The following is a 72,089-nucleotide window of genomic DNA, read 5'->3' on the forward strand; positions in this document are numbered from 1 at the left end:
CATAACATTACTGCATCCAGGCTGAAAGACTTTTGTATCTTCCTATAAATCTGGGAAAAGTGTTTTTTTATTTAAGATGTCGTGTTTCTTCTTCTTGGAGAAATTGTATCAAAGACAGTGAGCATGAATGAATGATATGTTGTTTAATTTCATTAGAGAAAAAAATGTTTTCTCTGGACTGACCTACATATCACTCAACTTAAAGACTGCAACTGTCTTTTGACCGGTAGTGCATTTTAAAATATTATACATAGACTTTGCAAAACAACGATTCATGTCTGTTTCGCAGACATCGACACCGTCTGTGGTTTGTGTGGTTCCTGGCAAGTCTTCACACAACTTAGCGTCTCCAATTGTCGCTGCCCTTATTTGCACTCGCCGAGTAATGATGATGGCGAGCATGTCAGAGGATGTCCTCATGTGGCTTCTTTCACTGCTGCCTGTTTGAGCTTATTAGTCAGTGCCCGTCTGTACAGTCATTGATGCCAGTCCCCAGGACAGATGGTGGCAAGACAGGGTGAGTGAGAAAACCTGTGACGAGCACGCAGTCACACACTCAAATATACAAACTTGTTTCACTGTGCCTGTGGTAGACACACAGACATATTTAATTTCCTAGCCCTCATTCTAACCCTAAAGAATTGGTGCCACCTGTCAGGACCACTATTTTTGTTCCCTGTGGGTTGGTGTGTAGGGTGTACTTTGTTTGGTTTCTTGTGTGCACATGTTTAAAAGAATACAAAAGGTTAATATGTGGTTTGTGTGCTGACCAAAAACTAAATCCCTCGGAGGAGAATCAAAGCACTGCTGTCCTCATAAGGTCATTGTGCACTCAACAGTGTTTAATAGGATGTGTTTTCTGCCCTGAGTTGTCTCTGCGGGACACTGCTAAAGCAGTGGGACAAACATCAACTGGCAGCATTTGTGATGCTGGACAGGAAGGTGAAGCAGAACATTAAAGGCTGAGATCTTCCGGCGAGCAGAGTAGGTTAACGAACTGAAAGACAACAAAACTACGACGTAAAGCGTGATTAGCATGGATAGTTGTTTTTGAAGGAGTGGTTTGAAGATCATGGTGATGTCTAGATAAGCAGAGTGAATGATTCTTTTCTCACATTGTGCTTAATTTGACAAATCGAACACCAACAAACTGGATACTTTGTAGAATGGCCCTCAGAGTATATATCTCCGCAAAGGCCCAACTAACCTACACATGATTATCTAATTTTAATGGGAGGAATATTTAAAAAAAAAAAAGGTGTTCTGTCAAAACACTTTTTTTCCTCATAATGAAAGAAAGTGGAAAAAAAGTATTTCAGGATCTGCCCCTTAATTAAAAAAATTATTTAATTGGTTCCTCCCCAGTTCAGGCCCTGATTCCTCAACCAAAATTTGTAAAGGCCTTCCACACACAAGAGGATTTTCCACTCTTAACTGATTTTCAAAAACGTGAGAGACCACAGACATAATGACAATATTAACCCGGTCTTAAATAATATAATTGTCAGAACACACACATGATTTGGCCTGAACACAAGACCACACACTTTGTGGAAACAATTTCTCAGTGACCATCCCAGAGACTTGGGATCTCCCTAAAACTCTTGCGCGATTTAACGTGACTTCAGACAAACATGGAGGAGGACCGACGTTGTCTGTTAAAATAGAAGAAAAAAAACTATAGGCGGAATCTGCGTATATATTTTGCTGCTGGGGCTGAGTTGGAAATGTCTTGTTGTTTTTAGTCACAGTTGTCTTAGTACTACAGTTTGTTGGTGATGCTTCCTGGTCAGTTCACTCTCTTTGCCAATTGCAGGTTTCTAACGCAGCCAATCATCGCAACTATGCAATAAGTTTGAAATTCCCAAGTTGAGATCAGGGAGGCTCCCACTCAATCATTGGCAATAAGATTATTTTCTAAACCCCTCACACTTAATCGCCTCCAAATGGCTTCCAGTCGGGGAACGCCCCTGCAATTGTCAGAAGGGGCAAATCGGGTCAAAAAACAGCCCCACTGATCCTGATTACAAATTAACAAACAAAAAAAAAAAGACATGGGTTAGCAAGTGCTGAAAAGCTTTGCAACACTCATCTCTGTCAATTCTATACCTTCAAGAACTGTTATAGACTAATATATACATATATATTTTCCATAATATTATCCTATATTATTATTGCTTAGCTCAGCAATCCCCCGATTTGACTTGTTTTGTGATAGTCAAACACTTCAATATCTATAACCTAAACTCAGGAAATCCAACTTGTAAAGACATTTATATTTTAGTTTATCTTACTGGTGATTGCGCAGCTAATTTAACGATTTGAGATGCTATGGTAGCTGGTGAGCTGTATAGATGAGCTAGGTTGTTTCAAGGATAAAAACACAGTCCAGTGTGGTAACACATATACTCTATCTTCATCTTTCAAGGAAACTTTCTAATTATTTCCATAAATCAATTCTTTTTTCCCCTGACTTGTCTTCCGTAGAATTTGAGTAATGTTAATCAGATTTTCTACAGTACATGAAAAAAAGCAGTAATTCCACATAAGTGATGACTTAAGTTGATGTTCATGAGAGTCTCAGCTCTAGGCATATTATTTCCAATGTAAGATGATGGATGTTTTTTTTATTATGTGCTATAATTGCAATAAACTTTTGGGGGCTTTTATTAAAGAGAACGTCATTATGAAAAATATGCCCCCCAATTTCTATTAACGTTTGGGGCCACATCTGACCACTGCTGAAATCTTAATAAATTTGTCATTGTGTAACTATGTGACTTCTCTGGATGTCCTCAGTGACATATCTGAGATGGACTCGGTTCTCTACTTCAGTCAGAGGAATGAACACATGACTGAAGGAGATGTTATTTTCCGTGTGCCTTAATTATGTTATTAGTTTAAAATTGTCGGCTTATTCTCAGTTTGTGATTTGTGTGATCTGTGTCTCGCTTGTAGTGGAATCATAAGCAAGCTTGAGGTAATTTGAAGAAATAAGATATGTAGGTGTGTGTGTCCTCAGTTAAATTTCAGAACATCAAAATATGAAAGGCAACATGGGAAGATTTACTGTGACTTGTTAATATATTTAACCTGAAAGTAGAGAGGGAAGCTGTTTCCTTCAGAGTTACTTCAGAACATTTAAAATTTCTTTTAAAGGACTATATATATATATATATATATATATATATATATATATATATATAAAAAGCCAGGACTTACAAGGACTTTAACATTACCAACAGTTATTGCACTTTATTTCATTTACCGTCATCTCCGGCTCCGAGTGATTTCTTTCATTTTCTTCTCCATCTCCCTCCCCATTCGTTTCGTTTTCCTTATTTCCCCCTCTCTCTCACCAATCTGCAACTACACACCTCCTCCCTCCCCATAACTCTCCTCTTCATTATTGCCTTGGCTTTGTAAGACCCCCTGGTGAATCCTGGCATCACACTATACTCCCATTTCAAAGGAATGAAAATGCAGCACTGGTCTGTGCCATCAGTTTGCTCTGTTCCCCCTTTCATCTGCCTGGACATATTAAGACAAGAAATGCGAAGCTCTGCAGCAGCTCCCACATGAATCAGTCCAAGCCCCCCAGTGGGAACGTGTGCTGGTCATTTCAGGTCCCGATTCAGACGAGGGAGGGAAGGAGAGAGAGAGATTAAGTTAGAACGAGTATGATTGACAGAGAAACAACTTAAAAAGAAACTGAAGGAGAGATAGACCATGTGGCACGTTTTTCTGAGGACACTGCACTTGTTACTTTGGTGTCCTTGTTTTCTAAGGACACTGTTTTATAATCAGGTGTCTGTGATCCACTGACCACCCAACTGAAGGAGGGACATCCGAGCACAAGATAAGGCTACAGTGACAGAGAGCGGCAATAAAGACGCATTGTCTGCTGAATATTAAAGTTAATACGGAACGACAATCATAATGCCTGCCTGGATTATGTTCATTCAAAATGTTTTCCCATAAACAAAGTGCTACATTTGCAATTCCCTCCACAACTATTGGAACAGCAAGGTCAATTTTGGGGTTTACGATCCAATGGGATCCCACGATGGGATATATATATTAGTATAGATAGATACATGTTAAGCAACGTTTTGTTTGAATCCACTCATTTTTCAAGTAATCAGAGATGTTAGTGTCTAACAGGTTCTTTTGTTGCCTTTAAGAGCGCTTGTTAAACATTAAATAGTTCTGAATGTTTATTCTTGGTTTTAGTCTTTGGTTACATCGTGAGGACTGTATTTGTCATTAAAAGGGATAATCCAACATGAAGAGCAGAGAGCTTTGTATGGGAGGAAAGCAATTCAGAAGCTGAGATAGAGGAAAAATTTATCAGAGCCAATATTGAACACAGTCAAAGCAACACGTGGTAATACCCTGAAAAGGGAAACGAGGCTACAACAAGGGACAACAGCAGTTGATGACAGACACATTGTAAGGCCTGGGAAGAGAAAGCCAAAAAACAACAGCCAGTGTCATCCCCACCTTCCTCCACCGGGAAGGTATCACAACCCACCTCTCAAAAAAAAGAAATTTAGAATTTTTAACGTATAAAGTTACAGTCTAGAGATGAGCCTAATGCATTGTCTGGATGAGACCAAGATAAACTTAGAACTCAAACAAAACATAGAAAGGCAAAGTGTGGAGGAAAAAAAAAAAAAAAAAGAAAGAAAAGGAGAAAACCCTCAAGCCCCAATTCAACAAGTTAATCAGTTAAGCTTGAATAGATCTCTTCATCCAAAATGAATGAGACCAGAGTGGGATTCATCCAAAATTAAAACAGATAAAATAAAATATCAAAACAGAACACGGTGGTTTAAGAGACTGGGCTCGAGGAGAACATACTTAGTTTTTATAGTTCTCTACCAATAAGGCAAAGGGCAAGGTGTTTTGGAGAAGGGTTTTGGAGCTGTAAAACTAAGGTTAAGAGGAGCCAAGTCTAGCTGAGGTTTTTAAAGTAGAGATAACTGGGGAAGAAAACAAGCAAGGAGTCTACAAAAAGATGCTTGTATGGGCAGGAGGGAAGGATGCCAATGGTGCTCACAACACCCACAGAAAATTAGCAAGGGGCTCTTAAGAAGAGAGTATCACTTGACAAAGTTATGTAAGTAGGGCTGTGGATAGTATTGAATTATTGTACAAATGAAGAAGTATTAAAGCACATTAAGGATTGAGACTTCATGATGGATTATGATGAAAGATCAGGAGTAAAGGTGAAGTTGTTAACTCTATATGCTATGAACCAAAGTACAAGCCACTCCAACCTTACACAAAGGAAAAGTACATTTTTTCTATAATAACAGCTTTAAAATTTTAAATGTATGTCTATTTCTCTCTCCACTTTAGAAGATGATTTAAATTTAAATACTTTTCTAACCTAAAGAAAACAGGCAGTTTACAAATTACCTGTGAAGCATTTGCTGATTTGTCATCCAAATATTTAGATCAATAAAATTTGTCAGAACCTTCCCAATTAATGATAAAATTATTTAGTGGAGCATTGTCAGTCTCTCTCCATTTAGGGTTAAGGCTTTATTAAGTTTAGACATCTAAAAACAACTTAATTCAATTTCATTTAAGTGAAAGACGACCACGTGGTTTAAACTGTGACTGCTGGGAGTAGTCTGGTATTATAACAGTGGAAACAGAGGGCATCAAAGTCAGACGCTTGAGATTTTGCAGCACAGTAACACAACACTACTTGATCTTATGAGAGAAGACATTATGTACACACATAGGTCATAATTAAAAAGGGGATTCCTATGGGGTTATACAGCTGAAGTACTGATCTCTGGTCAGCATTGTCTTCATATTTTCAGCCAAACTATCATGTATACGAATGTTGTCATGTTACACCTATGACGTAATTTGGAGCCAGGGTCCTGGCAGTAGCAATCGGAGGTGCTCTGCTGTACCAAGGTCCTGCAGATACACCCACTCTACCAACTCTTCATTCTATATTTATATCATTAAATTACTAATTAAACCAAATGTACGGGAAAGATTAACAAAATCTAATTAACGTGTCTTGACTGTTTACTTTTGGCCCATGTCCCATCCACTGACGTGGAGGAGGCAGGGTTTATGACCTGTACTGCAGCCAATCACTAGGGGACAATCAAGACGTTTTGGGTTGACTGTTGGGAAGCTGTCATGTCGTCCATCTTTATGTACACTCTATGGCTTGGACTGTAAATGGTAAAGATACACCCACTCTTTTTTCTACATAAGCCAACTGACAGGCTGGACGGTTCACTGACTCAGCGAACAACAGTGCTTTAGGAGCACAAAGTATGTAGCATCTCTCTGACAAGACTTCCCTTTACAGTATGTCTTACAAAAGAGAGAGAAAACAAACTTCTCTAAACATGAGTTTCAGTCTGGCAGAAGACGTTGTCGATGTCCTCTGCCTCCTACACAGTCTACACTGAAACTTTTTGTTCAAACTATCACATCCTGACAGTCTGGTTGCATAAGGAGTCAACACGAGTCTACTTTCAATTTGTGATTCCATAGTTAATGTGTTTGTGGGGGAGGTGAGAGGTTTTTTTAAGGAGTAAACACCTACCTACGTACCAGCCAATGTGTTAGAGTTGTCTGGGAGAAAAAGAAAAAAAAGAGAGCGCCATAAGGAAACATGCAAACTAAGAAGTTTGAACTGCAGATGATTGAACAACTGAGGATAAGTAAATTCACAGTAAATGGACGATCAAACAGGTTTTTACAGAACTCATTGAGGCAATTAAGTCTAAAGCAGCAACCCAACTATTATCAATCCATAAAGTAAAAAACGGTTTTTTGATTTTTTTTTTACATTTTCACAGATTTCCCAAGTAATAATTTATATATATATATATATATATATATATATATATATATATATATATACATATATTTATTTAGAGGACTGATATCTTTAAACGAATAAGTAATATGGTGCAGCTGTATTGCATTTAAGGAGACTGTTTGGCCTTGGCTGGCTGTCACAGCTAAACATGGCAATAATTTGAATGTACTTACAGGTCTATTGTGTCAGAAAGTTGTTAGGTCAGTGGTGGGAAGAGTATTACGTTTCTTTGTGTGTGATTATACATTTCTTACTCATGCATATTGTAAATTTCCACAGTGTGCGTCAGTGCACTGATTATGCATCACATTTCAACATCTGAGAAAAAAAAAAAAAACATTGTATCCTCTGTTTTGCCCCAAGCACATTGACAATGTATTGTATATTTCAGAAGAAACATAAAAACCAAAACAGATTTTATACTAAGTCAGGTTTTCAAAAGACAAGGCAAACCAAAGAGTAAGCCACATATGGTCTTGCCACAAACTAACCCTGACAAGGTAAATTAAATGACAGATGAGAAGAGGAAAGGAAAATAAAAATAAAAACCACAGTTACACCTGGTCTTAAAGTGCCATTTGTTGCCAAATTCAAAGTGTGATCCGAGTTTTATCAGGCCTGCCAGACCTCCAGAGGTAGTCTGGCTCTTACTGACTAGATCTCACCCCGAGTCTGCCAGGTGTAATTTAATGCAATCCATTCAATGTGTTTCTCAGATTTGTAACAAAACAAGTAGATAGGTCTTACAGTAACTCATTTTTTTAATCACCTCAGACTGCAAGGATCTACAGCTATGATAACTGCTGTGGCACCAAATTATTTGTCATCACTTCTGTATTCTCCTGCAAGAGTCAACTTCCTTCCCTATCATGGAAAGCAAATACATGCAAATAGAAGCTATACAATAACATGTCCGAACACCTCCTGGGTTGCAGAGGTCGCCAGAGAACCAGTTTGATTGTGGCAGTGTCGAGTCGCTCTTCAGTGGATTCACAACCAAATGTCAGTTGGCTCATTACGGCTCCAATATTTAGCAAATTCTGAGGTTGCAGTCCATGTAATTCAGAAACACAACATTCTTAACAAGTTCAGATGCATAAGAAATTATGCATTTATGCCATCTACTTGTCAGTATTGTTATCTAGGATGATTTCACGCATGTCTATTTGTTGGTGTATTTGCAGGATTAGGCAAAAACTGAAAAACAAATCTTTATCAAACTTCCTTGAGGGATGAGGCCTGGATCTGTGAAGAAGCCATTACATTTTGGTTTGGATGCAAATCAAGGGATTTTTTTTTTGCCTTTTGCATAGTGTCCACAAACAAATGGAGGACAAACAACAGAAAAGCACTTCAACATAATATTTCACTCACAGTATATTCCACCGTTTACAGTGTTTGCCTTATTGTGATTCAACAGTCTGCAACAGTCAGATAACATCACGTACTGTGAAGTCCTGATGAGTGTTTGATGTTGTACTTAACAAAATTGGTCGTCTCCATGGAATTCTTGTCACAACTGTGTGTTCTTCTGATTATTTAAACTCTTTACATCTTTACTATTGGCTGACATGGCACTAAAGACAGTATGAGCTATACTGTATGTAGCAGGATACGCATGTGTATCCAAACAGCAAACACTAAATGTCAATTCATGGTTTCCATGATGTAATGACATTTTAATCAGCTACAATTTAGTTTATTATATTGTCACCCCAGCTGTACCCCTAATGCTGTCATTAAAGAATATGTTGGGGGGTATAAATGTACCCAGAGCCATAATCTCAGGGTTACTATCCATCTTGAGCTAATTACATGTGGTCACGTGAGCCGGCTAATTGCATATAGTAACGTTACACTTCTGGTGCCTATGGCCTTTTGCACTGGAGGGTGTTGAACAGATTATTTTGACTTTTCTGGAGGCTTATAAAGCTGCAGACAAAATTACTTTTGGGGATCACTGGTATCATCAGCATCCTGGTTTTGCACTTCGTTCTGGAGCATTGTGAAGAAGGCTGTGGCCATGCAAAAACAAGTCACTGGGATTTAACGCTATGACGCAATGCAGTATTTTTGGTTTTCCTGCTGCTTCTGTTGCACCGGTTGCCACGGAAATAAAGCCCCCTTTTTACATCCATGTCATCGATGCACTTTCATTAGGAGTGAGATGACCGGATAACTTGCGACTGCCTACTGTTTATACAACATGGGTGTGCGTCAGTGTTTGTGTGTGTATGCATCTGCATACATGTGTGTCTCTTGATTAGCCTTGTCCCTGTGCATCTCTGTCTGCAGCCTGGTCTCTCTCCTTCCTCTGTTGCGAATTATAAATGACATTTCTCTCACATATTTAGACCTGATACGAGTCCAAGTTGACTCAGTCGCATCTCAGATCTTACTTGTTGACATGCTGTGAGCAGGTGGGAGGCAACGGAGCAAAGCAAGCTAATGCTGACCAGAAAGATACAGGGGGAGAGAAGGAGACGGAGAGAGAGGGAGGCTACGCAGCAGCAGGACTCAGCTGTGTATTTGCCATTTCATCCACCCAAAGTTCAGCCGAGGACAGACTCGTACACTCGCTGCCTTGAGATTAGCCACAGTTTTTTAGGAGGCAGCAGACAGGAGAGGAGGGTGAATTTCAACTGCACAAAATGTCTCCCATTTTCAATATGAAATGAAATTTGTTTGATTAAAAAAAAACAGCTGTAGCACTTTTCAACAATTCTTTCCTGTAATTTAGTTAACGCTCACAATTAATAGGTAAGCACCACAAGGGAGACATTTAGAGCTCTCCAAGGATCACATATAGATCCATACACATCAGCGCAGAAGAAAGGGCTACAGAGGAGTATACGTTCATCGGAGACAGAGACGCTTCTCCGTGGTAATTCTGTTGACACGTAAATGGCTAAAAGGCTATAGGACTGGGGGAAGGAGGGCCTGGACATAATGAGAAGCATGTAAGGGAGCATAATGAGAAGCAGAATGTATGTGGAGGGTATCTACGTGCTCTGCATGTGTGAGGCCCGGCATATTTGTTAAGTTGCTTATGTTAGACCCCGCTCTCCTCCCGATGATTGTGTTTGCACATATTTTGCTCGTCAGATGTGGCTCGTCCTCCCAAATGTTGAAATTTAATACAAATAGATGGAAACGTTTTTCTTCTTTGTTCCAGCCAATGTCCTCTGTCATGTCCTTTACATTTACTGCGAGCTGTTCCCTGAGGTTTCCATAAAATATGCAGTGAGGCCCTCTTTCTATAGCCTACAGTATGGACCCCTCCAAGAGTCCCTGAGGGGCTGTGTGTGTGTGTGTGTGTGTGTGTGTGTGTGCTTTCGTTTGCCAAAAAAGAACTTTTGAATGTCAGCCCAGCAGAGCCTGAGTGAATGAAGGTCCACGGTTGATTTCCACATTAGCCTTTCGCCCAAAAAAATGTTCAGGTTTTCATTTGTGAGGTGAGTTTAGAAAACGACAACAGTGTCGAATGCTCGTTGCTGCAAAATCACTTGTGTGAATGTGTTTTTATGGCTATCCAGAAGGAGTTAGAAGCTGTCAAATGAGAGGAAGAACAAACAAAGAACGATGCTAATCAATTTGCAACAGCCGGTGTGAGCCAAGAATACACTGACCTACTTGATAAAAAAAATTTACAGAGACATTAACCATTTGTTACTAAAAAAGCTGAATGGACATCTTTCTTTCAGATTCAGAGTTCACTCGTGTGACATAGGTCTCTTTCATCTGGCTTTGTGAAGCACTTACAGTAAAATTCACATACAAGGCGAACTCATGACTAATCGTTTTAACTGTCTAGAGGAAATTGTCTGGATTTGCAAGAAGACGAGGTTTTTTTTTTTTTGAAAATGGGCATGCTTTTGTGATTTGCTATTGCATCAGCCATGTCTCAGCTTACAGAGTAGAAGAAGTGATGCATTTCCAGTAGAGGCTTGGGACCAGTCAAGATTCTTTTACTGGAAGAATCAAAGAATGGTTGACAACACAATGACTCACAAAAGTTCAGCTGAAGTAACACTGGGTCTGGTATAATGCAACGTCTGTTTCACAGCCAAGTCTCCTCTGAAGAGGTATGTTACAGCTCAGTCTAACCTTTTTACTTCCTTTGCTTTGGGCTTTTTCAATTAACATTAATCTTTCTTAATTTTCATGGTGTGCGACTATCTGACAACTGATTCAGCTCTTACCATTCAAAGCTTTTAAAAATATAACCTTATTGAAATAAAATATGAAAGCACTTTTATTTTCTTGCCAAAATGAATATTGGCTACATATTAAACATTAAATTGAGATTTCTTTTCAGAAAAGCAATTAGTTATGCCACTGAAAACGGACGTCTGTTCATGTAACATGCTCGTCAGTCATTCGCTTTTTGGGTGCAGGATTAACACTGACAAAAAAGGAGCGGAATTGTGGTATTTTTCTATTCCAGTGATGGTTTTTTAATCTCTATCAACCACATATTTCTTTTTCTCCACTTATATGCAGGAGGACAAGCAGAAAACATCAAGAATGCACCTCTGTCAGTAACAATCTATTTGATTTTAAGTCTCTGCCTACTTGTTAATGTCCATAGGCTCATGGGTAAAGTCAGAGTTGAGATTGAATAATCTGCAGAGATTCACCAAATAAAAAAAAATTGGCTCCCAGTACGTTTTAGGAATGAGTGCAAAATCTTATTGATCACATTTACTACTGTAGCCTAGCTCCTGGGTATATTTATGACCGTTTAGTCCCATATGAGTTGTGGAATGACTTGCCCGAGGAGACAAGGTTAGAGATCTTTATTAAGCTTGAGCTCTGGAATTTACTTTACTTATTCTTTATGGTCCCATTAATCTTTAGTGAGGTTACATTTCTATTCCGAGCCACTAACAGATGAATAATACCAGTGTGTGAGTAAATTAATGCATTGAGTATGTGGTGGTTTAAGATTCCCTATCAGTCCATTTGTATATATGGACTGAATTAAATAGTCATTTGTCTGTCCAGGATGCATACATTTTTCTCCCCCAAAATAGTTTAATTTAGTTACTTACCCAAAATTCTTAAATTAACATTTACTCTTTGTCCCCATTTGAAAAGTCATATGCAAATATTTTTTAATATTTTAAGACACAAGATCACCTTTACACTGAAAAGTCCACTCTCAGTCTTTGTGCACTGCAGGATTCAAGTTTAAGTAGTTGTGATTTCATTTCACAAAATCATGCTTACACGTACAAGTCTTTACTGAGCTCCAGATCATTTTTGAGACAAGCCAAAGAAGGGAAAAGAAAATCCAAACAGATCCCAAACAAAAAGCTGTCCAGCACCTGCAGAGGCACCGGCTTCACTCGGTTTCAGTCAAAACTGAATGACGTGAGAACAGTTTGTGGAATGACATCATGCAATTGGAGTAGACTGTTTAGACAAGACAATGAGGCAACCACACAGCGAATGATGAGCACAAATTATTTTACTCTTGTTTAATGTGTTTCCTCTGTAGTGAGAATTTCAATGATTGATTACTGGCAATAAATGTTGACCTGAAAAAATTAATCAAAATCAATATCTCAAAACCACAATTATAATGTCTGGCTCATCGTCTCCAATTAATCCCAACCAAGCCCCAGCAGCACATATGGCATCAGGGTGTGATTTAGTGACTGGTAGCTCAACTACCAAGTTAGGGAGCTGAGAGGTGAAAAATCTACCGTAAATGCTCCGTACCATGTGCTCACTGGGGCCTGGGTTCAAAGGGCTTACAGCTTAATGTAATTCTCTAGCACAACAGGATCTGTATTAGTCCCAAAGAGGTCAGTGGGGTTAAGAGCCGCTAAGTAGTAGTGTTTAAATCCCTCCTAAGCTCAGTTATGACAATGCAAGGCCCCCAACACCCCTCTGGACTCATTTCACCTCAGGGTGTGATTTGATGAAGGGGAGGTTTTAAAGCAAACGTACACAATGGAATCACACATTTCCTTTAATAGTTCCTGTAGCCATTACAAGACATAGTACACACATCTGCCATTGAGTGTGGTGGTTTTGGTATTAGTGCTGTGGTCGACAATATTTGGGAATATTTCAGATTCAACCCAAATGCCAAACTTGGAACATAATAATATTACTGAGCCAATCTGTAGGTTTTTTGTGATAAAGGTGGCAGCATTCAGAGGTAACACTTCTAATCTGCAAAGGAACCTTGAAGTGCACCGCAAGAATAAAGGAGCCTGCAGCAAAATCAAACGTGACAGATAAAAGTGAGTGCTCTACAGATATTGACCAGACACCTCTTTTCTTCTTTTCTTGTAAAATTTCCAGTGTAATTGGTAACCGCTGTTGTCATAACCTGATGGGAAACCACACCATGTCATCCTGAGTGTTTTGGTTTTGGCTTTGTCGTGCAGCCAAGCTTGTTTATAGGAGCTTGGATCCAAGGGTTATCTGGATTTAAGGTGCCTGACACACTGTCAGTTCGTAAGTTTACTACAAGCCATACAGGATCTAATAAACTTGTGAAGACATTAAATTCGATGTCCGTTCACTGATGAATTGTAGGAAAAGACAATACGCAAGAAGAAAACATCATCAGCAGATGTCATCGATTTTGCGCAGCTGCAGTGGTAAACAATGAAGCTAATCAAGAATGGAATCTTGCATTAATGGTAGAAGGAGCTAGACCTGGCCGTGGCTAAGCAAACAAGGCGTCCTTCATTCAGTGCATCTTTTCATACTAAATTCCAATTGGTTGGTTAGTGGCCTACACATTTTTAACACCGTCAGAATTTCTATTCAGGCTAACTTGACAATGGCTTCTTCAAACCTCTCACAGAGAGTAACGTAGAGCTACCATTTTGAAGCCATGACCAAAGATATTGCCACATTTCATGTTGGTTTTCTTTGTCTGGGACAACAAAAAATGGTGATGTGTACAAACCAAGTAATGGGGCTTAAAAACTATAACTACGTCTATTTTTCTATCTAGAATCTAACTGTCTGTCATCAATAGCTGTTTTAGTGGAGAGCTTGTCATCTCAGTTTGACTGCAGCCAAGTTATGGCAAATACCCAAACAGATAGCCATTTAAGATTTCAGCAAACACACAACTCATTTCATTCTCACAATAGGTGACATTCAGGTACACTAGAACATAGACATTAGTTAGCTTATGTTTTTATGAACAGCAATTTGTTATTCAGAATTAGAACGGGGTGCCACATTTCACACCGGATGTTTGTTGTAATTGTGGGCAGATTCACTAGAGATGCAAATCTCATCAGACTTTTGGCATCAGCCACATGGGCATGATCACTGAGGTAGTGAGGATAGTGATCTGGTCACGGATCTGTGCCCTCAGGTCCGAGGACAAGGTGTCACAGTGCATTAGTAGAATCACTTGGGGACGTGACATAGTGCCCTGTTAATACAGTCACGACTGTGGGAGATGAGTCAGTAGTAAAGCTCTGCAAATACATAATATAATACATTTAATCAATAGATTCATATTCATACCAGCAGGGATTATTCTATGACACACAATGTGTTGTGCACATTTTTAGAAAGCTAGCAGCAGTCTAACAAATGCCAGCCACTGTCTTGTTTGGTCCAACAATCTGGTCCAGACTGAAATATTTTTATTATTAGATGGATAGCTGTGAAATTTGGTGCAGACATATTAAATCTCTAAGGAATCAAGCCCTCAAGATTTATCCAGCAACACCAACTGGTCAAAAATGTTAGTTAAGCAACAAAAGGGTTCAGGAAACTTCTAAAATTAAATATCAAATTCCAGTACCCTGAACTTTAGGCTAGTATAGTATATTAACTTGAATGAGTGAGACAACCGCACTTTAAAGTACTCACTGCTAAGGTTAAATGAGTACAACTTGAAAGACATGAAAGCTGGAGTCCGACATGCTCTTAAAAGTAAGTAGTAACTATTTCATTTAAGTATGTAGGGATGGCAAACTGTCTCACTGTGTATATTTGGCTGTCTGGTGTTTTATGATAGACCAACTCCAGAATGTTTAGTCAATATTTTTAGTTATACATGGACTGACATGAAGTTGTTTTGATGAACATAGTCGGCTGTATTTTATCTTAAAGGTTAATTAAATATTTGATAACATATCACAATAATTGTTCAGTCCGAAAAACTTTTCAGAATATGGGTCTGAATTGTATCCTCTATGATGGTGATTGTTTATCCAGTGCAGATTTACCTTGGATGAACCAAAGCCTATTTGGCTGCGGGTAGATGTGAGCGAGAGAGAGAAAGAGAGAGAGAGAGATCTGAGCAGGCTGAGCAGCAAGAGGTTGATTTATAATTAGAGTGAATGTCTGTTCAATACCCCTGCTGTTCTGGTGATGGCTCCATTGCATAGAGAGGCAGCTTCGCTGCTGTGCACTTAATTTGAATTCTGAAGCACCACACATCTTCCAGCATTTACAGATAGTTTTGCATGTCTGGGATGAACACTTTTTAAATGATTTTTGACTGATCCAGTCAAAAACTAAATCCATACAGTTTTAGTCATTATACAGTGAACTGTGCGCTGTGGTCATCTGTGTGGTGGACTTGTGATTATGGTCAGACATGCGCTGCTGTAGAGAAATGTAAGACAGGTCACGCCTGTTTAGAATGATGATCTCATCTTAATATTTTTTATTATGCCTTTATGATCTACAGAAGACATTTTCACTATAGAGCTACAAAAATAAGGTGACATGACACTTGATCATCTCTGGGTGGAAAATTACATTATTACATGTCATTTAACGGATGCTTTTATCCAAAGCGACTTACATTGTGCATTCAACATCTATGAGGGGCCAGTTTAGGGATTCAGTATGTTGCCCAAGGACACTTCGGCATGCAGATGGGGAAGACTGTGGATCAAAGCGGCCAACCTTCTGGATGGAGGACGACCGCTCTATCCCCTTAGCCACAGCTGCCTACATATCTGAGTTAATAACCCTGTGCCACCAGAAACATACTAATGTTACCAAAGACAACGAAGACTGTGTGCAATTGAGTTTCATACCAAGACTATTATTATGACCTTTTTGTAACTCTTGACCTATTAAAAAAGAAGTTCTGGATAGCAACAGGATATATTTCAGAATAACAGAGGCAGAGATTTCGATGTATGCTGACATTTAAACTGATTGCTGAGAAGATGAGAATAAAAAGTTAATTTAGAGTTTTCAAATGACCTGCACATCTTACATTTTGGCATACAGTGGCAGGGAGCTAGAGGACACAAGCGGAGACAGATATAACAGATATTATGTGTAATAATAAAAAAAATAATATTATTGCATCCTCTAAATACAACAAGAAAACACAAATAAAACCAAACTGAATTGAGATAAACATATTCTTACATTGAAAGCAAAATTGCTTATTCTGTAAAACAAAAGTTTTTATACTGCCGCAAATCAGCACAAATAAATGCATTTTGTCCATGAAAGGCCGATAATTATTTTCAAACCAATAAATCAGTCGGGTTCTACTAGATTCAACCTTGACGGAACTGTTCCACATAAAATTCGTATAATATTTAAATCTGGATGAAAGTAGCGTACTGACCAACCTGTACTGTGTGTGTATATATATATATATATATATACACACACACACACACACACACAAACAATACAACTAAACAAACTCCTACACCAGATCAGACAGTTAAGATCTTATGCTTGATGCTTTTTACAACTATATTCAACTTGCACATTTATAAGTAAGGTTTCAATAAGTGCACCAGATGATGGTGTGAACATTAAACATCCTCATCTGTGAGTGTGCGAGTACTTGATTAAAGCATCGTGTTCAACAGCTGTCCAAGAACGTGCTGGATTTTTTATAGGGATATTACTGCCATTCGTTCTCATTACTCTGACATCAATATACGAAACAGCAATAACTACATGCTGTAGAGCGAAGTCATGAATTCTCCCAGTACCACCCATGATGTTTGTTTGTCTATTACCTGCAGTCATACATAAGTACTCATAATAGCTATCTGCATGTTCCTGTTTGCGTTGGAACACACTGGAGATAGACTGTGCATTCTCTGTTATAATGGACATGAGAGTTTATTGCCAAAGTGGCAGCAATTACAGCAAAGAATGTGTGTATGCATGTTAACTTTTGAATTCTAATAAAACATTTAATAACTACACACAGCACTAAAGATGGTTGGTGAAGGAGGATATATCCGTCCTTCTCATCATTAGCTGCCTCAAATCTGACTCAAATCTCCAGGATATTTGGCTCATAAAGGAAAGTGGTACTCGATTACACCTAATAAAAAGGCACAAATTGCAACATTCTCATATTCCAGGAGAAAGGGAAACTTTCACACCCAGCATGTCAAACCATGTAGGAAGTGCATGTGTATGATTCTATCAACATGGTTCTAATTGAAGAGTCAGTAAGAACATCATGCCTTGTCATTAACATGAAAAGTAAAGCTTATGCAATGAAGCTTCCATATTCAAACAATATTCATAGATCAGTGTGCATTAACATTACACACCTTCAGATGTGTCACATAGATGTCTTGTGAAATGTACAGGCCTCTGTGTGATTACGCATTTAAACATTGTTGATCGGTGGGTGTCAGTAACTTTCTCTCCTTTAAGCTTCTGTTTCATTGCGTGCTGGAAATTGATGGAGGAGATGTGTGAAATATTTGATGGGCCGAGTAACAGAACATGTGCAGGTACTCATTTAAACCATATATGAACCATATGGAGGGATCAGCAGGAGATATGGAGGCTATAAAAGAGGAAACATCAGGAGGAAAAAAAAGCGGCTTGCATGGGGCAGGTTAGCATACCAGACAATCATTAGACAGCATGTTGGACATTTTATCAATCACTGCTACTTTCAGCTGCAGCGACTGCTAACAAATAGGTTTCTAATCTCACCAGTATCAATTCAACTATTGAGCTTTTGTGGTACAGTTGATCAAATACATGCAGAAACCTTCATCGGCATCATAAGGGATTAAACACTGTGGACATGGCTGAATTGAATGTGGTCTGCAAACAATTTGCAACAAGCTCCTTATCTTTTCTGCCTTTTCCAGTTATATTTTAATGATTCAAATAATTGAACTGACAAAAATATCTCAAGTTATATAAAGTGCCATTTTCTATTAGTTCTCCTGGCGGTGCCTCAATCACATCAATCAATCGCCTGAATGGTTGTTAGGGGCTCTCAACAAGAAGCAGTCTATGCAATGCATACAAAATATTGAAGGGATAGAAAAGCTGCCATTAAATTATCTTATTTACACATATAAAGAGTATTAATTTAAATGATGTTGCTTACTGTGATCAAGATGTAGGTGTGTCGTCAGTAAGAGCAATTTAAACTCTGAAGTAAAAGTTCCATTTGCTTTCATAATAAAAAGGAATGTGTGCATATGATGACACATATGTTAAAGTCCACCATCACAGCACCCCACACTTACTCTAATGATTCATCTGCATGGTTACACACAGTATCTAGTATGTTAAAGCAGAAACATAATTCGAAATAACCTAAAAAAATCACAAATACATTTCCTTTTTTAGTTTACTCTTTCAGGTTGTAAATCAAGAATAATTTAAGCAAAGTGTTAAAGACTACAGAAGGTGCAAAGAGGTTTGGCTTCCATTAAGGCAGGGATTTACTGACCATTATAAATCTGAGGCACAGTAACAACACATTTCTGCATGGAACCTAAGCTGAATGAACAGGGGGAAAAACTACATCAAGAGTTTTCTACCACTCTGGAGAGAGGACAACATATTTGCCCCAAGAACAACTGGAAGACGATATTATTATAGTTATTATAGACAGAGAGTTCCATTCTAATTACAGCATTTCTGTTGTTATGGGTTGTTTGAAGCAATCCCCTCATCAGTGAGCATGTTTGTTTTGCTTTTCAGTGTACTGTATCAAGCCTGTATTGTGCGTATATACATTTCATATTGATAATGGTCCAAGGTGAGGTGAAAATGCATATTTTCACAAAACATAATTATTGTTAGACCAAAAGACAAACAACTGTATAAGCACAGAGCTTAAGTTGAATTCAATTTTAGATCCTGGGTGAATTATGGATGAACTCATCATTTTGTTTTCCACTGCAACAGCGAACACTTTTGAATTCACTTTGATTGACACCACTGACCTGCTTTTTGCCCCAATAACAGTGGACGAGACTCATGGGTGTTGTATTTTGAGCAGTACGCCCTGACATGATGATGAACAGAACATAACAAAATGGTTCCCAACTTGAAAACTGGTGGTCACCAGGCAAACAGAACACACTGTTTACAACCCTAACACAAATGACAACAGATTACACATTGTCCTCATTACTACCAGCTAAAGCACAGTAGCTTAACATTACTGTCAGTTTAGTAAGTAAGCAAGTGGTTAACAGAATAAAGGGCATATAAGGCTGAGGGGGGAAATGAGGCCAGTGTATTTTACAATTGCCAAAAAAATCTACATGACCACAAATTACAATGTGTTAACTTGTCATCCAATGAAGAATTACTTTTAAAGGACTCTGCCTTTCCTAGAAAAGTCAGTGAACATGTTACAGCTCGTGAACTCAAAGCTTCCAAAATTCCAAGGATGTGAAGAGTACAAGAGGGCAGAGTTTAGTTCCTTTTCCCTAATTCCAGCAGCGTCAAGATGGATCCATAAAGAAAACACTGACGTAGGTTCAGTCCAGACCTAATTTGGGAAGCAGCTGAGTGCAAGAACTGAAATGACTGATTCCAGCATCTAATCGAAAACTCTCAAAATTAAAAGGTCCATTCTATAAGTCTCACTAATAAGATGTACAGCAAACTGTAGATGCTGAGGTCTCCTCCTGACATTGGGTGAGCCATCTAGCCTGAACTTGATTTGCTTGATTACTCTTGACTGCTCTGTCTCATGTGCTCGGAGTTGCCCTCCATAATGCCTCAAGCTGCCACCCACACTATTTTTGTTGAGTTTTCGTGGTGTGTGTGTTAAAACAAAATTACACTCAAGATTCTTGTAAACACAATACGAAGACTTTTACAAATATGCTTCTTATTTGTTCCGCCTCGAATTGAAAGCTGGATTGCCTGGTTTCTGCTACAGCACATGAACCCATGAAGCAGAATGTAAAACAAGTGTTCATTGAGGATTTGGTTTTGCTAAGTCTTTTATATTTTTATATTTTGGAGGGGTCGTCACAGAGTTGATTTAATGAGTTAATGAAGGTTCTGTAAACTGAACAAACCCAGTTCATAAAACTTCCTTGAACACAAAATTAAAAAAGTTCAGCAGCTTGATCAGACAAAACATTTTAGGAAGAACCCTATACATTATACATTCATTTTCAGATACAAATCATTCATTTTCTCAGATTTATAGTGAAAGCATGTTGAAAAATAATTAGGATTTTAATGAGAATAGGCTGACTATAAAATAACCATGATCAATTGGCATCACCATTACATTTTCATTGTGAAGAGAAGATCAAATCAAAATACCAAAAACGAACCAACTGTGGTTTGAGAGACTGGGAATAAAGATGAACTTAAACGACTAAATATTGAAATGAATGAGCCATTTCACATTAAACAGGAATTTGTCTTTCGGACACTAAAACATATTCAAAGATTGTCTGCAGACTTGACATGTCTGAAGATTGTTGATGCAAATAAGATATGCATTTAAAGAGATTTAAGGATCTTTTGGTGTAAGACATGTCCTAACATCATAGTCGCATTGTACGCTGAGAGAGCGCAGAGAAAACAGAAAATTAGATTTTTATAACGTCATCCAAAACCAACAAATCAATCCTCAAGCTGCATTCAGAGAATCACGAACAAACAGGATAGCATCAGCCTAGTAACAGCACGTTAGTCAGAATTAATCATGACGTGTTCGAAGACATTTGGGCCCCGATGTCTTTCACAACATGATGCTGAAAAATGACAAAACAATCCATTTCTAGAGCTCAACACACTGAAAATTCAGAAAAACAACTTCATCAATTTGACGACACGTGCTGAAAAAAGTCACAATAGCAGAGGAAATGTTTCAAGGGGACCCAAAAAAGTGATGAACCTGGCTGTAGTTCAATGCTCTGTGAAGTTCCAACAACACTGACGAGTAGCAGACTTTAATAACTTCACAGAGCATTGAACTACAGCCAGGTTCATCACTTTTTTGGGTCCCCTTGAAACATTTCCAGCATCGTTTTCGCAATCTGCATGCGCTGTGCCTTTTTGTAGCACACGTGTTGTCAAATTGAGGAAAAATGTTTTCTGAGTCTGCACGTGTTTTTTCTATTTGCATGCGTTGAGCTCTCTGTGCCACCTTAGAGGAGACACATGAGTCCAGCACGACAGGAAGAACATGTTGGAATATTACCCTCTCTCCTGGAGCAAACAGGAAATCAACAGGAACACAGCAACGTGCCCAAGCCAAGAACATTTCAGGCCACTCGAGTCAAAACACTGAAGCGTCAAGATAAACATGATGTCAACAACCCAACTGGAGAATAATCTCAGCCGCAACAGGAAAGCTGTCAACATGTAAAGCAAACACACAAACCAGCAGCTTAATGTGCGTGTCTGGGACATTATGAGCAGAAACATGAACTCACAGCATGTGAGCAGTGGTGGCTAACACTTAGCTTGTTAGCAGCAGTAGCACCAGGTCGGCGGGGGAGCGTGGGGAGTGTTTCCGGGGTCTCACGCTGTCCACAGCCGGTCAGGCTGGAAGTGGTGGTGGGTGGAGAGCTGACGTGAGGAGCCACCGCCGAACACATCCACAGCAAAACCACGCGATGGACGATTTACCCACAAATCCACCCTGGAGCCACGTGGTTCCGCAGGTGAGCTTGACGAGCGAGTGCGGTGGTAACCTAGCAACGCCAAAGAGCGAGCGGCGGTTTGAATTACCCGCCATTTTGGATCTGCACTCAGGTGTCAGTTTATTAGGAACAGCGGACACGTTTTAACCACAGACTGTATATAAACACGACCTCCATGTGCACATGCTGTCCTGGTGGGTTCCAGAGAGGTGGTCAGTCCGGAGGCTGTAGTCTGTGGTGGCTTCACACATTCAGAGGATTTCTGACTAAAGCCTCATAAATATATACTGTTGTTAAACTGGTGTTGTATATATATTATTGTTATTATTATTATGTATTATATTATATTGTATATATACTGTACTATTATTATATACTGTTTAGTAACAATAACATTACCATCATATCATCAGTACAATTACCATCATCTCACCACTGCACCTTATCTACCTATTTATCGTATGTGTTTTTAAGTGCCCTTGTCCTATTCCGTGTGTTTATTTTTTTCTACCTACAGTTTCTTATTCTATTCTATTTTTATTGTATCCAAATACCGAACTGCTATGATGACCTAATTTCCCTTTGGGGATGAATGAAGTAATCTATCTAAATAATGTTAATAATTGAACATTTTATCCAAAGCCCAACCACTATGTACTTTCGGGGAGCCAATGCCAATTTGACTTGAGTCATTCTATTTTATGACACTTTATGTGTCTACACCACTTGATCAGAAGGAACTGCTGTACTTTTTATTCTTTCAGATAACTTAAGTTACTATTCACACCAATGATACAAAGTATAACCTCCAGAATACTCCTACTGATACTTGATATGTAACTACAGTGGAAGAAAACAGGGGTATGGACAACAAGGGAAACAACTGGGCATTTTAAAGGAAATGATTTATTTTACACAGTGTTACTGACTTCACTGATCGCCAGGGGCAAAGAGAAGCCGCAGCAGGAAAAAAGTCAATATCAGCTTCACCTTTAACAGCGATAAAATTAAAGTAATGTACACATTTAGCTATCAGTGATTATAATCCAGTTCAGAATACATTATTCTAAATGGTGCCATTCTGCACCATGACTATATTAAGTCACTTAGTGTTTCTTCTCTGTAGAATATAAATGTCCGTCTCTGTTCAAAGATGGTCTCTGGCGTTGTCCTTGAACTTTCTCTGGCACTGTCCACTTGTTTCTTGTCATTTTATCGACTCACCTTTCCTTTTAGTTATTGTATCTGATTTCAGGTAACTCCAAGTTTTTTGAACACTTGAGGAATCTTGTTTTCTTCAGACACATTTACCAGTGTCCATTCTGCCTCAGCATGAGTTGAAACAGGAAGCTGATCATTTCTTGAAATATTTCACCCTTCACGTGTCAAATAAAATCCTCCGTGTGTAGATAATTTAACAGATTGTGTGTTGTTTTGTGCCAAACACGAATACTCCTCTCCAGTGTGATGAAGGGATCAAGTGACTCGTTTTGAAAGTTGCATGACCAGAGGACATAAGCTGACTTTTCGTTGCCGTGCGGCTTAGTCAGTACAGATGCTTCTGAAATTAACTGAGTTAAAACTAGACATTTGTGGTAAATATTTGAGATTTTTCTATTTAATTGCCTCATTGTTGGCAAGTCAAAGCTGCTTACCAAAAAGCCCTCTTTTATCCACTCTTAAGCCTGCTTCTCTGGCTGCATTATTGTTCATCTATAGTGGATTTCCGGTGGCTGTGCAACGTTTTTCCTTTGGTTTATTCTCCTCTTTTGATGAGAGGATAATATCATGTCAACCGTAAGTGTTGGCCAGTTGTGTAACTGACATTTCTGAAAGTACGGTGGATCTAATCTCGTGTGTGTGTTTCCATTTTTTACACAATATCCCCTGCTGTGCATCGTAAGTGAAAGACTAGAGCCAAAGATATTGCCTGAAAATCAAGTAAGGTGTGTGTGAGTAAATCTCACCAGAAAGAAGTGAAGAAGAACTTTAAAATAAAATGCACATGAACACGAAAGTTATTTACTTTGCACTAAAATGGTTCATAACCAAGAGGAGATGTTTTATTAGAAAACAGCTGGGTAATAAAAACATCTGAGGGAGCCAGAATACCCACAAGGCAAACAAAGATTGAAATCAACCACAAACTAAATGCAACAAAACCACATCAACGTGCAGGAAAACAAAAACCCACCTGTGTTCATCAGTTGTTTTCAAACGTTTCATATCTGATTGAAGATAATGAGATGAGGCACATCACTTGAAAATGAGGAATGAGCTTCCTCTCCATTCCCAGAAAGTGAGAGAGAGAGATGCAGGGCCCAGAAACAGCTGATTAGATTACCCTGCTGGGGCTGTGGTGAGGCTTTACTCTGCGGCTGCCACCCAGCCTCTCACCTCAGCTGCCCTCTTCCCTCAGCTCTCATCCTCCCTCCGGCCCAGGGTTGTGCTGCAGTCGCCGCAGTGTAACACCCCCCCCTGTAGGATCAGGGCAGGATTTCAGAAGCCTCAGCCCGGCTGCCTTCACTGGATTAGTTGTTTGAAAAGTCACCGGGAGAGAAAGAAGTCTTCAGTGGTTTCTGCCGTGGGTCGGCGAATGATGAGAGCGATGGTGTATGTTCTCTACCCCTAACATTCGAATAGGAAAGAGTTTTTTCACAATCTTAATTTTTTATTTTCACCTCCGCCAAGGAGGTTATGTTTTCACCCCTGTCCATTTTTTTGTTGGTTTATTTGTCTATTTGTTTGAAGGAGGATTGTATAAAAACTGCTCGATGGATTAACATGAAACTTGGTGAAAAGATGTGGTATGCGTCAGGGAAGAACCCATGCAATTTTGGTGCAGATCCAAGATCAGTTTTTTATTGCTTTTTGTAACACTGTGAGATAGAGTGTTTTAATTCTTGAAATCAGGCTTATTTAGGGATTTAGGGACAGATATCAAATTTGGTGCAGTTTGATTGGAGTTAAAGTCTGTTGGGCCTTGGTGGAGATATACACTACTGATTGCCAAGTTTCACATCAGGTACAAGCAAATCGGTGTCAGTTATTGACCCATTACTGTCCCATTTGAGAGTTAATCTAATTGTACTTTGCACCTCAGAGGAAGGATTCCAAAACTCTGCCTGACAATTGCTGTCAGGAAAAGAAATTTGACAAGACTGAATGACAGGGGATGTGTGTGTGTGTGTGTGCTCGCTCGTCTGATCAGGTTGAAATTACTTTAGAATTAAGTCACGATCTCAAAAATTCTTCCAGACAGACATGTGGTCTAATCAAATATGTCAGAACACAGCCCAGATAAGTCAGTGGAATCCAGAGATGGTTACTTGCTACTAAACTTTACAGAGGTTTGAAGGTAATCAGAAGGCCGGTGTGATGCCAGTGTGTGAATGATTGAGATGAATGTGGTAGTTCTGTGTGGATATTTGTATTGTTAGGTGAATGTATGCTGTATTGTAAAGCACTGTTAAGACCAGAGAAGTACTTTATAAATGTTCTGTTTACCATTTACCATGTGGCCTGAGGTAAAAAATCATTGCCACAACTCCTCATTCCCGCTTTCTTTCCTTTAAATTTAAATTTATATTATTTTCAATCCCTTTTCTCTGAACATCAGTTATCGATATTTAGATTAAGGCTTTGGGACTGGTCTGCAGGACAGAAATCAACATTTGCAGGTGCTGATTATGAAAAGAGTCATTAGCTGCAAATCTAAACATTAAAGTAAACCTCACAGTAAATCCAACAGTAAATGAAACTGAATTAAAGTTATACTGTACCTCCACATATAGATGCTCCTCCAGGCTGAGTGTCTATGGTGCAGTGCTGAGATGTATAACTATAGAGAGATAGATAGATAGAGAGAGCACAGACATATTGATTGATAGATAGACCACATAATAGATGTAAAGCTGGAGACTGGTTGTTGTATCCCTCTCTCTCTCGTGAACCACTAATTCAAATCTTTTTACTCTTTGTTGGGAAGGTAGGACATTTTTGCAGCAGACACAATCTTTAACCTCCTCCAGGAAAGATCGCTCTCCAGATACTAGGCCGGGGACATAACATTTTGTCTGTGAGTCGGCCCTGGCTGATACCGGCAGCCTGCGATGCTCCAGATGGTGACAGCCTTCCCCTCCAGTAGTCTGCCGGTCTTGGCTCTCAGCCACCTGTGAGTCAGGTAGGGCAGGTGAGGACAGCTTGGCAACTACACACTGCGGCACGCAAGCCCAGATGATGCTGTGCGATTTGAGCGAGCGGGCTGATCTCTGACCTGGATCCGAAAGAATTAATGTCGGTATGGTCAGTTTGTGTAACGTTGAATCTAGTGTAGATGTTAGGTTATATACCAGCGTCTTTATTTGTGTCCCTCCATGATACTGTGTGTGTCCTCCCAGCCTATCAATAAGTACAAATTTACTACACCTTCTCCTACTTTAAATCACTCTACTTTACAGCACGGTTTAGGTGTCATAAAAGTGGCGTCTTCCGTTTTTGCCTGTTTTAGTGCTCTGAAATTATAGACCTCTCCTCGCTGGGAAAGTGAACACCTGGGCCTGAACACTCATGCTGGCAGATCTCCAAGAACATCAACAGCTCCACCAGTCACATCCTGATGAGCGAACATCGTTGCATCATGGTTCACTCCGGCTCACGGGTATTTAGCATAAAGCGAGAAAGGCAGAAATGGCTTCGATAATCTTTCAATATTACGGAGGTCACGGCACATTACAGCATTCTACTCAGAGCAGATTGACAGCTGCTCTTCTGATTCTGACGTGATTCCTAACAACAGTCATTGTCACACTAGCTTTTATTTCATTTCATGGTATTATGTTGGCGTTCATACATTTTATATGCATCTAACAGCACTTTAAATCCCTACATTAAGGCTCTCGACTTGTGTGTCATCTGGTTATAATCTTTTTGCATTAGTCTTGCGTGATGGTTTTAACATACACACTGTTCTTGCTGTATAAACACACATATCGCATGTGGACTAAGTTTTTTTGTTAGACTTTTTCCAATTGCATAATAATCTGGATTTGTTGAACTTTTTTTTTTTTTGTTGCTTATTTCGGTTCTCTTTTGCAACCTGAATGGGACTTAAAGATATAACGTTAATAAATTCTTAATTAAAATGTCTAAAAACAACGAGAGCTATTTTGTATATTTTGTCGACTTGTGAATTCACATTATCCACAATGTTTCCAACAATGTTCAAATCCGTTTATTTAAGGAAAGGGGATGTTTCGTCAGTTTCGTCAGAATTACTTCACATCTGCTGGCCTGTGAGCCTGTTAGCCTTTAGCCTGTGAGCCTGTGAGCCTGTTAGCCTTTAGCCTGTTAGCCAGTAGTCATTATTGATCAAGATTATTGTCATTATTGTTACAGTTTTTTCTGTGAAACGTGAAAAAAACTTGAATACATGAGCTCATGCATGAACATTCGTGCCAGGTAGCTTTTCATCAACAATGGTGGTGAAGACAACAACTCCCATGATCCCACGCTGCTTCACGACATCAATTAGGTAAAGCGTTGTATTAACCACCGATGATTTCGCAGGTGAGGTGATGTTGAGGTGATGTTGAGTATTCAGAAAAACTCGTTGGACTAGTGTCAAGTCTTCGCATACCTCCACAGTCTTGTCCTCTTTCTACCTTACTAACGTTTTTTTTTTTGATGGATTAAAAGTGAGTTTACTACACTGGGACTTCAAGCCAACTGTGAATTCCACGCTTGATTTCCGTCAGCAGTGTCAGCTCAGGACAGAGCAACAGATTCCGCTGAAATCTCCAAACAACAAAAGTCTGGTTTCGCTGAAATCTTTCCCCCTTCCAAAAACAAACAACACTTGTTTACAGCGGTCCTTTGTGACTCAAGGCTTCGCCTTCACCTTGTGTAACATCGAGATTAAATACTCTCTGTGCACCGGGAGATAAGCTACTACAGCCAACTGTTGCAAGGAGTATCAGGCCAACCACATCGAAACAAAAGCACTCATCACAGAAACAGGAAGTAATCCATAGCACGTGTTTTTTTTAGGTTGACCCTTTTTTCCTGCTTATTTGTAAAGAATTAAATTCTTCGTCCCTGCCCACGAAGGAGCTTTGCACTCTCGTGTCACTTTCTCAGATGTAATCTGAGATAAGAATAAAGTCACAATTAATTAAACGAGCCTCCATTATATTCTTAAATACAACAGAGTTCTCTCCCTATGTCTAAAAGTGTTCAGAGGAAGCAGCAGTTTACTGTCAGTGGTGAATAAGAATTTTAACAACAGATTTTAGTACAAGAATACTTGAATTCAGTGTCGGCTCATCTTGTTTAGTATTGACTGACTGACTGTTGGTCAATATCTTGATAAACTGATTGTTTATAAAATTGGAAAGAATTACTTCAGTCTTCAATTTTTCAATCCAAATATGTTCAGTCTCAGGTTTGATTGTTATTATTATCATTGTCAGTGCATCAGTATGTGTTTATTAATCCCAACAAATCCTATTAAATCTTAAAATTATAAAATCATCTAAAGGTAAAAAAAAGATTTCCAATTTAGGTCATAATATTATAAGAATGAAGTCTTACATTTACAAAAATAAGATCATAATATTACACGTACTCTGTTCTGCTGAACGTCACAAATACAAGAGGGATCATCTAGTCAACGACTCATGGTTCATGTTACAGAAGTGTGTATTAGGTTATGGAATGTTTGGCAAACTTATTTTTTCCGTTTCCTAGATAATAATAATGTTTATAGTTTTGTATTTTCTAGTTGTTCTTGGAAATACAAACATGGCAATATGATTTCCCTCAACAGCAATATAACTGAAGCTGCAGGATATAGTGATAAAATGCTTATGTGTGGTGTGAGCTCAGTGAGGAGGTCTAACACCAAATTGATCGACCTCAGATATATCGAGTGTCATTCTCTTTTCAAAAACCATAACCTAATAAAAAACATCTTTCAAAACAGAATAATCACAACATTGTGACATTTTTAGTGATTATTGACATTGACTGATATAATCTTTATATTTTTTATTCATATATTTTATTGTATTTATTATATACTTTATAACCATATCGCCTGCCCTAGTTTCTGGCAGGAAATCAATGGTCATTGGCAAACACTGACGACAAACATCTGCACTGATCCAGAGAAGAATTCCACACACTGTTGAAATCATTTCACTGTAGCTTCACCTCACAGATGAAACATCAGTTAGCTGCTGGGAAACCTGTGGAATGATCATTTCCTCTAGATCTGCATTAACAGTTAAAGTTACAGACGTTTTTTTTCTGTTTGTTCTAACACATGACTGTTGGTAAATGTCCACTCACAACTATCTGGCCCCCCCTTGTGTTGAAAACAGTGCACTACCAAAGCTGCTCACCACTGAATCAAAACCAAATGAGTTTGTCACAGAACTCTGAGTTCCCCCTCGTGTTTCATTAAAACTGGCTTTACTTCACTAAACCAAACTTAGCTTAATGTTTATGAATAATATTTGATAACCAGTCATTGAATACATTGGTTGTTACGTTTAGATTTCTTAGTTAAAAATTGTACATAATATTTCTGTTTCTATGGAATTTATTTTTGGATTGTGTTTTGACTCTTATTTTATTCTTGACTACATTTCCTCTTACATTGCTGCTGATCCTCAATCAAAGTTCTCCTCTGAATAAAGCGTATCTTATTTAGCCACCAAGTAATTCACATACAGAGAATGAACAGTAAACTTAGTTTAAAGACTGTAAGACCTCAACAGGGGCGTTAGGGTTAGACAAAGCAGATTTTATGATGAGAATAATGTGGCTTGGTATCATGTTTGGTGTAAGTGAGGTTCAGTTTGGATTGATGTTCGGCCCCAGAGTGCCCTTTTGCCCGAGGCTCCCAAAGTCCCTTTAAACAGTCCCTCCTCCCCACTCGTTAATAAACTCATCATACTCTAAGAACAAACCTCCTAATCCACGTGTTTGGTGTTGGTGAACTTCCTGGTGCACAAGTGAGTTCTACAGCAAATACTGACATACAGTCCATGTAGCCATGACTGGATGCATTGTGTGCCAGGTCCCCTGAGGTCACGCACAGAAGATCATTAGGTAACTGTAGGAGCAGTAATAAAGCCTGGAGTTATGGTAAGGATGCAACAATCTTCTTTTTGTTATCTATAAAGAGAACATAGCTTCCAGGAGCTGAAACATGAGTTGGCACCACCAGCATCTTTGGCCTTGTTCATTTATTGTCTGTGCCCTTTCAGTTAATTAAAGCCAAAATGGATGCATGGTTGAAAATATATATTCAAATAGTCTCTTTATTCGTTCTACATAGTTGTACACCACTAAAGACAGTGATAGGAGCACACAACGGGCTTGAACATTTGTCAGTTACTTTGAGGATGGAGGAAACTTTGCAGATTTTTATTTTTAAGAAAAATAAGAACATTTTCTAAACTGTGTCACAGCCGAAACAGGAGAAATCAGACGGTATGTGCCAGATTTACTTCTTTAACTTGCTATTGATGTTTTTATTCTGTACAGAGGGACAATTTGTACAAAATTAATCTAGATATATATATTTATATATAACACTACATGAAACAAGGTAAATCATATATACAATATTAAATGAATCATATAGTACAGGTCACATACAAAAGGACACTTTAAGTTATCATGTTTTGGAAATAATGTGTTAAAATTAAAAGATCTGCAAAGATCCTGCAGAGTGACAACAAGCCACCAAATCATCTTGAAATCATCTCGTTATTTGTGGACGACTTGTCATTTTTTAAAATAAACCTCTAACATCTTAAACTCATAAAATCCATAAAACATCTTCTCCCAGCAAGCAGGACTGTTTCATAAACGCAATGACAGAAATCCGTTTGGTGAATGGCATTCCTCCAGGGTAAAAGGTACATGTTTAACATGGTAGTTTTAATTTACATATTTTTGCATTCAAGCAAATACAGTATTAATACAGTTAACAAGCCAAGTCACAATGTCAGTTTTATTTTCAGCATCTATCTGGCATTTTTGTGGCCATTATTTGATACCAGTCTGTTTCAGCGTCAGGCATTCTGAATGGCCAGAGGAAGGAAAACCAAAAAAGAAAGTCCAATACCTGACATCCACGCTACTAACCTCCAGAGACAAGACAAAGAAATACACCACGTCAAATATGAAGAAATCTAGCAGACCTCCTCAGTTTAAACAATGGTACTGACTGGAAGATACTTTCCAACTTTTAAACAACCTCCTCACTGAGAAATGTCCAAAAACACGTAGCCCACAAACCAGGCAACTGAATTTATGAATGGTAGCAACACAAACATGCCACACCTTTAAATCAAAGTCTTTTATATTTGTTGCTGTCATCAAGTAATTTCTCTGATCATCTGACGTCAGTTTGTTCATAGCTACTATCCGCTCATATGTTTGTTAATAAATTAATTTATTTTTAATCAATAATGAGGATTTTAAAAATCTTTATAGCATACAACACTAATACACCTTCTTGCTCTTTAAAAGCAGACAATGAGCAGAAGTTCTAACTCAGTAACGGCTGCTTAAAACCATCAGTGAGTGAAAAAACACATAACGGTGTGTGACAGTACAGATCTGTGCCCCCTCCCACCCAACAACAAGATTATCTGATTATAACTCCTTTACACAAATAATCATCTCTATTCATTTTACAGGATAAATATAGTTTTACTAAACCCAACACTTGAACACAGCCATGCCCTCAGTCTTTCTGCTCATGTGCATGTTTTATAAAACCCAGAATATTGTTTCTGCAACTTAGGGAGCAAATGCAGCTTTTCATTCAGGCTTACCCTCATCTGCTCAACTCAAACACAGCGAGTACCATTGTTTGAACCGTCTCGGCATCACTATGATCTGGTTTTCAAACATCGCCAGTGAACGTAAGGAAGCAAGCATATAAAAAGAGCGGCGTATGGCACAAAACAATAAAGTGGAAAAGTGTCAGATGTCCACAGGACAACTTCCCCATTTCCCCGCCATCTTTCCTGGACGTTGCAAGGCTAAGGACAGGCCTCAGTTTGGTCTTAAATGTGCTAAACTTAAAAAAAAAAAAAAAAAACTTTTAAACACCAGTGACCAGAAACAAAGGCAGGTGTCCCAGATAAAAACATGAAACAAAGCCAACAAAAAACACGACAGTCTTGGCACTGATAAGATGTCCATCAGATCGAGCAAAAAAAATAACAGAAAACGTACAACAGATGGCAGGAAAGTCTTGTCTTTCATTTGACCAACAGGTTCTGTTTTTGTTCCCTTAGACAGAAAAGAAAACCAATCAGAGACCAAGAGACGATCCTTAGACTGAGTCAGTCACTTATTATGTAACCACGTCTCATCCTCAGTGAACACGTTTGCAAAAAGGAATGAAGGAACCAGGTGAGAGGAACCGAAAGGGAAAACAAAAGTAGAACACAACGATTGTGGCGAGGGCTTAAAGACAAACAAACAAACACACACCCACTCTTCTTCCTAAACGGAAAAAAAAAACCTGAGAAAGCAGAAATCTGAAGGAGGTGAATATACAGCTTCTGCACTGGGGCAGCAGGGAATGAAGGAGAACTAAGGATTCTGGGTAAACAGATGGTGGGCACAGGGATGAGAGCCCAGCGCAGGTCGTAAGTGTTGTTCTGGCGAACGGGCCGAGTGGATGTCCATGGCTGTCGAGGGAAGAAGGGGCAGTTGAACCAAGAGCCGGCAGGTGGCGGGACCTAGAGCCCATCGTGGGTGGTCAACATGTCTTCAGCTCTGCGGTGGGACTCCAAGGCTTTTGTGGTGTAAAGATCCTGAGGCAACTCAGATTTACGTCGCACCATGGGTCGCTCTTTCCGCTGGTCATGCTGCAACTGTGAGAGAAGGAAGACGAGAGAAGGACGTTTAATTTATTTATTTATGTCCCATATTTGTAGTAAAACAGCTGGAGCACAAGTTAGTTACATACAACAAAATGTGATAAACAGAGAAACTGACTCAAGAGTCAGTAAAGCAAATGATAACATTAAAACAACAGAAATCAGACCTGTGCTACACGTATGGAGCCTCAATGTGTTCAATATTAAATAAATGAGACATTATGAGATAAACAATCTAATAAAAGACTGTGTGTGACACATATGAACTATGCAACGTTAATAATCCGGGAAATTATTGAAACTCAAGTAATTATCTAAATAATCTTAAATTAATTAAAAAACGTTGATAACTGAGATGACATCAACTTAAAGAAATCTATGAAAGATGCTCTGACAACAGCATCTGAAATGACTGATACTGCCGACAATGCCAGATCAAGCAAATCCATTTGCCGATCCTTTACCATGTCTAAAATAAATTGTTTCACTCGTTTAAAGGTTTTCACAGAAACTACGTCTTCTTCACCAGTCCAAACGAGCAGTTGTGCCGTACTGATTTTTTAGAGCAGTGCAGGAGAAGTAATTTCAACCAGAGTTTGCTAAAATGTCAGAAATTTCACGCTGGACAGTTCAACGTGTTCGACGGCTTCATGTGACGTATACAAGACTTCAATTTGTAGGGATTTAATGAGTGCACTAGTGATGTCACTGAGCATTTGAAGAATCCATACAACAATGAGAGTAATCATCATCACTTCCATGCAGGGTTAGTAACACGCAGCTGTTAAAATATGCTCTATAAGTTGAAATGCACTGGTATCAGTATCTGGACGAGAAACAAGGTATTGAAAGGTTGATTTGTTTACTCTATTAATTATCGTTTATTTCATAACTTCTGATTTACGTATATAATATTGAACACTTTGAGGCTCTACCCACTGAGACCTCATGCTGGGGACAGAAACACAAAACAGAAAAACTCTTGATTCCAGTGTTCACTTCATTCTTGCTTTTTTTTGATAAATGGATTAATTGGAAAAAACTGTAACAAAGTCTATATTTTAAACACACAGTATAAAGTAATGAGTATTGTTGTTCAAACAGACTTTGAGAGTTTTGGTCAATAACAAATCTATCAATGTATAGGGTTGTATTATAAGAGGAAAGATGAACAGAGACAGAGTAAGTCAGGTTTACCTGAATCGCGCCCTCCTCAACTGTCTCTTTTAACCTCTGAACATCTTCTATCAAAGGGACATCCGTCTCCATTGCTACAGGACTATTGAGGTCAGAGGAATCAACATACATAGAGAACTATGTTGAAAAGAAAGGGAAAACAAAAACAAAAAAAACAAACACAAAAGGATGGAGAAAAGACTTTCAGTCGCATGCAAAGAAGAATGAATCTAGAGGCTCTGGATGAATTCAATCAAGCAACTCGAATCTATGGCAGTGATGTGCTTTAGTTGTGGTGTAGAAATAGAAATGATTCAGACATTGTATGATTGCTTGATTTGGAATTTATTGATTGTGAAACACACCGTGTGTTAAATGATATGAAGAGGTTGTCAATTGCTGGGACATTAGAGCTGTTTTCAGACATGAACTTTAGAAAATGTCTAGAAAATTGGGTCAGGACATTTTCCTCAGTTTGTGTTTGACGTATTAAAAACGCAGCAGGATATTGTCCTGGTCAGATGTGCTCACAACAACAGGAACATTTCCAGAACATTCAGGGAAGGGGTGGCGGGGGGAAGGGCATGCAGGAGGCAGGAAATGAGGTTAAAATTCTGCTGCGGAAATTAAGTTTTCTTTTGTTTTTTTACAGCACTTTTTCTTATAGACTCAGACATCTGTGTTCTGAAAGCAGCTCAAAATATAAATTAATCAACTCTGGTCTGGTTCATTGAGATTTTTGCACTCGTCTATTTGGGTTCAAATTATTTCATTGCACATTTAGGAAATGTGCCAACTACATTCTGCCACTTGAACAGAGTCAGATTAATAATTTCCTCTGCTGGAGCTTCATATTTACTGTGAAGACAGTGACATGAATCTGGTCAAACAAGGAAGTGTTTAAGTTGACTTCTTAAAATGTTAAACTAGTCTTTAAAAAAACTTTAAATAAAGTCTGATGCTGAATTGAGATGTGAGGGGACAGAACGATCACAGCAGGATTTTAACCCGTGTGTTGTTGCTCTTGAGGGATGTCGTCACATCACTGATTCCTGTCACCACAACTGAGCACAAGTTTTAAAGCACTTCTTTCCACATCAACTAGGAACAAACAGTGTGAGCAAACCTACATGGGATAAGATGGGAAGGGAGCCACAATTCAGCAACACAACTGGATTATAGGAAACACAAGACACTTAATGCATTTCATCTACAGTCCTACACACACAGAGACATGCACATTGGTAGGAAGGGAAAAACAGAAGTGTTCCACACACTGCTCACCTGTGGATTTGACTTGGCGAGGTTCTCAATCTTGATCCAAGCCTCCTCACGTTCTTTTGACTTCGCCTTCTCTCTGTCAAACAAAGCACCAGACCTCTGCTCATTAGTGTGCTACACCGATTTATGTGAAAACCAACACAACTATTCAGTCGCAGTCTTGTGGCTGATTGAAACAATGTGTCGCTCAGACGTTGTGTGTTAAAAAAAAGAAAAGGATTCATTGATTGGGAGAAGAGTGTGTCTGTTGCCTACTTGTTTTTCTCAGCCCTGAACTGCTGCGTGCAGTCGTCAAATAGCTTCTGATTCATCTCCATGAAGAGCTTCAGAGCGTTGTAGATGAGGCCGTGGATGGTCCTGTGAGTGCGCACACGCACACACACACACACACACACACCAGACACACAGGATTAATACAAATTATCACAACGGTGTCTGACACAATAACTCACTGACAAAATTATGACTAAAGCCTGTTTATGGAGACATATGTTTACATCCACCGAGGAGGTAATGTCTTCAACCCTGACCATTTGTTGGTTTACTTGTCAGCAGGATTATGAAGAAGAAAAAAAAAAATACTGGTTGGATTTCTGCAAAACGTAATGTTACAACCTATAACATTTTGGGGCAGAAGTAGACAAAGAGGTGGATTCAGGACATAGTGTTCCATGTATGTTCAAGGGAACTGTTACTCAGAGCACAAACCTCCATCAAGTCCCCTTATGAAACCACATTTAAAGTAACTGGATCCAGATTTTTGGATTTATTTTGATCTATACTAAATTAGACACACTCATAAATATCAGTCTCCTAAACAGGACAGATATTTTTTTCATTTTTAAATCATGATTCATGCATTGTTCCCTGAGAAAATCAGAGAAAATGTCAAATAAATGTTTGTAATTTGGTACAGGTGGAAATAAAAATCCAGATCCAGCAGATTTAGAAGTGGTTTCATAAGGGGCAGGTGTTTCTCAGTTTCTGTATGTTAATATATTTTGGCATGGATCCAGACAAAGAGGCAGATCCAGAAATGATATCACGCTCTTTAACACTCTGAGATAAGGCCCTTGGTGGACGTATGCACTGAGAGCCGTGGTAGTTTAATTTATTTTTAATGCAAAGCAGCTGGAGTTGAAATGTTCTACAATTCTTTTAAAGACTTTTATTAGGCATCAAAACCAATAAACTTTAAATCGCACAAAAATGTTTATCTGGAGCAATAGGTGCAATAATAAAAGGCATGCATGAGCACATTCTGTGACCAAACCCCATCTATATATAAATCTACGCACACTCACTTCAGAGATCGGTATGTGAGCTATTTAGTCAGGGGGTGTGTCAGACTGGTGTTACATGCAGTGTGAGGTACATACAGGGCATTTCAGGACACCAGTACACATGGAGCTCGTCAACACGAGTGTCTTACTTGTTCCAGTGGGTTTTTGAGTTGCGGTACAGAGCAGGGAACATAATGGGCAGAATCTTTGCTGCGTTGTCGCTGATCAGACTCATGATGTACTCGTTGTTCCAGTAGTACAGAGCTCTCTCTGCCACCTACAGGAAACAACACACAAAATCCTCAGTCAGACACGTGAATAACTCTTGAGTAGTAACAGTGTTTTCAAACTAAAACGATCTCTGTCAACATGAGCGTTTAGCCTCAGTTATCAATTTCAATGTCCAAACAATGCCTGAAAATGCAAACCACATGACCACTGACATACACTGAGAATGCGTGTGCCAGTGTAAACAGGAAGCATTTGGTAATAAGTTGCAGATTGCTCTAATAGCTTGTCTCCTACACATGTAAGCAGTTGTAGAATTGTAAAATGTGGAAGTCACCTGCACACCAGCTGTTAGCAAAGAAAACAAGGTCAGCAATACTTGTAATAGATTATCCATGTTGCGTTCTACTTCGGTAATCGAGGATAATGCCAGTTGTTTTCTTCTGGAAGGGGGTCATGTGACAGGAGCCTGACGGATCAGCAGAGGCTAATTCATGACTGAAAAGACTCAATCAAGTGGTTTTGAGTGTTCATGTCATGTTTTTGCCGGTCCAGATTAAAACGCCTCCCTGGAGTTTTCAAACTAAAACAGGGTCAGCAGCGTTTCCAAACTTCTTTGTTTTAGGGGGTTTAGGTAATGTTGTGATAACCCATCAGTTACCTGGAAGTGCGGACTGGACACACACTTGGCGAGCTGTCGGAACAGAGGCTCCTGCACCTTCACAAACTCAGACGGCTCGATGACGTCTAGTATCTCCTCCAGCTCGTTGAGGAACATCACTTCCTTGGGACTGTGAGTCTTTGGCCAGTACTTTAGTAGAGCCATTACCACCTGTTGTGACGGTAAAGAAAGATAACATTGTGCTGAATAACCGTCCAGGTAGGAGAAAAGGGGAGAGCAGCTTTAGGGCTGAATAGAAAAGTTTTATATCCGACAAAGAATGAGCCAAATGATTAATTCATAAACTTGTGACCTTGCAAGAAAAACCAATGAAGGATTAAACACGAGTTTCAAATTTTTTAACATCAACTTTAAGCCTCAAATAAGTTTCAGCAAGAATCAGAATGGGACGTACCGGCTCAGTTAGAGTGCTGTCCTTTTCCAAAAACTGCACCACACAGTAAGCCAGCTACAAAACATAAACAAATACTAATCATTACACTGTGAAAGCATCTGAATTTATCCACAAGCAACTAAAAGTAACATGACAGGGCACCCAACAGGCCTGAGGCTTCGACTGGCTGGAACATGAAATAACTTTTTTTTTTTCTTTAACGAGAGCAGCAGAATTCTGCTGCTGTCATGAAAAAAAGAGGAGTGTACTTAAAGCAGGTTTGGGCAAAAATATTTAAATACATTTTTAAAAGAATGTAACCTGTAAATAATGTACCTCCCATTTCTAACTGCTTGAAATAAGACTTTGAAATGAAGCTTCTCTGGGTTTTTCCACTTACCTGTGGATGGTAGACACTAAGTGATTTGACTTTGTGCAGAGGCAATAAAACCTTCAACAGGAATATTTTGTGCTCTTCTTTTAGTGGTAAGGCAAATCCATTGATTATGCTAGAAAATAGAAAGACAAGAATTATCAGAAAACTTAAAAAGCAAAAAACCAAACTAAATCTTTAAGAAATACTTATACACAAGACCTGTTGTGCTTATTTCTACATTTGATTTCCAGGATGACACTGGAGCAACTTTGCTCCATTGACAGTTTTAAAAAAACTGCTTATTATTATCTCTAATGCAGCCTCTCAGTTGATCCTCTGACTGAAACAGAGCACCCAGCATTTGTAAGCATCATCTCATCCACAGTGTGAGGGTTTGATCGATGATCTCAATTCATTCTTAAAAATAAACGCATCTTATTGTGCTGTTCTGCAACATCCTACAAAGCCCTCCTGCTGACTTTATCTCATGACTATGTCCATTGAACATATCTCACATTGTAACATCTTTCTAATAAATCCAGAAATCTCTTTCTGTCTATGGCTCGCATATCTAGTTAAATGTTCGTCTTATTGGCTTCCTACTTGACATGTGACAAGTGCAGTGTCTAATTGGGTGAGATTTGTGATACGTTCAATATTAAAAAACTTGGCAAACAGGCAACCAGCCCTCTGTAGCATAAGTGACACTGTTGATCACGACAACACTGCACTAATCATATATGTAACAGACAATAAAGAAAAGCACCATAGGTCCTCTTAAACCAAAACCATTGAATTGGACATTTTAAAAAACTGAGACACTGACACATTACAGCTGGATCACACAAAGCTTGTAACTTTTGTGAAGGCTCATACCTTCCAAGTATTTCCAGTAGTTCAGCTATACCATTGTGGTGCTCTGTCTCATAGATAAACCTGTGAGAACAAACAGGAACTGGATTCAGTATTTGATGATTCATAGGTTGACCATTCATCTTGGTGTACACAGTTAAAACAAACACAGCAGTGGGAGAGCTGCACTGACCTATAGAAAATGTTATTGATCTGTTTTCTGATGTACGCTCTCAGCCCCAGGAACTTTCCATAGATCCTGTGGAGGGTTGTTTTGAGGAAGTCTCGCTCTCTGGGATCCTCGCTGTCAAATAGTTCTAGGAGCTGAAACACCAAAGATGTGAAATGTTACCACAAAGGACAGTCACAATGAAAAATTGAATCTGGAATTGAAATGTTTTCAGTCTGAGAGTTTGGTCAAATATTGTTTTCTTACCTGCATAACAAATTTCTGGTCAATGTATTTCTTTGCTATGTTGGGCTGAAAGTCAGGCGATTCTAAAAACCTAAGGAAAAATTCATAGACGAGCTGCAACAGAAACAAAGAAGACAAAAAACAAATGAGTGAATGCTGGTGAGGAATTATAAGTAGTTTACAAATTCTTTGAAATCCGGTATATCAAGTTCTTCCCGGTTCTTTCAGTTCTAGGTGTGCATTAACATGGTTATAGCTGTCTGTACATAAAATACATACTGCAAACTAGAGCAGCCTAATAGCAAGCTTTAACCATACTTGGAGTCTTTTCTACACTGAGAAACATTTATAAACCTCTCATTGTTTGGCAGATGATGAAATCATTTTTAAAAAATGCCAACCTGGAGGTGTGGCCACGCTGCTTCAAGTGTTGGCTCGTCCTCTTCTGGATCAAACTCTGCTCCAGTGGGGTTGGATGATGGAGGCAATGTTCTGAACATATTCACTGCAAACTGAAAGAGGAGAAATGAAAATGATTTGCTGAATGTTTACGACCCAGGACAGAAAATCATTCATGTCAGCTTCCTTTTGTTTCAACAACCTAGAGCCACAGTTCGTGCTTCAACCACAGCAAATATCTATTTAAGTTGGAAAACAATACAGCGGCTCTGCCCAGGTTGTGTTAGGATACGCTACAAAATATACGCCAGTCGTGAATAACTGTTTACCATCATGACATGAGGTTAAACCAACAGTTAAACCACATCAAACTGGGGTCAGGGCTGCTTCTTGAATTTGGTGATTGTTTCTAAGAACAATGCAGGGTTTTAAAACTAAAATAAAAGTAACAGCAGCATCTCTGTAACCAGTTCAGCACACAGAGCGAGTTCAGTGCCAGATACCAACATTTTGCAGATGCACTTGCTTGTGGAGTGTTTGCCTGAAGAGGTTGTTAAAAATGCTGACATCATATGAGGAGTACAGATAATTTATTCATATCCTGGGCCTTGTGTTAAATGATTAGGAGTGCATGTTAGTGTCACATTTCACAGTTTTGTTTTTCAGTTTTCTGCCAATATTTAAATAGTCAATGCGCAAAAATCAGCAGGAAAATAAAAAGAACATGATCTTTTAAAATGTCTCTACACTTCATTGTAGAAGTCTAGAATAAATAAATACTTTATCACAATTCTAAATGCATAAGAAATGTCCCATCTTGGATATTCTAAAATCTGTTTTTTAGGTTAATGTTAACTTTGCAAACTAGCCTCAGAGCGATTGGCCCACAATAATCTGAGTGTGTTGCGTTAATGGTCTCTCACAGTGTCAACTGACTCCCCTGTGGGCTGCTGCTCCCTGCTAGGCAGATCATGGGACTCTGCAGGTGGCCTACTAAAACAGCAAGGGCCTTGTTTGAAAAGACAAGCTACAAGGTAGACTGAGATAAGACCGTCAGGGCTGAGCCACACTTCATCACAGAACAGGCTGTGGAGATGACTGTGCATTAACTCCACAAAAGAAGCTGTAAATGGAAACATCATAACAGTTATTAGGCCAATTCTGCTGTAGGCTTTGAGGATGAAAAGATAATGACAATGGAGGGGGAGAATCTTTCTAAAACTTCACTGTTAACTAAATGTTCAAAAATCACAACGATCTTCTTAATCTATACAATCTGCTTTAAAATTAAAGCAATTATTTCATCAATTCCAAAGAAATCAATATCTGCTGAAAATGTAAAATGAACCACTTTCCTTGAACCATAGGAAAGTTCTTCTCTCGGGAAAAAACACCTTTACAATTTAAAACCTTTCATGTACAGAGTGTAAAGCAGGAAAGATTTACATTTTCTTTCAGATAAAACCTGACAGATTATTTTAATGAAATAAATAACCCTTTTCTGCCACCCCAGTGGCCTTAGTCAGAAGACAAGAACGTCCACTCGCTCCCATATACTTGTCTGGATTTCTCTCGTTTATCTCAACTTAATCTCCTGTTCTGACAATTCTAAGTTTTATATTTCTTTTTTTGAGAAGAGGAAATGTGAAACAACCAGAGCTTTAACTAGAGATGTGAAGTAAGAGAAGTGACCGAGAACTTGATGATCATTCTGGCTGTGTGGAGATGGAAGAAACTACCAGAGGGACGACCATTGCTGCAGCGCTCTACTGATGTTGGCTTTATGGCAGAATGGTGAGACAGACGCCTCCTCAGTGAAAGGCACATGAAAGCACCTACAGGAATCTCAGTCTGTGAGAAAAAAGATTCTTTGGTCAGATGAAACCAAGATTAAATTGTTTGGCCTAAATTTTAAACTCCATGTCTGGAGGAAACCACACAAAGCTTGTCACCTGCTCGACACCATCCCGACAGTGAAGCTTGGTGGTGGGAGCATCAAGCTATGGGGATGTTTTCAGCAGGGGAAGGAAGACAGGTTCTCGAACAGAGAAACCCTTAATGAACGTCTGACCCTGAGCGCACAGCCAATACAAAGCAGGAGGGGTAGGGACAACTCTGAATGTCACTGAGTGTCAGAGAAGTATGAGAAGATCCAGAAGAATGGCAGAAAATCCTCAAACCCAGATGTGCAGAGCTTATCATGTCACACCCGAGGAGACGCATGCTGTGAAGGCTGCAAGGTGCATCAACCAAGCACTGAGTAAAGAGTCTGAAACCTATGTCAATGTGATATTTCCATTTTTTTATGATTTCTTTGAAACCTCTGCTATAGTGTTTCTTTATTTTAGGGGATTGTGGTTTTAAAAGATATAATATGTAACAATTCTTTATTAAAATGTCTAAAAACACTAGAACGATGTTCAAAACTAGAGAAATCCACAATTATATTCAAAGTAACATGGTGTTTTGTTCTGGTCGCCTGTTAATTGCGAACTTAAAGGGCAAACAATGTATGATGAGAAAAAACACTTCCACTAACACCAGTTGGCTGTTTTTCTCCTTCCACTGTTCATATTGGTCAATCGTGATGGATACTGATTATTCATTGCCATTTGCAGTGTGTTCTGTCACCAAAGCTCTCCAAGTAAACCACAAACACACAAGGAAACCAAGCAACTCAGAGAGACTGTGGGACAAACAATGGTAGTGAAGACAACAACACAGATGATCCCAAGCTGCATCATCAAAAAAGGGGTTTTGGCATTGTTTTGATTGCGATACCTCTAGTGGCCAAATTCACTTATTGTATGTTTAACATCATAACAAAAAACTAAATGTGAAAAAGTTATGATTTTTCAAATTCTCTGTTTGGGTCATACCCTATTTTCCTTCTGGCTTATCTTTCTTTCAATTGTCAGATAAAGGTAAGAAAAACACCCATCATATTTTCCCAATGCCCAGAGGGAAAAAATATTCACATTATTTTTTTTCAACCATCAGTTCAAAAAGAGTTAAGAAAATAAACAAAGTTGCAAATTTATAGAAGAAAAAAGCCCAATCCAAACCTGAGCACAATCATCAGCTGGGACACAAACCAAGTTGATTCATAAAATCAACTCTGTTTTTCTTATTTACCCTCCAAACAGCTCTGTCCTGCAGCTACAGCTGGCCCCTGCTCTCAGCCAGAGTTTCGCCCTCATCTCCAGCTTTCATCGTAAACTTAACTCCCTCCAGCTCCACTCACCATGTGCACCACCTCCGGATAGATGGGCTCTGTGATGACATTCCTGTTGTGGGTGATGTACTCCACCATTTCGCTCAGCGCCGCCCGCTTCACTTCCTTCCATTTTAGGTCGCTCAGCGGGTCGGACAGGAAGTCGAATAGAACACAGCACTGCCGTAGCTTCTGGATGAAGAGCTTCTCCTGCTCAGCGGGGGCCACATCTTAAGACAGACAGAGGAAAAAAAATTAGATGGGAAAGTCAGACAAAGTCCAGTGACAAAATGAGCTGCAGGTGTAACAAAGATACAGTTTAAACTGCAATGGAAAAAGAAGGTAGCAGGAGAATGATGGAGAGAGGCAAGTGAGTCATGAAGACTGAAGAGCATTGAGAGAGAGGCAGAGATTGTGAGAACACAAGGGGAGGACGTCAAAGCGGAGAGGAGAGAACGCAGAACAGGAAGAGGATGAAGGATTTTGGAACTAGGTGAACAGTCACAGATCTATTCATTAATAAATCCAAGCTATTTAAGCCTGTCATTATATTTGACCATGGTGATTTTAGGACTTTTTCTCCCAGAGTGAAATGTCGTCAATATGTGTCACAACTTTGATGTTGCTTGTTTGTCTTAATGTCTGATGAGCTTCCGAAAATAATCACTATTAGATAGATAGATAATTCCCATCTCAAGGAGGTTATGTTTGTAACCCTATCCATTAACTTTCTTTGTTTGTCAGACCGATTATGTAGAAACCACTTAAAAATTTCATTGGAACATGGGCCAAGAAAGAACCCATTAATCCAGGAATTCAATTTCCCATTTTGAGATATGGCATTTGTTTGATTTTCACCAAAGTTCCCTGAGAATAAGCCATGGATCTTGATGTAAGAGAAGGGTACATTTAAGAGACACACTGCATCTATGAGTGTGTGCAATAATGTTCTGAACTAAAACAAACAACTTTAAAACAGTAGTTTCCTCTGCCTTCACCCCTGTCCCTTTTTTTGTTTGTTTATAAACAGGACTATGCAGAAATTACAGGACGGATTACCACAGAATTTAGTGGGATGCTGAGGCGTGAGTCAGGGAAGAACTCATTACATTTTGGTTTGGATTCATAACAGGGGGCGTATCCAGGAATCTATTTTCACTTTGTTTGATCTAGTTAATTTAACTGTGATTTCATAGGGGACTGTTGGGCCTTGGCAGAGGGATACACTCTGAGTACCATTATACTAAAAAAAAGTCGTTGGTACCTTTGGCAACATCAAGTTTACAGTAATCTTTCTGCAAACAGGTCAGGGGATATGTTAAGTGTGATGCATGTCAAGCTTAATCAGTAATGGTCGATATACATTTCACAGCAACACACTCCTGTTAATAAATGAGCTACTGCACAATAAAAGAACAGGCATGTTATTAACAGTGATTATCTCAGGGGGTAGAGAAGGGTCCCTTCCTTGACTGACAGATGTAAAAATATAAATTTGAGTGTTTGCCCAGATGAAGCTGTAAAATTAATAATGTCACAGTACTCTGTGACTAAATTCAGGTGTGGGTTATTTGAGCTGACAGGGGCAACTGATATAGCGGCACAAATGAGAGGCCTGTCAAATCAAGATGTTCTCATTTGGTTCCTGATTATTTGAAATGCACCAACAGAAGAGGAGACTAAAAATGTTGCCAGTTTATAAGGCTTACATTTAGGCTTTCATTGATGCCTCTCGTTATTTGATGGAGGATAAGCGTTATATTGTTTAGCGACAATTGCCTACACATACACACTGTCTGCATCCAGAAGCTTCTTATGAACCGCTTTTCTCTAAAACTCTGTGCTCCCGATGACAGAGTTGGCTCTATGCAGTTACAATAAAATGTGGAGGGCACGGCAGTGAAAGAATGTGCATCATCCTTACATCAAAACCAGAATACAGCAAATCCTAAATCGCTGCGCTTGGTGTCCGTACAGTAGACAAGACAAGACATGTGCCTCATAATTACTTATCAGTGAAGGGTGTGGCTTTAACACTGGGTTAGCTGTCTGCACAAGACAAGGATGTTGATGCTATGGATGGATGGATGGATTCTACTCATCCTTCATGATTCTACTGTAACCTTTGGGCAGAATGCTTGCAATTACTAAGATAAGCAAATTACGATGGGAGACAAATTGTGATTTATGAATTTGGCATAGGGTTCTAATAGAGAAAATGTAAAAATAATAAACAATTGATAAGGGCAACCTGAGCAGCGAAAACATGATATATGAATGCAGAAATATAATTCATAATAATCTAGGACAACTTAATTCATTCTTTCTGCTTGCTGACTTTCATCTTGTTTAAATTAGACTGGAGGTAATGAGAAAATAAACTGGCACTGAATTCTGCTGATTGAATTGTGCAGGTGTTCGAAAGGAAGGAGAGCACTGCAGGAAAAGCTTGGTATAGACACTAAAGCCTAGTTTATGCTTCTGCGTCACGCCGACGCCGTACCTACGCCGTAGCTACGCCGTCGACGCAGACCCCTACGCCGTAGCCTGACGTGCGCCCCCCAAAAATCCTAACTACGCAGACGTCGACGGGGACCGTAAGCGCTGTGATTGGTCCGCTCAGAACGTAAGTTCCGGCAGTTGCTTTTCCGGTCTTTCTTCCTCGTCGTAAAAACCAACTCCGCAAACGTTTTCTTTGTAGCTTGCGCTTCAACATTTGCAATATAAGCATTTGTTCTTCAATATTGATGAGCTCCAACAACAAATACAGCTGCTCCACCTCGGTCGCCATTGTTTACTGTTGTTTACTTTACGGAAGAAAAAGCGAGGATTCGGCTATAACCACACAAACACACCGCTACACCCCCTAGCGGCATGGCGGTGAATTGCAGAGCAACACGTTCCCTCGACGCAGAACTTCGAATGCTCTCACGTCGACGGCGTAGGTACGGCAGCGAAGCATAAACTAGGCTTGAGAAGGAAGTAATGGGGAGCTGAAACTATTTGGTTATGCCCTAATTTTAGTGGACGTACTGAGAGAGTTACAGGGGCCATAGCACGGAGGAGAGGATGGTGCACACACACAATTCTGGAGTGTCAGATTCAAGTCGGACAATTTATCTTGATTACAGTGAGAGGTTGGTAATTCCAGAGGAGAGAAGTTAAGTGTGTGAGCTGCCATTATCGCACATTTCCATAAAACATTTGGCGGCCAATTGTGACCATCACAACAGGAGAATGAGTGCCTTTACTCCTGATTAAAAACACATAAGGTTATTATCATTGTTATTACATGGTCAAAATCTGCTTAGGATTACTATTCCACAGTGGACATAGCAGCTTCTAGAATGAGGCTCAGTAGGGCAACAACAGTAAGAAACAGCAGCAGGGATTCAAATAAAAGTCATTTATTTGGTTGTTTACTTTCTAATTTGCAATTGGTTGCACTGTCTGGGACATGAAGCGGGTCCGTAATGTGTTGCCTCGCCTTGCACCCCTGACCGTGTCAGACTTAGCTTACTGCTATTACATAAGTCTGTCTGCCCGTGTCATAAAGTTTCTGTGAGCTCCCAAAATACCCAGCAGGTTGTTGTGTAACAGAGAAAGGCCCAGTGTTGTGATCCCAAAACCGATGTTAAGCACAATGTGACTTCTATTAATGCTGCAAACAGACGCCTGAGGAGAGCGAGTACGCGCACGCACCCACACTCCCGAGCATCATGTCTTATGGAGAACAAAACGAGATTTATCTTGATGCCCCTTATTCAAAACAAAAATAAAGTGGAGTCACATTGGAAAAATAGTCAGCACTCCAGTTGCTGCAGGTCTGAAGTTAGAACTGGTTTGGAACTCTGCTTTATCACCAGCATGTTACGCTCAATGTAAACACTGACATATTTACAGATATGTAGAGGAACATCGTGGTCTTTCAGTTCGAACGCATGACTTGTTGAATTTATGTTCAGACTGTGTATTACTTTTCATCAAAACGCTGCCCTTTCACTCAAATAGCCCGTTTGCACTTAAATTTGCTCTGCTTCTGCTCAAACTGTGTGCTTGCACTCAGATATATTCACGGATTTCCTGCGCTCCAGCTTTCGCCCTTCTCTGCACTCGGGCTGCTTTCTGTGCGCTTGTGAATCGTCTGCTCTCAGATTTTCTCAAAAGTCCCCAACCAATAGAATGCCAGGTGTCGTCTTGACCAATGGTCAACCAATGAAATTAATGATATGATCCCTGCCTCGTTGCGGGTGCGTTCACTTTACTTCAGACCATCCCATGCGGGCGGTTACTCTTTAACTGGGTTCATCCACTCCCACCCTCCACAGTTTATTAGATGGACTTCCCTGTCCTTTTATTCCAAAAAGTCATAGAGAAAGCAAGTGGAAGTCCATCTAATAAAGCCATGGAGGGTGGGAGTGGATGAACCCAGTTACAGAGTAAGTCTCTGAAGTGAACGCGCCCCCGATAAATTCAAACTGCTATGGCTTCATTGTAAGCAACAGTGGAAAATACTTCCTGCATAACTACCAGTGCAACTACCAGTGTCTCATTAGTTGCCACAAATGAGACACTGGTAGTTGCACTTTGGAGGCCGCCATGATACTGATAAGGGCAAGAAAAGCTTTGCAAGGCTTGAAATTTAAATGGAGTCATGTGTCTTGAAGAAAGAAAATTCTGATTATGTGAAGCTCACTTAAAATATGGGCATGAATTGATCCATAAGATCATAAGATGTGGAGCCGGATTTAGAGGCGATCAAGGATTTTCAAAGCTTGTGCAAATCCATTCCTAAGAACACTAACATCCAGTCATTTTTGTGAAGATGTAAAAGATATAAACCGAAACGAAGCTCATTTGCTTGAAATAAACATGCACCATGATTGTTTTCAGGTTTATATCTCGCATGAGACACCACAATCCTGCAAACATCCATGCAGAAATGTATATTATTTTGTTTAGTACATGCAGATGAACCTTAGTTTCGGACATTTTTTTTTATAGATCTTTAGACTCATTAGCATTTAGTAATGACACACTGGAGGAACTTTTTTTGGTACAAAATGGAAAAAGCTTATTTCAACATGAAAAATAACCTATTGGCAAAGACAGTGGTGACACATAGACAATATATCACATACAGTAACATATTAGTGCAGAGTAGACTTCATATACACTACAATAAATAGATGATAGTGTTCTTAGGAGTGGATTTGCATGAACTTAACGGACATTTGAGCATGGATGTGTACAGGATTGTGGCGTCTCCCTCCAGATATAAACCTAAAAAACAATCAAAATCTTTGATTGTTTGCGAGTTAATTTACATGAATTAAACCACCATGGACTGTGATTGTTTACATGTGTCAATGTTTACATTTGGAGTGAAACACCACTGTCCTGTACACATCCATGCACCAAATATACGTTATTTTGCGTAGTAGCAGTTTAGTTTCCCACAATACATTGAATCAAGCCATTTGTATAAACTGCCACCAGTCTCGACTTGACCCAGAGTCAATCTGGATGCAGGGCATTTGATGTAAACAGTAGAGAATCACAATGGGAAGAGGGGAAAGGGCAGAGTGTCCAGCTTGTTCTCCCCCCAACACGAAGTTGTCATTCACGGCATTCGCCTCTGTGGTTTAACAGAGTGTGATCAATAATCGCCTGAGGCTTCATCTAACGCTGGGCTGCACCAGAGTACAGTGGTAACAGGCTGGGCCTTTCAAACATGACTGAATGCATTGTGCACATATTAAATAGGCCGAGCTCCGGTTGTTGTAATCCTGAAACACTGCTGCTCCTGCTGGGACACGGACGGCTGGGGTCATATTGACACAGATCCGCTGCACTTGAAGAGGAGAGACGTTCATTCACGAACATGGGGAGTGGGGGTCACAAGGGGGAGATGGACGAGGGGAGGGGGCTGCTGCAGAGCTGTGTCCGTCTGCTGTGACCGATCTGCACCCAGATGAACTGAAGTGTGACAAAAATACTGGGACCGGGGGAGGGGGGTGGGGGGTGAGGAGGACTGGCCATGTTGGAGTCAGCTTTTAGCATTAGCCTTTAGCTTCAGGGCTACGGCTAATTACTGCACAAACATACATACGCGAATGCAGAGACGCGCAATTCCCAGCGAAACATGTAAAGCCGAGGACAAGACCCTTCCCTGGGCTATGACCTCACTTCCTTTGACATCACTAGCTCGGCGGGGGGATGGGCAGAGAGCAGCTAGCTAGTAAAACCTGATTTTTTTTTTTTTACACAGAGTCTCGCAGAAAACCACACGAACCGTCCCCACCTCCCCCCCCGTCGTTCCTCCAGCGACACAGCCGAGCCGAGACGGTGAATTCGTCTCTCGGCGTCTGAACGCGGTGTGAACCGAGCGGTCGCCAGCGGAGGAGAACCGGAGCACAGCGACACACACACACGGCTCCCTCTCCCCGTAATTCCCCGGGACAATGCAGGCGGAAGAATTCATCTTTACGTACCTCTGAAGTGCATAAGAGCCAGCGGCTGAAAGGGCCCGTTGGAATTAGGCGCATCCACGACCATCCTGTCTCCAGATTTATTGCATGTCAACATCTAAACCTCAACCAGGAAGGCGCATCGACTCAGGGCGAGAGGCCAGCCTCCATTTTAGCACAAAAGCGGATAAGAAAATGAAGCTCTCCGCCGCTGGAGGGAACTGGCTGCTCGGTGACGTAGGCAGCGGGGGAGGCGGCTGATTGGCCGAGCGCTGTCAGCTCCGGAGCAATCAGGGTGTGACGGGCTGTGGAAGAGGGATAGGGATTGGCTGAGACGGCGCATAGGGGGCGGGACGTGTGTTGGAATTTTGGCCCCGGTTCCTCCTCCTCCTCCTCTGGTGACGCTGTGCACCCCTGATACGGATCTGAGATCAGATTCGCTCAAATCAGCTGAACAGTGTAGCCGTCAGCGGGTTCATAACATAAACAGATTCAGGACAAGTTAGTCCCTGGATGGATTTCAGAGCCCCTCCTGTCATCTCTGCTGCTCCTCTATGAGGAGGAGGTGGAGGTCAGGGTCGTGAGGGGCCTCAAACCTTAGAATTTAGAGAAGGAGATGAGAGGAGCAAAGGATGGGACGATATCCAGAGAGAAAACCCCCAAAAGTTCCACTGGAAGCTGCAGTGTGATTAGATTATATTAAATAATCCTGTATTGGTCGCTGTGGCAGCCTAGTTCAGAACTACTTAGAGCACAAACCTCCGCCAACAGACCCCTCAATGCATTCTAGTTGCATCTAATTGCAAACACTCATAGATATGAGTCGACTTAATGTGCCCGATTTGTTTCATCAAGAGATATTTATTATTCCAAGGGAAATCAGGTAAGATGTTAAAACAAAAAGAAAAACACCAGGAAAATTCCTGTGTCCGCCCTCTGATATAACATTTCGCTATACTGTTTACAGACAAACAAACATAGATTAAAACATAGCCTCCTTGGCTGAGGTAATAAAAGACAGAACTATATAAAAACAGTGAGGGCTTCTCTGGGGCCTCTCCGTGTCCGTGTGGCTTTTCTGCGGGTGAGCGTGAATTGTTGTTTGTCTCTGGTTACGCTGATGCCCTGTGATTTGCTGGTGATTTGTTCAGGGTGTACCCCCCCCCACCTCAAGCCCGATGTCTGCTGGGATTGGCTCCAGTCCCCCTGTGACCCTCAAACGTATAAGCATAATGGATGGCTGGAAGACGGATTAGAGGCAAAACACAAAAAGTAAAAGCAGTGGCAGTACAGCCACTAGTAATGTGCTGTAAAACCATCTCAAAGTGACACAGTGATGTCGAAAGTAGCAGTGGGTCAGCAAGTATGTTAAGTAGAACGTTACTGTAAGCTGTGGCAGTGCACACCAGACATGATCATGGAATTAAACTCAATAGACAATACATGGCATACAGTATCTTATTATTCGCTAGACAAAATAAAAGATCTCATCGGTCTATAGTGTTGATTAGGTCTATTCCTGTGAGACACTTTTGAAAGATATATAATAGACGACTTTATTCTCCTCAATAAGAACAAAATCAAATGACATCACCTTTGGTCGCCTCCTCTTTTATTTTGTGAGAGAACTTCATCAGTCAAAACCGTTTCGAGGCGAAGGCAGAGTTTGCTGCATTGTGTTTTTCTGAGTGACGCGCATGTGCTTAACAAAATAAGCTGTAAACAGGAAATGAAAGCGAGAGGATGGAATATTAGACGGGCAGGCACACAGCTGGTTTATCTGATGAATCCTACTCTGTGTTTTTAAAGCAGATTGGGTGTTTTAATTAGGTGTCATGTATGCATGGTGCTGTAAATTGCACCTTAAATCATGTAGGTTACATTATTTTGGAAGTATTAATAAACAAAATGTCTCTAACTCTCAAAAACCACAACATGAATCAGCATTTTATCTTTACATAACCAAGTAGCTTCTCTGTGTTTCATGTGATTTATCAGAGGACACGCTGAGGGAAACCACATTCACGCTGAGGCTGAGCAGAGTTTCTTTAACAGTGGGAGTCATCATTTCATCACGGTCCTTCCACAGTCTTTTAATAAGCAGAGGGAGCAGGCTGTCCTCCAGCTACAGACACAGCCAGACAATTAAATACAATTTAATTAAGAGAGTTCACCAGGGAGGCTGTGATGTACAGTATGTCTTGTTACAGTCATCCAGCATCTGGAATTACCCAATAAACATCACATCTAATGGAAATGTTGAGGTCAGACTAATCTGATTAAATAAAACATACATCCTGGTGCATAAAATATTTACATTTTTAAGATATATGATGCAAAAAACGTGTTTTGTACATGTAAAATTTCTTCTTGGTTGGTAACTTTAGAATCGGTAGCCTAGTGTTAATAATTGACCTTGAGAGAAGCAGAGAGGAGAAGAGGAGAGGAGAGTAGAGGAGGAGAGGAAGGTCGGGCAGTTCTCTCTCTCAGTCACAACCTTTACATTCCACAACCATGACAACTGGCGGAAGCATTTGCAGAAAGTAGCCACTTACTTCTTACAAGCAGAACAAGCGGGTAGAGAGAAAAAACCTAGAGTGATTGACAACATTCTGGATATGAAAATACCAAATCTGACAATGATCCTGTCTGTCTTATCTGTGCAGCCTGAACTATTACAGCAGTTATAGTGCCAAAACCTTCCTATGTCCGATCCCACAGAGTCCATCCATCACAGTGGATTATATTCCTCTGTGACACAGACCTCGCATTGTTGTCCAGAACTATTTAAAAAATCATCATCAGTAGTTTATTTTAAGCGACACACACACACACACACACACACACACACACACACACACACACACACACACACACACACACACACTAGTTCACAAATCATGTGTTTTCCCGGCTGAAATTAGTCCCACACAAATATTATTTCGTCCAAACAAAAAAAAGTTTTCATGAAAGCCACAGTACTCAGCTGTTATATGATTTCATTCAGCCTTTTTCTTAGGAAAATAAAATTTAACTTTCTGCTGCATGTGTTTTTTACATCTTCAGTAGTGATGGATGAACTTGGGGCTGAGTGCTACAGATATACACACTGCTGGGTTTAATCTTTAATGAAATAATCAAGTCTTAAGTCTGCCATATATGACAAGATTACATTATATATATTAAAAACATTTTTAAGGCTGAGACAGCTGAGGATACTGCACCACTTCAGTCTTGAACCAGAAGATGGCAGCGCAGGAAAGTGCCCTGACCAACACTCTTCACTAAATGTTTCCTGGAAGAAACCCACTGTTTATTCTTCTTCATCAAACACACATGCAGCGTGGCTTTCCTGTTTTCAACTGGACCTGTTTATTAGTTTGTTTATCAGCAAGATTACGCAAAAAGTACCAAACCAGCTTTCATAAAACTTGGTGGATGGATGGAGCCTGGGCAGAAAAGTGGATCAGGGATTTTTTTAACTTTCTTTAACATTAGGCAGTTTTCAACATTTCGTTAATTTTTCAGGGAATAACACACAGATCTGTGTTTTATTTCTCATTTCTCAGATAAGGACTAGACCATCATGAGTAGGATTGTTTAGCCATGCCGGAGACATGTGCTCCACTGAGTGTTATTCTAGTTAAAGATTAAAACTTAAACTCAAATGTGTCCTGTTTGTTCCCAATTAAAATATTTATTACTTTTGTCAAGCAAAGCATGTCTCCTACTCTCTCTCTCTCTCTCTCTCTCTCTCTTTCTCATACACACACAAACACAAAGACACACAAAATAAAAAACAACTAAAAAGCCCATGGCACTAAACAGCCATTTTGTAAATCCTACACAAAATAAATCTCATGCTACAAACAAACTCCTCTACAAATAATCCCCTCTCTGAACTCTGATTCTGGTCTTCAATGACTTGTATATGAGATGTTTTATATTGGGTTTTGGTCGTTTTCCCTGCAGCTGTATTCTGATGAAAATAAGACAACGTAACATCTCACATGTGACATAATATTGCAAACAAAAGTCTTGTCTAATAAAATTTGCCCCAAAACAGGCTCCAATAAACGCAACTCCTCCTTTATAACCACCCAAGCAACTTTCTCTAAAAAGAGTAGGCAGTAAATAATTCCCCTCACTTCAGCGTCACATAAATCACAGAACAAACTGATTCTTTCATGGAGACGATTAAAGCTGCAAGTTTACGTAAACTAAAGGTCCTGCAACTGAATATAACTGTAACAGTGCAAATATCTGTTTTTGAAAAATAACTGATCACACAGAATAAAGTCCTCTCCAGTTCAGGAACGGTGACGTAGCAGGTTAACGATTATTTTGTGTCATTAATTTTGACAGTTATTTGTCCAGTAATCAATCAACTGTTTGGTGAATAAAACATCAGAAAATGTGTTTTTTAAAGAGACATAACAGGAGAAGCTTCACCATCTGAAAATAAAAAAATCATGTGATCTTTCAGCTTCAGTTAAAATATGTCAGAAGTGTGGGGGGTGAGTCTGAAGTATTAGTATTAGCCTTTCCAAGTGAAAAGATTGACAAGACAAAAAATAAGATACATAACCATAATACACTACACAACATACTACACTCATCAGTTGTAGTGGGTGACTGAGCAGGTAATCATTGTTTCTGAATTTAAGAGTCTAGATTCCTCCCGATATCCAGAGATGAGGCTAAAATATCCCTGATGCTATCTTGTGCATTTGGAGTCAGAGCCTGCTCAGTAGCAATCAGGGGGATGAATCCCGAGTCAGTCTCAGCGGGGACGTTCACACTGTTTTTATTGAATTAAAGAAGTTACTGAAACCAAAGCTGCACATGAACAAATATCAGTGTGATAAAAACAACCTAAAGTGACAGAAACCATCTATGAGATTAAATCATTTGATGTGCACATGCTTTGGCTTCACCTTTGGGGAGCTGCCTCATCTTTATATACAGTCTGACCTTGAGGAAACACATGCACATACACAAAAAGCTGCACATGCACACAAAACAAGCACATACACGTATCTGCTCTTAATCTAACCCCGCCTTTTGCATGTCCCAGTTGGGTTCATCACTTATTTGTGTCCCCTGGAAACACTGTTCTCATTTACGCTGCTTGTTTCTGTATTGAGTTGCGTCGTCATTATCTTCAGTGTGTGTGCCATCAAATTATTGTTTTGACTTTCAGCAAATTGAAAAATGAAAACTTGTGTTACTCAGTGGCCGCCATCAAACCTGCAAATCCTCTGACCGTGCACCTCCATTGTTGCTCTGTCGTGTCACCCGGCTCATGCAGGTACATGAACAAAGCATAGCTGGGTGTACTTTACAGGAAACCACTTAGGCCTGATCCCGTCTGTAACGCTGTGTGTAAACAAAGAAGCCATGAAAGATTGATGTGAACCGCAACCTCACTATCTTGCCGAAGAATTTGGCGTCAGTGCGATAGAATCAATCAATACGGTAAATTAAAACACTGGCAGCGGGGGCCGGTGTGACCTAATTGTTATTTTGGTGGCTTTGCTGGAAAATGAATTTAATACGAGTCCAAATCTCTTCAGCTATTTATTCCTCTTGGTCAGAATGTATTATTTAACAATAATTACATACTGTGAGCTGATGATAGAGAGCAGCACAGGCTGAGGTGTTTTTAGGATTCAGAGACGCAGTTTAAGTTTGATTTGCTCTGATGTTTTGAGTTATTATTGGATTGGCACAGATTTGTCCATGTTGGGGTCCAAGCACTCTGACTTAGGGTTATATCTGTTTCCTCCAGTCATGGCTGGAGATGCAGGTGACTGCACAGCATTTGCATTACAGATAAAGTCTGCTTAGCAATAAATTATGTAGTGAGCAAAGACGTAAAGGTTAAAAAGGCAGTTATAAGGATCCACCAAGGCTATGAATAGTTAATACGATTCCCTTCATCCATATAGGCCAAACACGCAGTCATGGATAAAGGTCGTCTGGCGTCTTCCAGGAAGAAGTGTAAAACTTGTAGAAAGGAGAAGTTTTTGAAGAAAAGGTGAAAAAAGAGTGATAGCTCTTTTAGATACTGAGCGAGGCATACCTGCCAGTGCAGGGAGCTTCTGAAGTTCTTTGTTAGTACTGAGGGGAAAAGAGGAAGTGCTGAACCTCTTCTCCTTCTTCAGGGCAGAGTGTGACCCCGGCTGCTTCACCCTCATCAGCTGAGTTGCAGGAGGCACTTTCTTATTAGAGCCCTGTGGAAACAAAAGAGTGGCAGAGGAAGGTTTCCCATTACTGGAGCAGGGATAGGGTGAGGTGGTTCCTGTCCTGAAGGAAATGACATGGGAATCGTTTTACTCAAATGTCACAGAGAGGTGAAGTGAGGAGAGGAGAGGAGAGGAGAGGAGAGGAGAGGAGAGGAGAGGAGAGGAGAGGAAAGGAGAGGAGAGGAGAGGAGAGGAGAGGAGAGGAGAGGAGAGGAGAGGAGAAGAGAGGAGAGGAGAGGAGAAGGGGTGAGAACTGTTGCGGTTTTGGGTCAAGTTCCTTTCCGAATCAGATCAGGTGATTCTGGGTGAAGCAACCTGATCCCAGCCGCTGGTGTACTGTACTGCATCAGCTGACAGGGGTTGTGACGGCCCTCGGCGGACAGAATAATTGAACGGAGATGGAGCTGATAAAACCGTCAGTGAGGACAAACCAGCACGTCCAATAAGTCAATCAATCAGGTCAATCGCAATGTACCATCGTACGACAGAAATGATAAGGGAACAAAAATAGCTGCTACAATGCCGGGTATTATTCTCGGAGGCCAAACGAGGCACGATGGTAGAGCTGAAGGATAATTTCCAGAGAAAAAAAAGTCATAAGATCATGCCACGATATCACATGAGAAACTTTGTGAGAACGAAAGGTCAAACACAAATGGATGATTAGCCACAGAAAACATGCAATTGTTTGAATCAAGGATTTACACTGAAGGAAAATCCCTGCATGTGCACACTGAGCTGTAATCAGCCATTTTTGTTCTGTTTTTGTGACTAGAATATAAAGGGAAAGGCAAAAAGATGATTTCAAACAAAATAACTACTAAAATGCACAGAGGCAATATAAATCTATACGACAACAAATCAGAGCAAATAGCCACAATCTAACTGTAAACTTATAATTTTCTATCCATGCAATTTCAATATCATATAATGTCAGCATTGCAATACTTTTTTACTTTGTAGTTTTTGTTTCCATTGTAAATATTTCTACTTTGTATAGTTACATGTGTTGCTATTGTATCTTTTACCTTTTTGATCTATCAAGATTTATATTACTAGTACCATTCTGTGCAGCTTTCTTATTTTCTTATCGTACATATGTTATAGCAGAAAATATGTCTCTAATATTATGAAAAGATGAATCCACAAATAAACAGGTGAATTAAAAAGGTCACTGTACCTTGTCCTTTTTGCTCTTGTGAGGCATTCTGGGATGGGACTCCTTTCCTCTGTGTCAGCAGGTCAGTGTGAGCCTGTGGTCACACACACACTGTCAGCAGAGGGCTGCTCAACACGTCTGACTGACACACGCACAGACACACACGCACACGCACGTATGCTGTAATGTTCGGTAACCGCCGCAGGAGGTCAGTAATGTGACTGGGGAAGAGCTGTAGAGCTGGTGGGTTCACCAGGGTCTGGACTGAGCTTGTTGAGCAGTGATGAAGATGACCGGTTGAGTGATTATAATGATAATAACAATAATAATAATGATAATTACAACAATCATAAGAAGAGGCACATCCAAACAAGATGGCATTTCTAATTCTGCAGGTATTTCTGACTCCAGAGCTCAACTCTCAATATTATTATTATTTACTACTTTTAAAACTCATCTGACATCCAATTTTTACTTTCTGGCTTTTAAAACAAGAATAATTATTCATGTGGTTGTATATTATTTAGCTATGTTTTGTTTTTTGTTTATTTACTCAATGAGGTATTGTTTTATCTATCTCCCCCATTTCAGCTGTACAGCACTTTGGTAAATGTCCGTTGTTTTAAAATGTGTCTAACCAAAACATTGACTTGACTTTGTCTGTCCAATAACCATGGTCACAGTTTTTGTGGGGAGTTTTTATGCTGCATCTATGCTCTTACACACAAGTGCTTACAGGCAAACAAATCGTTTGGATACAAGTTTGGGAGTGAGCAGCACAATGGGCTAATGGACAAATATGTACCGATACAATATGTGCCCAGGCGGAGTGTCGACTGAATTATCCCCCTCTCTGATGAGGGTTGTTCAATGTTGCTGGTGTCAAAAGTGCAGTGGCTGGCTCACAGAGGTCACTGAGTCACTGAGTGTGGATATGCAACATAGTAGGAAAAGTTCAAAAATAGTTTGAGCAACAGCAACAGTGGCCCTGAGAGATATACCAAATACCCAACGTTCTGACAAATATACGTGCCATGATTTCCCCAGACTTCCAGAAACCAGTCACCTCGAGCTGAGGCAGTGAATCACAAATTCATTTTCAATTTCTCCAAATGTGATTACATTTATTTTGCCCCTTTAGCCGAGCGACCTTCAGCTATTCCATGGAGAACACAGCAATGGGTTGTGATTGACTTTCTCTGGGTAATCTTTATCACTTGTCTTCTATTTATGTTCTTGTAGAATCTGAGTCTGCCCATATGGTGGCAGTGTTGTATTCTTTTGAGTTTAAATGTGACATTTCCTCCTCCTGACTTAGTTTTTATTTATCTACAGGCAGGTGAACACGAGCAGATCAATACGTCTTCCATCAGGGACAAACTCTTCCTTCTGGGTGTTTGTTTTTAGGCATTCGTAGAAAATTATTGGAGAAAACTGCAGCAATGAAAATGTAACATTGACAAAAATCCAAGACAAAATCTAATTATGTTTTTTTAATAAAACTGGGTGGAAACATAAACCACCCATATGATGCTTTATGAGATTATGCTTTGGGCTGAATTTGTTCATCTCCACCTCCAGGTTGAGAAACCTAAAAGGAATTCAAACTAGTTTACCTGTGTTTGAGACAGAACACACAAAATATTGGTTCACAACTTAGTAAAACACTTTGATTCAAAAACATACAAAGAAATTAGACATGATGATGATAAGCTCCACTCAGAGTGCATACCACTGGTTTTTCATTAAGATCCATAAATAATTATTTGGGAAATCAGTGAAATCTGCCCCTGTATCACCACCAAAAATGAATGGGTCATTTTACTAAGTTTCATGGTGATTCTTCGTCATATAAATAATAAACAATAATAAACACAAATGCAAAAAACGCAGATGAAAACATAATCTTGGTAGAGCACATACCTCTGTCAAGATCCCAACCTGGCCATGTTACGGAAAGTGATAAAAGAAATTCCTGGATATGCCCATTTGTCTGGATCCAAAATGTATTAACATTCAGCAGCTGAAAAAAAGCCTCTACTCATGACATTTCAATCAGTCCCCCAAATGTCCCTGATTTTTCAGATCAATTGACTATTCTCTGAAATGGAAGTGTTGGAAAACTCATTACATTGCAATGTTAAAGAAAATAAAAAATTCTGTACCCGCAGCCAAAATGTGATGGATTCTTCCCTGACCTAGGACACAAGTTTCATGATAATCCTCTAAGTAGTTTTTGAGTAATCCTTCTGAATAACAGACGAAAACATAACCCCCTTGGTTGAGGTAATTAAGTTCTATCAAATCAAAATTAGGAATTAAATTAGTTTGAAAAAACTTATTTCAGTTGTTTGTTACTTCTGAAATCCTTTTTGAAGTTGGTTCCACGATGGTCTTTTTTCATTGCACATGATTAGATTGACATGAGCGATGACTGCATGTGTGGGCTACAAACAGAGTGGGATTGCTTGCTATTCTGGCCGTCGATGCACTGGTGTGTATTGATTAGGTTGTGAGAGCGTTCTGTCCTCTGAATCATTGTGTTTCCATCTCTACCTCTGTTCATGGCCAGAGCCTCATCATCAGCACGCCGTTATTACTGCCTGATACGGCTCCTTTCATTTCCTGTACCCGCGGCAGCACTGAATGCAACAACACCGTGCCCAAGCGTGTGCGCGGCCGGGCGGGCGGACGACTGCACGCATGTGTGACAGCACAATATGTGCTTTCTTCACAGAGAAACGCAATAAATGAAGTGCAGGCTGCAGTGATGAAGAATATCACTGATGTGAGGGCAAGATTTGTTTTTCTGCCGTCCTCCAACAAACGAATCAAATATTTTTTTCCACACAAATCTGCCCAATACCTTCATCTTCTTCTCTTTCTCTTTTTTTTTTTACAATGATCTGGTTAAAACTCGTAAACCTTTATATCCAGCAATCCTATTTCACATCAGCCCTGTGCACCACAGTCACTGAATTGTGAGTTGATTTTATGAGAAAGCTGTTGAGCAAATGAGGCTGAGGAGTGGAGGCCGCTCAACGACAGCTTGTTTACTTTTCCAGGAAGGTGGGAATAGAAATGGGAAAAGGGAGAGAGAGAAACGGGCAGCTTGTTAAAGCAGAAGAAAATTGCTGGAGAGAACAAAAGAGAGTGAGGGTGAGGTGGGGGGGGGTGGCTCGGTTGACTGAAACCACTGTGTTGTATCGCAGGTGCACGATCCCCAGTGATAACACGTGGACATGTATTGCTTGCTGCACACGAGCTCACACTTAAACACACGACAGGCTGTTTACCTGCTTTTATTGTGAAAGGGGACTGTCATTGCATGGCAGACGGGTTGAGAAAGCACGTTCTTGTTTTGTGAGATGAGTTCATGACAGGAAAGCTCTATAACTAATGTAAGAAGTCACATGTTCATGTCAGCTGCTCTGGTGCTATCCAGTTTATGTTTTCAGATTAAATCTAAATCAAAGGAGTTGGACATTAAATTAAAGTCTCATTGGTCCAATATCATCAACGCCTGGTTCCAGATCTCTGAATATCCTCATTTTCTCTATTTTTTACAAATACATCCAATATGATCAATTTCAATGGTCTGTATTAATGTAGCACATCTCTTTTCTTGATGACCATTCAAAATGCTTTACAGCACAGTTTGCCATTCACCCATTCACATATACAATAATACAGTGCATATACAGTATATGCAGTACTTTATACACTGGCTGCACAGCACAAATAGTGAAACCTGTTTACATGCACTTTAGCAACAGTTGGATGTGAACATGCTTGTGCTTGGTGATGATGGAGTGCTCTCACTCTGCACACAGATGCTGAGCCCTCACCTTGCCTCAGCAGATGGCTGTTTAATGGGTGTGGAAGCAGAACATCGTGTACCACTGGCGTCAGTAGCATCTTCCTGAGGGACTCAACTTTCCAGTTTCTTCAAGGTGACCTTTACGCCTTTAAACCGTATCTACTTCTTGAAGTCACCTTGCTGCTTCGTGCCAGCTCTGCTGCATCTCACTTCGTGTTCTGCTGCCAGCTTCAACCTCTTTTGCTTTCCCTCGAGAGTTAAAGTTTCTCCCCAGACATTTCTTCCCTGGGCTCTACTCCTTGTGCTGAAGTCTTATTTCTTACTTTTACAGAGATGTTGTACCTTCAGTGACCTTTTGTAAGTCAATCTTAAAATACTGTGGACTTTTTAATAATATTAAAAGTCCACATAGAAAAAACAACTGTGAAAGCCATAAACCTCCTGATCATCAGTTTTCAACTAAGATCCTCTCACAGAGTCTAGTTGTGGGTCAGAAGGGACTGTCTTTGAAAGAACAGCCCTCAAGTTTTCTTATCTGCTTCTTAGAAAACACTCACACACACACAAACACAAGTGAATACAGCTACACCACATTTTAAGACACAACTTTTAAGACAAGTTGTGAATCAGGAAAATACCGACTCGAAATCTGAAAAATGGAATAGTATACTTTGGCATTGTTGCTGATGCTCAGCTCAGTCTCTGTGAGGAAACCTGAGACCTCCGCTTCTTCTCCTGAGCTGAGCTGATAATATGTTTTTACTGCAGGTTTTTCTCGCCTTTTCCCTCTAAGGTATCGAGACAAAGGCACATCAGAGATTACGGTATTGAAATGAGCCTGTAGAGCGAGGAGCTTATCAGTCAGCTGGTTATGAAACATTAAAAGGAACTGCCACCATGCACATGTCTGCTCCATCTGTGACATACATATGCATGCACCGAAACACAAACAGGCTCTAAATAAAGATGAAGGGAAAATGCACTTTCACATACTTTCATTTAAATCTTCAACACACAATAGATATGTTTACATGAATATCAATATTAACCTAAGAAGGGATTATAGTTTGAATAAGACAGGTCCATATAAACTGTATTTTCTGATTTCCTTAACCCAAATAATGTCCGACTCAGAATAAGCAATAATTAAGTTAAGGCGTGGATTATCAGGACCTTAGTCGCATTACGTAGACATGCACATGTCTCGATCCCATTGTAAAGTCTTATTGGACTTTTCACAGCTCTCTGTGACATTGACATATATACAAATGACTAACTGCTTGATAATGCGTGTGTTGTTAGAAAATAGATGACATGTTTGAACATGATTTGATTGGCTAGTGCCTCAATGACCACATGAAATCAATTCCCGTGCCGAGGCAAACTGCAGCGTGGAGTTCAACTTCTGCGAACTTTGACCCAAGTGTTGAGCACGTAAGCACAGTCCAGTGTTAACCTGACAGTGGGTGCACACATAATCATCATTAAACAAATATAATCCTGTTAAATGTATTTGTTGGTATTTGAAATTGTAAATACATTAAAGTATTATCTTCTGGATTTGTAGCCTTAGGCGTATTTATACAAAAGAAAGAGAGAGTGAATTGTGCTTTTATCAAAGCCTGTCCACACCCACACATGCCTGCACGGACACACACTGATCAACACATGCACCCACAAACATTCTCTCAAACACAGCATCCCTCTGCAAGGCCCAGTGACGGCACAGTGCATTGTTAACCAGGGTAAACCCTCTAGTTAAGTTAGCTATACCTCAACAGGTCCTGCCGTCATGTGTCTAAGATTGGCTCTCTCTGCTGGAACGGACTGACAGTCCGGACAGCGTCTACAGTCGCCACGTCCCTGTGATGTTTGCTCTCACACCGGTTTGTCTGTCTTTGTCTGTGATGAAAGAAACTGGTGATTTCTCTTCTGCTGCAGCAGCGAAAGGAGGAATCGCTCTTATAAGGTGCTATGTAGTCTGCAGGCTCTTCTAACAATGTGGGGGACATGTCAACAATGAGACAGAATCCCCACGGTGTTGTGGTAAGACATTCTTCTCTTTATCTCCCTTTATCTGTCATGAAATGTAGGAAAGAGGAATGAAAAGGCTCATCGCAGCTGCAGCTGTCAGTGCATTAGAAGGAGGAGTAAAGGGAGGAAGAGCAAAAGAAGGATTTAGCTCCAAACAAAGAAGAGATGCATTTCAAATTTTAATTCTCTTTTGTACAGTACAATTCATCCACCCATCCATCCCTCCATCCATCCATTGCACCGTCCATTATCTAAGTCTTTTTAATGCAGCCTGATACAATATACAAATTTAAATTACAAATTACTGAAACAAGTGAGGATAGAAGCTTCATTGCTTTGTCTTTGTTTTTTTTTATACCAACAGTGGCTTTGATTGATTGGTTGACACCTCACAGACAATTCAAGGCTTAAGTGTCTCATATATCTCTGTTGTTGAAATTACATGTTTTATATGAGCTGGATTAAACGCTGGCTAATGTGGAACATCTGGACATTAAATCAAACCAAAAAGATGGAGCCAAGTTCCCAATAGATCAGAAGCTTTGAGGACCAACAACCGACCCAGACAGATACTGTTCCAAAATGTCCATGAATACGCAGCTCAAATACTACATTATGTTTTTGTTTTTTTCCAACATTATTCAACCATCTGACAAGACCTTTCTCTGAAGCGTACTGAAATCTTAAGAGTTTTTATATGTCAAAGTCTATCTGTGTTGGGGAGTACTAGTGCATCTGTGATAAAATGTTGTGTGAAGGCTTTCATCACTTGAACTTTGAGACTGCAACAAAGAAAGAAAACAAAAGTTTTGCAAGGAAGAGTCTTATATTTCACCTATAATACAATAAGTGAGAAGGAGACGCTGCAGATCTTATGAATGGATTTTATCACAGGTGCTAGGATCATATGGAAACCCACTTGACGTCACCCAGTGGGTTGTGAACAGCTGTTTTGAAGCCTTGAGTATTTAATTCTGTCCAGTGCCATCCAAGATGTAACCCCATTTGGAGGAGCACAGGGTGGAGCCTGACTGATATCCATGCCTCGATGCATAACATGGTGTATTGTCTAATTTACTCTAAAGGGGACCATGATTTAAAAAATTAACATCATGCTGTATTGACGAAGACATGAGACACTTCCGCATTGGTTTCACTTTCTAGACCCACAGTCTGAGTCACGATTGCAAGAAGGTTTTTAGGTTTTTCTACGTATAATTTCATCACCATATTTTGAGATTAAGTCCGACTGTAAAATATACATCTGAGGAATTAAATAACACCGTCCTTCTGTCAGCCTGTGGTGGTTCTCTCTCCTCTCTTCCACACCTCTGACTATCTCCGTTTTTTCTCTCGCTCTGTCCTATTCACATTTCTTCATCCTATCTCTGCTACGCTCCATCCCCTGCATTCACTGTGCGGCTCAGCTCAGTTCCAATCTGCTGGTGAGTTACCCAGGTCAGAAATTGAGCCGGCTGCCCGGGCTAATCTGGAGAGTACAGGCGGCTGGAGACCGAGACAGAGGTTGACAGAAAGGCCGGCGTCTCTACATTGATAAAAGGCTGTGCTCGAGACTCAATTCAGATACCATCCAACTTGACCTATAAATGTACTCGAGTGCCACAGAGACAGCAACGCAGCCTCATGTCTGGAGAGACTGCGTCACGATACATGAAGTTCAAAATCCCCCTGAAGAAGAACAAATTTAAATTCTGACATTAGGACCTCAGAGTGATGGAAAAGATGAAGCTGCTTATTTGGCTGTTTTGAGGATCAAATAACATTTATTATTTTCACATGATTCATATCTATAATAAAGTGCTTTTTGAGTGGGTCATAAAAATCCCAACATAAGTGTTCATACATGTTTAAAAAATGTTTTTGGAATTGTTGATTCAATTGAATTGTTTTGGGCTCTTGTGTCTCAGCTCAGTTAAAATATGATTCCTGTCTGCGATTAGTTCGTAAAATAATGAAAAGGTTTTTACCTTTACACACAAATGAATCCCTCTTACTTCAGAGGCTGAATACTATAGCAAGTATGATCTGTGGTTATATAAGGCAGAATATTACAAAGAGGAGTGTGATGAAATAATTTTTCTGTTGTTCGGCAGATTTCTGCTGCCCTTCAGGTCAGAGCAATGTTGTGATGGCGTCTTTTATGTGTGTCTTCTGTTTTTGTGTGTGTCTGCACGCGTAGTGTGAGGTTGTGTGAGTGCAAACAACTTGGCTGGAGGGGATGACCAGATTTTCAGGATTGTTCAGAACATTGCTGCCCTTGTAGTTTGTGGAAGCTGATATTGGTGGAGAAAGAACAGATGTATTGTTATATTCACTGCAATAATTCAAAATGTCTGCTTAGCTTGTGGACCGTACCGTGTGTATTCCATTTAAATAGAGCATTTTAGCTACGGCAGTGTTAAGCCTCTAGAGATGGTATTTATATAATGTGTACAGTGCTTTGCATTTTTCGTACATTTTCAGCCATCAGAGACAATTTGAGCTTTAATATCTTGCCGACTGGAGAAGAAGGATCAAACACCAACATTCTGGTTTATGGACGACCCGCTCTACCTCCTGAGCCACTACCCACCACTGTCCTTACTATTACTACTTTGATCCAGACTGACATATCTGGACAGGTATTATATTGTTTGTGATGATATTGCACAGACGTGTACATGTACTGGTAGATAGAAGCTTAATCATAAGACACCAACATTAAACCAGATTTTATCCTGTGAAATATCTATTCTGTGGATTGACTCATGACTATTCTCATGGCAAATCGGTTCAAAGCTGAAATATAGTGTGTCGTAAAACGGCAAAATCCTTTCTGAGTGCAGTGAATTTCTATTTAAAAGAAAACTGCTGCACTGAAGATCGGAGAAAAGAGACATTTGCTTTCTATCCCTGGAAAACGCTCGCTGGAGGAGCAGGAGCTATGAAGTATTTATTGGAGCTGTCACAGGATGGCGTGGGAGGATCACCATGGTTGAGTTGTCCACTCAGCAGTGCAGAAGCAGACGCAGCCCGACACTGATGGCTCACGTCCTATTGTACTTGAATTGAAGCTGAAGACCCAGCAGCCTTTGCTATTACCCATAAAAACAAAAATCATATTATACGTGTGGAGCGTTGATATTAAAGGGCCATTCATCAGAATTGTGTCTTAGGAAAAACACTGCCAGGTTTTGAATTTTTTATATCCAAATCTTGTTGAGTCAAGATAGTTGTTCATTACTCAGAAATGGATTTGGTAAGGAAATTCACTGACTATGGATAAACTGCCTCTGGATGATAAATTCAAGATTTTTACTGTTTCTTGCCATTGTGAATACAGGTCATCTTCACTATTCCAGTAGTTCTTTAGTTAAATTATTATCATTATTATTACTATTCAAAATGCTCATCCTTTCTCTGCAAAATGTAAGTGAAATCATAGAACATTTACATATTGTCAATTTACATATAGATAGATACATTCATTAAAGTCATATTCTCCTTCTCTGCAGTCAAAGAAGAAGCAACACAGATGGATTAAAGAATAATAAATGTGAAAATATTTATTTTGTGCTTTAAATAATTTGAATAAGGGGAACTTCATTAAATAAAGATGATTGCCATGCCTCATTCCATTTGGGTTCAACTGTGGTTCATCTGCTCCTAAGTAGAGATCTGACTGGAACAGACAATGTTTTGGCTGCATGTGTATGTGTGTGTGTATGCACTTGTCTTTCTATAGTTATGAGGGCCAATTTTCTCTGTAAGGACATTTTCACGTTGTGAGGACATTTTGGCTGGTCCTTCCAAATTCAATTTGTTTGAGGGTTAAGACTTGGTTTAAGGGTTAGGGTAAGAATTAGGTTTAGGTTAGGGTTAGGCATTTAGTTTAAGGTTAGGGTAAGAGTCTAGGGAATGCATTATGTGTCCTCACAACTAGAGAGAGTGTGTGTGTGTGTGTGTGTGTGTGTGTGTGTGTGTCGTTCCCTCCTCTCACCTTAAAACCTAACAACTTCCCAGCCAGCAGCTCCTCAGTACACACTGTCACTGTGGAATTGTTATGGCAGCCAAGACGTTTTTCTGCTTATGTTTGTGCAACAATCTGTCTTTGTGTGTCTGTCTCTGTGAACTGTGCCTGCAGCTCATGTTGTCAGGCCCGTGCGCGTACACATGTGCATGTGGTGTTGTTATGGCTTTTTTGAAACAAATTGTACTTACTTGATTCTTGTTGTTCTGGGTTTGTTCCCTCATGGTTGATGCACTTATTGTAAGTTGCTTTGGATAAAAGTGAATGTAATGTTATGGTAGCTGACATTACTCTTAGTCTGCTCCTCCATAGTGACTGCCCACTTCCTCTATGAAAGGCCTAACCTGCAATGTGTTTGCTAATTGCTGAAGCCTCAGTGACCAGAATGTTACGGAGACCTTTCATCACCTTTAATAACCCGATCGTTTCCCATCAAGCACCTCATTGTTGTCCAAAGAGGAGAAAATCAAACGCTTTTGGCATCACGCTAATTCAAACCGAGGCTACAACTGGAATGCAGATTTACGCATCTCAGTTGTGTTGAATTCATTGGCTGTTTATAAAAATGGCCGTATGACCACAGGTCTGGTGAAGTAAAGTCAAAACAGAGCCTATAATCTGTATTCTCTTGGTTGGTAAAATCATTTGCTTGAAGTCTATGAGAAAATGACCCCGTTTCTCATTTGATAAATAACGTCAGTTAACATGCACATGCAGAGTTTATGGTCTCAATCGTCTCCACCCACTGCTCCTTCAAAATGGCTACTTCTGGTTTCAATAAACCAAGATGGCGCTGGTCAAAATACCAAACTTCAAAAGAACAGTCCACAGCCCAATGGGTGATGTCACAGTAGGTTGCAACTTGGATGAACACACTCACACACACATTCCAATTAGCTAGCTAGAGCTAAATTATCTAGATTATCTAGGTATGAGCGACGACTCCAGTGGCAGCACACACCCTTTTGCAACATAAATGTCATATGAAGTTGAGGGATTCTCGCCTCCAGAGTTACCTGACGCCACGATCAGGATTGTTCTGAGTCGTTCAAACCGCTGACATAGACGACTGTGGTCTAAGCCGCCAGGAAACTCCACGGGTAGAAGCCCTGTACTTGTAAAGTGTGTGTGTGAGCCAACCAAAAGCTAAAGCAGCCCTGTCTGAGGACATGGAGGTTTCGAGGGTCAGGAGACGTTGGAGGATGTCTCAGAATGGTAGAAGATGTGGTGGTTTAGAGGTTTCAGCATAACTTTGAAAATGAGAGCAGCTTTCCAAATTCCCACTCATAAGCAGCCACTGGTTGTAGGGGCTGCCCACCTTTGATTTAAGATCTGTCATAATGGGTTAGCTCTATGTAATCATTGACGTGCAAGGTTGTAGGTTCTGGCTATGAGCCGTATCTAATTTATAAATGTAGATCTTTTTATAAATTTGGTGATAAATGAGACATTGAAAACAATATTAATGTATTTCATCAAAGAATAGTTGTAAAATTTAGTTTAAAGGTTTAACAGATACTGCTTATAGATATCTCTTTAAAATGTATTTTACATCATCCATCCAGTCTAATTTCTCTTTTTTTTACCAACAATATAACATCACTTGCTGACGACTATAAAATCTCTTCTGTATCACTGACAGCTGTACTCTTAACATTTTATTAATACCTTGGCTCTCCTAACACTACATCTCTATACCATGTATATATCACTACACTTTATTCTAATATTGCACCAGTATGATTTATTGTTTTGATTTCCAACAGAAGGAAGAATGGTTCTCTCGGCTCCAAATTCCACCCCTTCAGCTATTTATCATGTTTTTAATCCTTCTGTCGACAAACCACGCAGTCCATTTCTTTGCTTGGTTAACCTTCAGTCCATTCTGTGGATTTCATTGCACTGCCCGATTGTTTAACTCTTTCTTTCGATATCCTGCCTCAAAAATCAAAGTCAGTCAGCTTTGGAAATTGCACAGCTGGCGACTTGGTGAACGAACAGAAGCGATGACCTTGTGGACTTTGTAGCCGTTGAGATCAACCATGACACCTTAGAAAAAAAGAATGTGTCTGAAGCTCAAACATGTTTTAAACAAATGTTTTTTTGGACTCATGCTACTCCGGTTTCATGCATAAAACATGAATTCTTGGTGTGTGTTGGAAAAACTGTTGGCTGTGTTGATACACAAACGGCAGAGAGGAAAGAACAAAGTGATCTTTGAAACAATCTTCCAGCATTAGATATTCATTTGCATTCTGATTAGTTCTACACTAAAGATACTGATCTTGCTCTTAGCTTGTTTCATTAATTTGAAAAATCTCTGATCACAAGTATCACAGTTTCTCCTAGAGATGCATTTGATCCACTGGTGATTGATTATTTCACATGCGTGGGTGGTTTTTAATTCTTTGGTGACTCTGCCTCATCATCTTCAATATTTCTTTAATTTCTGTATTAAAGCAGAATTTCTCTTTTGCAGAAGTGTCAGTGTTGAATCACTATAATTAATAATTGGAACCTGCACATCCTCCTTTGAGTTACCACAGTTTCCTATGTGCCTTAACAGTACATGTGGAGGGATTTGACTGTGTTGCACAAGACATGAAATATAAAATATTCATCGAGCCTCTTGAATCATTTATCCCCCGTGTTTGCGATCATGTATGTTAGCGGAGGTGTCTCGGTGACCGTGTGCGAGTGTGGATACATAGGAAGCAGAGGACCACATTGAATATGCATACGTGGACAGTGCAGCCTAAGTGTCTGTGTATGTGTGTAGGTGGAGGCAGGCTTGTCAGACTGCATATGCGCCTGTTAATCAAAATGTGAGGCGGTTGTGAGCAGCACTCCATCTTATGTTGAAACCAATGCATACTTTATGTAATGTACCCTACACTCGACAGGCTTATCTCTAAGAGGACATTCATATTCAGGTTAAAGAGGCATTCTGAAAGCAAATCTCTGAATTAAAAATGTGACATCTCAACTTGGGCTCTTTTTTTTGCAGCCATGCTAAAGGGGCAAGCACGAACCATGTTAATGCCTCTTGTTTGGACGACCACTTTGGTCCAGGCTAAAATATCTATACCTGGGGGCTGCCTACAGCATAGGATATAAACCATGCCTCCTCCGTGTTAGTAGGTGGGATATTGACCAGAATAAAAAGGCATAGAATATAAACTACACAAAGATGGTTTCTGTCGTTTTTAAGTACATCTTGGTTGATTAACTCCTCCTCCAACATGATGTAGATACTTGTACAATTATAAGAGAACTGTTTGAAGATTGCTAAGGTGGGGGGGGGATCCTTTTGCCTCCAAAGTCCTTTGAAAGGACCCTGACTGTAATTTTTCACTTGTAATCATTTTCATTTGGCATTATAAGAAAACATTGGTAATTGTTCCTTTGTTAGATTAAATTGGAGAAAACCAGTGAGCTGTGCCGAAGCGATAATCCCAACTATGAACCATATGAGAATTTATATAAGGACGAATTTTGGTTTCAACACCATACATAGATATATTGAAAATGATGAAAAAGGTGAGGGAGTCTGATTTTTACTGGCTCACACTAACACAACGCCAACAACAAATGTGAGGGCAGCTGTGTGTGTCAGTCAATCAAAGCAGCGGAGGCTCGGTGGATAATCGAACCACCGCAGTTTATGATGAGGCTGCTTCGTTTTGCATTTACATTCAATCTAATTAAGTAGAAGTTTATTTTCATTTGTCTCAATTTCATTTTTTTATCATCTACTTTTTACTTAGCTTCACTCTCTGTATCAGCTCAAAGCAGCAGATATGGAGTTGATACTGTTAAACATTTACTTTCAGGGGGCTAAACAATCTAAGATGTCTGTTTAAGTGACACCTCATTAGCCTTTGACCTGACTTGCGTCACACTGTCTCACGATCTGTCGGCTAATTGTGTTTGCTTGCAGGTCTGTTGCTGTCTTTTCTTTCACATCTCCTCCTCCATCTGTTCTCCTCTGTGCTCCCTTTCGGCTTTTACTCCTCACACGAGTCAAGAAGTGACAGTCGCCATCCCGCAGGTTAAGTGCGTCCTGACCTTTTAGTTCCATTGCTCAGGACGGCGTAAACATTATCAAAAGCCATCTCTTATCTGTGCTGATTTGGAGTGACAGAGCTACTTTTGGCTCCTGTTCGTTTTTTAGGCATCTACATTTCTGGCATTTTAACCTTTATTTAATAGTTCAGAATGGAGAGAGACACATGCGAGCTGATTTAAATTTCAGATGTAACGATTGCACAGCTTTTACTGAACCAACTCAGCTTTTTTGTGTCTTATCTTTGCACGGATGCAAGCTCCTCTATTGTAATTTGTTTCAGTTTGGTTTAGATTATTCTGATTAATTGAGACACGTTTGTGCGCCCCAGCTATTCCCAGAGGCAAAAATCAATAGCTGTTGAGCTAATTGTGATATCTTTAATGCTGTATTCTGAATAATTAGGTTTTATTTGTCTAACGCTGTTAAATGTGACCCACCTTTAAACTCAGAGAGCACATTCATTGAGCTAGTCACACTCACAGTGGGATTAACTTAACACTCTTCCATGACGATTGTCTAAATATAAAAGGAGAAATCTCTGTGTTTCAGTTTTCTGGACACCCGCTCATCCCATTCAAACTTGTCGGGGGTCAACTATGAACTTTCTCGAGAAGAGGTTTTCAAAAAAACTTCAAACATTGCTGCACCTGAAACACATTCTAGGGTTGGAGGAAAGTCATAACCCAGCTGCGACAGCACTTTCTACACCTTCACCCAGATGCTCACAGAGCAGAGAAAGTGAGAGGAAGCTGGAGGATCTGGAGAACACCGATGGAGAGACTCAGATTCCAACAGCAAAGGGGTTCACATGTGTATCCAGCCGCTTCTCTGAGAGGCACACATAAAGAATTGATGGTAGAAACAGAAGGAGGTCCATTAGGTCACACTGTGTTGCTGCTCCAGAGGCAGAGATGGTTGACTCTGGTCTAATGCACATCTGTGGGGTGAACAGATACCAAGCCTGCTGTACACTGCCTCTTTTATCATGTGAATGCAACAGCTGAGAAACTATAAAGCCAGAAACTTAGGTCTATATTTGAATATGAAGAACGCAGCAGGAGACTGTCTGGATCAGAAGTGTGGAAAATGTTAGGAAAACAGGAAAATGTCTGCCACATTCAGGTGAGGCGTGGTGCCTGGTGTGGAGCATACAGGAGGCAGAACATGACATATTTTTCCACTGTGGAAATCACATGCTGCTCAATATTCAGAGATAGAGTGGAAATGCTGTTTTTCAGTCTGTAATGACGAAATCACTTCCTCTTCAAACACGCATATATTACAGTAAAGTAATGCAAACACGCACGCACAGCGGCACTCACACACACACACGCA

General features: G+C 39.9%; 1 protein-coding gene and 1 long non-coding RNA gene across 5 annotated transcripts; both read right to left on the minus strand.

Moving 5' to 3' along the window:
- Positions 1 to 2,724: 2,724 nt before the first annotated feature.
- Positions 2,725 to 23,057, minus strand: LOC109628027 (uncharacterized). The gene is made up of 3 exons (XR_002202626.2): positions 21,523 to 23,057; positions 6,587 to 6,615; positions 2,725 to 3,613 (listed from the first exon to the last, which is right to left on the minus strand). It is a non-coding gene; the product is annotated as an uncharacterized lncRNA (long non-coding RNA).
- Positions 23,058 to 30,032: 6,975 nt separating this feature from the next.
- Positions 30,033 to 49,638, minus strand: ppp2r5ca (protein phosphatase 2, regulatory subunit B', gamma a). 4 transcript variants are annotated; one of them, XR_011244714.1, is made up of 15 exons: positions 49,419 to 49,638; positions 42,955 to 43,154; positions 39,713 to 39,823; positions 39,333 to 39,425; positions 39,090 to 39,220; positions 38,921 to 38,980; positions 38,069 to 38,177; positions 37,690 to 37,743; positions 37,275 to 37,445; positions 36,535 to 36,662; positions 35,358 to 35,459; positions 35,106 to 35,178; positions 34,952 to 34,992; positions 33,843 to 33,959; positions 32,518 to 32,639 (listed from the first exon to the last, which is right to left on the minus strand). XR_011244714.1 is itself a non-coding variant. In XM_020085029.2 (14 exons), the coding sequence occupies exons 1-13, from the start codon at positions 49,510 to 49,512 to the stop codon at positions 33,859 to 33,861; spliced, it is 1,392 nt and encodes a 463-aa protein (XP_019940588.1). In that variant the 5' UTR covers positions 49,513 to 49,638; the 3' UTR covers positions 30,033 to 32,639; positions 33,843 to 33,858. The 4 variants fall into 4 exon arrangements, 3 of the variants coding, with proteins under 3 accessions (XP_019940588.1, XP_019940586.1, XP_019940587.1); XM_020085029.2 differs by lacking the exon at positions 34,952 to 34,992 and having other exon boundaries at positions 30,033 to 32,639; positions 33,843 to 33,924; XM_020085027.2 differs by lacking the exon at positions 34,952 to 34,992 and having other exon boundaries at positions 30,033 to 32,639.
- Positions 49,639 to 72,089: the final 22,451 nt, after the last annotated feature.

The sequence above is a fragment of the Paralichthys olivaceus genome, chromosome 12, assembly GCF_024713975.1.
Source record: "Paralichthys olivaceus isolate ysfri-2021 chromosome 12, ASM2471397v2, whole genome shotgun sequence".
Lineage (NCBI taxonomy): Eukaryota > Metazoa > Chordata > Actinopteri > Pleuronectiformes > Paralichthyidae > Paralichthys > Paralichthys olivaceus.

What these genes read in the sequence shown, in the direction of transcription:
- ppp2r5ca (XM_020085027.2), bottom strand. Translation starts at nt 49,512, where the DNA reads ATGTTGACATGCAATAAATCTGGAGACAGGATGGTCGTGGATGCGCCT. An exon ending in ACCAGAAATTTGTTATGCAG is followed by an intron (nt 39,221 to 39,332) that starts GTAAGAAAACAA and finishes TTGGTGTTTCAG; the next exon opens with CTCCTAGAACTATTTGACAG. An exon ending in CTACTGGAAATACTTGGAAG is followed by an intron (nt 38,178 to 38,920) that starts GTATGAGCCTTC and finishes TCTATTTTCTAG; the next exon opens with CATAATCAATGGATTTGCCT.